The 60,948-nt window shown below is 45.3% G+C and overlaps 2 protein-coding genes across 3 annotated transcripts in view; both read left to right on the top strand.

Annotated features, from left to right (window-relative positions):
• Positions 1–224: 224 nt before the first annotated feature.
• Positions 225–13,470, top strand: MED18 (mediator complex subunit 18). Its single transcript, XM_040337977.1, has 3 exons — positions 225–310; positions 11,575–11,665; positions 12,775–13,470. Exons 2-3 carry the CDS (start codon positions 11,593–11,595, stop codon positions 13,326–13,328), a joined length of 627 nt encoding a protein of 208 aa, XP_040193911.1. The 5' UTR covers positions 225–310; positions 11,575–11,592; the 3' UTR covers positions 13,329–13,470.
• Positions 13,471–55,052: 41,582 nt separating this feature from the next.
• PHACTR4 (phosphatase and actin regulator 4) overlaps positions 55,053–60,948 on the top strand; it is a 143,544-nt gene continuing 137,648 nt past the window's right edge. The window contains exon 1 of one of the 2 annotated variants that reach the window (XM_040337973.1): positions 55,053–55,227. The gene's annotated coding sequence lies outside the window, so the exon portion shown is untranslated. The remainder of the gene's footprint in view (positions 55,228–60,948) is intronic. The other variant, XM_040337974.1, reaches the window with a different exon arrangement.

Below are 60,948 nucleotides of genomic sequence, written 5' to 3'. Positions count from 1 at the left end.
AGTAGTGATTTTATTTTATTTTTTTAAATAAAGCAACACGTCAGCATGCAATAACAAGAAAACGGAATCTTCTCAGGCTTCATGTCTGCAGTACTGGCGGGTAACGAGCAAATAAGGGAAAGACTACAAGTCCCGTGATGCCGTGCGCTCCGTTCAAGCTTGTCTTCCGGTGGGGCTCCTCAGGACAGGTAGGACTTCCGGTGATGTCAGAGGGAGAGACTGAGAGCACAGAGAAATCGGTGAGAGGGAGGAGGAGGTGAAGTGAGAGCTGAAGACAGAGAGAAGACGGCAGCCCGGTACTGAGCAGAAGGTGAGAGAACTTTATTTTACAGACATTTCCCACCTTTCTCACACAGCCGGTGCCCCCCCATAGACTGGCATGGTGCCAGGGAGCCGGTGATGTACGGAGTGTGCGGGGACAGGACTTCTCCCCACCATGTCCCTCACAGTTCCCTCTGTGTTATGGGAAGAGTTTGCCTGGAGTTCCCTGACATTACATACTGATCTTGAGGGACACCACAAAGTCACTCCATACTCCAGATGGCCACCTACCGCTCCCTGAGGACCTCCCAGCATTGTGGACATACACAAGCACAATGTTATGGGTTTGTGTTGAACATTCACGCTTTTATTTCTAATTGACCAATCCGCTTTTCTCAGATAGGGTTCTTCTAGGAGCTCCATGAGAATTGGGGATTCAGTTTGCATGTGTAGCGCTATACAAGTTTCTCACTCACTCACTCATCTCCCGCCTGACAGTTCCTGCAAAAGTTCCCCACCGCCATTACTTGGCAGCACCAGCTGTACAGAGACAGGACCAATGTAAAGTTCACCACACATATTACACTCGAAGTACAATCTCCTTTGGGGATCATTCACCCCGGAATGCAGATTGGGAAACCTGAATTCCGTGCACATTTCCCGAACTGCCTTCCAAACGCACAGCGTGATCAAACTGCTGCAGATGTTAGCGGATTCCTAACGAAAATACGAACGCCTGCTCTGGATCGCATGCCACCCGGTTGCAGTGGTCAACAGTTTTTAGGCGCAACTTTTCAGATTGGTGAACCTCTTGCCCATCTTTACTTCTGAGACACTCGGGTTGATTTACTAAAGGTAAAAAGACTGCATTTTGCAAAGTGCAGTTGCTCCAGAGCTTAGTAAATAAGGGGAAGCTCTGCTGACTTTCACCATTCAATCATGTGCAAGCAAAAATGCTGTTTTTTTTTCTTGCATGTGATTGGGTACTCTTTGCAAAGTGAAGCCTTGCCTCATTTACTAATCTCTGGCACAACTTCACCTTGTAAAATAAACGGTCTCTTTGCCTTTAGTAATTCAACCCCTCTGACTCTAAGATGCTTTTCCCTTTTTTTTTTTTTTACTTAATCATGTTACTAACCTGTTGCTAATTAGCTAATTGGCTGCAAATTGTTCTTCCAGCTCTTCCTTGTTAGTACCACTAAGGCTGGGTTCACACTACTACACTACTTTCATCCTACTTTGCTCTGCTACATTGGTCCTACATTTATCCTACATTGGTCCTACATCCATCCTACTTTCATGAACAGGATACTACTTTGGTCCGACTTCAATGATATTCAATGGGCCTGAAGTAGGATCAATGTAGGACCAAAAGTAGTACAGGGAGCATTTTCAAAGTCGGACCGACTTGTGTAGGACGCTACAAGACGCTCTTATAGGGAAACATTGAACACAGAGCAAAGTAGGATGAAAGTAGTGTAGTAGTGTGAACCCAGCCTAAGGCCCCTTTCACACAGACTTTCCGATCAAGTCTGCCTGTCAGTTTTTCAGGCGTACCTAATCGGACCCTCCAGTCACTCCTATGGAGCAGCGGATGTCAGCGGTGACATGTCTGCTGGTATCTGCCGATATCCGATCCAGTCTGTGAAATACAGATGGATGGTGACCCTATTTTCCATTCGTCTGGCAAAACAGACAGGCGGTCCTTTTTCATCCGATCTTTTTATAGAGGAGAGCGGGGCTCTGATAGGTCTGTCTCAGCACAGTAAGCAGAGACGGACCTGTCATCCACCTGATCAGTGGATCGATCCCCCGCTGAGCAAAGCAGTGTCTGCTGGGCAGACCACCCATGTGAAAGGGCCCTTGGGTAACTTTCACATGAGCGGTCCTATTGGGTCCGCCTGTCCATTTTTCAGGTTGACCCAATACGGCCCTCCATTTTTCTCTATGGGCAGTTGGATGTAAACAATCCGGATGCCTGTTTACACCCGACTGCCTCCAATCTGATCCAGTCTGGCAAAAACAAATTGAAGGGGGATCCTTTCCCCTCCTCCTGGTGGGGACACAAACTGTCCTTACTTGGCCAGTTTTTTGTTGCCCTGTCCCAACTCTTTTGAGACTGCCATCATTTTCAAAAATACCACATTTTTTTCTTAAAATGGTAAATTTTCTCACTTTAAAAATGTGATGTTTTGTATTTTCTATTGTGAATAAAATATAGTTAGATACATAGTTTATCAGGTTGAAAAAAAGACCATCTAGTTCAACCAATAAAAAAAAAAATCATACACTCCCATATACACAATCCTTCCCCCACAGTTGATCGAAAATATGAGTTTATGAGATTTGCATATTGTTGCATTCTGTTTTTATGTAAACTTTACACAGGGTCTTGACTTTTTTTGGAATTGTTTTTCCCTGTTCGTCTTTCAGGACAGGTACTGTAGAGAGACACAGGCTCCTCCCCTCACAGGAAACACCGCCTTCCAATTAAGAATTTAAGCCTCATCCTCCCTCAGCTCCTCAGTTTATGGTGTTTCCTCCGGAGGGGAGACACCGCTGGGGGCCAAGGGCCAGACAGCTGGGGAAGCTGAGGCCAGTTTTCCTGAGAGGGGGGACCTGTTCTCCCTGGGCTCAGGGCTATTTTTTTTAATGCATGGCGTCCTGGTTGACTGGGGAAGTCACTTACCCAGGACATCGCCGTGTAGCGTCCCGCGGACATTCCTGGGGTGGATTCAACCGCGGAGGCCTATTTACTAAACGCACAGGGGTGGCGCTGCAGGCGGGGTGCACGCTCCCTGTGAGATTTCACAGTCGGCCAGGAGCTGGGCCGGACCGGATGACGAGTGACGTCAGTTCCGGGGGGGCGGGCACTTCCGCCGGATACGCGTCACTGGTCCCGGACGCTGCAGTGTGAAAAGGCCTGACGCTGGGCTGGTGCGGCCTCTCTCTTCTCAGCCGTAGGGTCGGCGTTTTGGCAGGCAGTCGCGACCACATTCCTCAGCGAGATGTCGGAAGCAGAGGCTTCCCGTGCACCTCCGGATGACGACAGCACCAGCCACTCTAAGGTAAGGAGAACCCTGGGGTGGTGTTCCCTTATCATTTTGTACAGCTTCACTGGTGATTTTTTTGTTTTTCTCTCTCCTGGTGGTCGGGGAGTTTGTTAGTGTAGTGTGTCTGGAACCCTGGTGGTGGTTGGTCCTAGAACACTCCTGGTGGTTACCTGTGTTATGCGCTGGTCTCTCTTTTAATCTAGCCTCCACTTTCTTCTGTGTTTTTCAGAAATCCACAGAAAAATCAGCCCACAGCAGGAAGAAATGCCCTTCCTGCAGATCTTCACTTAGTGAGAGTTGGAACAAAGCACTTTGCAGGAGATGTATTGAGGGGCTGGTTAAAGAAAGGGAGGCAGAGCAGGCATCTGAATTAGCAGCTTCTATGAAAGAGCTTTCTGGCACCTTTCAATCGTTTAAAGATATTTTTGCTAATTTTCAATTGCCCCAAAGCAGCCCTTCTGTAGCGCAACAGGTAATTCCACCGAATCCTGAGGTTCTTCCCTCTGGGAGTAGAGAGAAACCTGCGGATATCAGAGAGGATGCTGAGGAGGAGCAAGACAGTGCCGCTTCTAGCTCCCAAGAGGAGTCAGATAGTGAGAAGACAGAGGCAGGGTCCTCAAAGGTCTCTCGCTACAAGCTTTCCCTTGAAGAGGTGGAAGAGTTATTGGAAACTATCCACGCTACTTTAGGGATAGTTGAGGAGAAAAAGACACTGTCACTCCATGACCAGATGTACAGTGGTTTAGGAGAACAAAAGAAAAGGGTTTTTCCAGTCCATGAAGTACTGGTCAATGCCATCAAAAAAGAATGGCAGGATCCAGAGAGGAAACCTTTCTTCTCAAACTCTTTGAAGAGGAGGTTTCCTTTTTCTGAAGAGGAGGCTTCAGTGTGGAACAAATCCCCCAAACTAGATGCCGCCTTTTCGCAGGTATCCCGACATACGGACTTGGCGTTTGAGGACATGGGGGTCCTTTCAGACCCCATGGACAGGCGGATGGATTCGCTATTAAAAAAGTCCTGGGATGCTTCCCAGGGGAACCTTAAGCCAGCTATGGCAGCAACAGTGGTGGCCCGTAATTTAGAGCATTGGCTCTTACAAATTAAGGCACATATTGAGGCCGGAACGCCAAAAGAGACTATACTTTCCTCTTTTCCAACTTTACTGAGTGGCGTACGATATGTAGCGGACGCCTCAGCAGAGTCAATCCGCATGTCTGCCAGATCTGCAGCTCTATCTAATTCTGCAAGAAGAGCTCTCTGGCTCAAGACATGGCAGGGGGATAGCGCCTCAAAGGTTAAATTGTGCGGGATCCCCCTTACAGGAGACTTATTATTTGGGCCAGGCTTGGAGGCTGTCTTAGATCGTACAGCCGACAAGAAGAAGGCTTTCCCCTTAAAGAAAAAATTTGGGGGACAGACAAAGAAAAAATTCTGGACCCAAAAGAAGGTGGAAGTCCCCAAACCTGAGGGAAAGAAAAAGTTTTGGGGACCAAAAGGGAAAGGCCGTGCCGGGGCACTTTTTCGTGCTCCTGAACAGCCCCAAAAACCTCAATGACGGAGTCAAGGTGGGAGGAAGGTTGGGGGCCTTTCTCCCACAATGGGAGACGATCACCAGCAACCAATTTGTGCTGGGGATCATAAGGAGAGGGTACAGACTAGAGTTCTCAAGTCCCCCCCCATCCAGACTCTTAGTCACCAATTTGCCCCAATGCAAAGAGAAATCTGTGGCTCTGATCTCCTCTCTTCAGGAGTTGGAGAATCAGGAGGTGGTAGTTCGGGTTCCATCGGAGGAGATAGGAAAGGGCTTCTACTCCCACATATTTGTGGTCCGCAAGCCTTCAGGGAAATTCAGGCTTATACTGAATTTAAAACCTCTAAACACCTCGGTCACGTACAAACGGTTTCGGATGGATTCCATCTATTCCGTGAGGACACTCCTCCTTCCGAACTGCTTCATGGCATCCATAGATTTAAAGGATGCCTACCTACACATCCCAATAGCGGAATGCCATCAGAGATTTCTCAGACTGGCCGTGAGGTCCAGAGAGGGGATGTTTCACCTGCAATTCAAAGCACTCCCCTTCGGGCTCTCCTCTTCCCCCCGCATATTCACCAAAGTGATGGTGGAGGTACTAGCCTTTCTACGTCTCAAGGGCATCCTGGTGGTAGCTTATCTGGACGATCTGCTATTTTTTGCAGACTCCCCGACACGGTTGTCCCAGGACCTCCAGGTTGCAAAGGGGATTCTGGAAAACCTAGGTTGGTTACTCAATCTGGAAAAATCCAGCCTGACACCCTCCCAAAGAGTCACTTTTCTGGGATATGTACTGGACTCAACCAGACAGATGACTTTTCTCCCAATAGAAAAAGTTCAGAAGGTGGACAACGTAATATCTCTTCTTCAGAGCAGTGGCCAGCTTCCGATAAGGAAAGTCATGTCAGCTCTGGGGTTATTAACCTCTTGTCTTCCTGCAGTGCAGTGGGCGGGTCTGCATTTCCGACCTCTACAACTGTTCATACTGAACATTTGGGACCACAAACAGGAATCCTTGGATTCCCTGATATCCATACCGGTTCACATCAAGAGGTCCCTTTGGTGGTGGAGGAAGGGGGCGAACCTTTTACAGGGCCTGGATTGGATCTCCCCGATCTCCAGAACAGTGACAACAGATGCCAGTGGCTCCGGTTGGGGAGCACACCTGGACTCCCTTCTGACACAGGGTCGCTGGGCAAAAGAGGACTCGCAAAAATATTCGAATTGGAGAGAACTAAAAGCGATAGAGTTAGCCCTCAAAGCCTTTCAGAAGGAGCTGCAGGGACAGCATGTTCGAATCAGGACAGACAACTCCTCGGCAGTAGCTTATGTCAACAAGCAGGGGGGCACCAGGAGCAAGTCCTTATGGGATCTGACAAAATCTATTCTCATATGGGCGGAGGCCAATGTCTTGTCCCTCTCAGCCATACATCTGAAGGGAGAATTAAATCAAGTCGCAGACTTCCTCAGCAGGAAGAAACTGAGGGAGGGCGATTGGGTTCTGAATCAGGAAGTTTTCAGAGCGATCACTCAAAGATGGGGTCTTCCGGAGGTGGATTTATTCGCCTCAAGAGAAAATGCCAAAACTCGGCTCTTTTTTTCCCTAAACAGATGGGATGGAGCTCTGGCGGTGGACGCTCTGGCCCAAACCTGGAAGTTCTCCAGGTGTTATGCTTTCCCCCCTCCGGTTCTAATACCAGCAGTCCTGAGGAAACTGCAGGGGGAGAACACAACACTCATTCTCATCGCACCTCATTGGCCCAGGAGACCATGGTTCTCTATCCTAAAAAATCTATCGATAGAATCTCCTTGGATTCTACCAATTCGGGAGGATCTCCTTTTGCAGGGTCCAATCTGCTGCCCGCAGGTAGAGAGATGGAACCTGGCAGCCTGGCTTCTGAGGAAGAGCTGCTGAGGGGCAAAGGGTTTTCAGAACGCTTGGTTGAAACACTCCTAAGCTGTAGAAAGAAGGAGACGCAAGCCATTTACCAAAAAGTGTGGAAACGGTTTAACATCTGGTGTGCAGAAAGCTCATTCAGTGTCAACAGCTCTGTGGCTGTTTTAGAATTTCTTCAAGCTGGAGCTGATAAAGGGTTGGCAACTAGCACGCTGAAGGGTCAGGTGTCAGCGCTAAGTGTATTTTTTGAAAAACAACTAGCATTTGACCCTTGGGTCTCTAGATTTTTTAAGGCTTTGAGTAGACGGAGACCTGTTAAAACCTCCAACTTCCCAGTTTGGGATCTCTCATTGGTTCTTCAAGCCTTTACAGTAGAACCATTTGAGCCTTTAGACAAATGTAGTTTAAAAGTGATCACTCTCAAAACAGTATTTTTAGTAGCGATCACTACTGCCAGGAGAGTGAGCGAACTCGAGGCCCTATCTATTAGGGTCCCCTTTTTTCAAGTTTTTCCGGATCGCATCATTTTTAAGACAGATCCGGCTTTTCTACCAAAGGTAGCTTCTAAGTTTCACAGAAGTCAAGAAATAACATTGCCTTCTTTTTGTTCAAATCCTGTGAGGGAACAGGAACACAAGTTTCACAACCTAGACGTTAGGAGGTGTGTCCTACAATACTTGGATTACACAAGTCAGTTCAGGAAAGCTGATTCACTATTTGTTTTGTTTTCTGGGTCCAAGAAAGGGTCTAGGGCTTCTAGACGCACGATAGCCAGGTGGTTAAGGGCAGCCATCGTTCTAGCCTATTCTTCTAGGGGAGTAGAGCCTCCACAGGGTATCAAGGCTCATTCCACCAGGGCAGTAGCAACTTCCCAAGCAGAGTGTGCTGGTGCTTCCCCGGAGCAGATCTGCAAGGCTGCAACATGGTCTAGTTTCTCAACGTTTGTAAAACATTACAGACTGGACCTACTTTCAACCAAAGACCAGGCTTTTGGACGCAAAGTACTGCAAGCAGTTGTCCCACCCTAGGGTAAGGTGCTCGCTTATCCTCTCTACAGTACCTGTCCTGAAAGACGAACAGGGAAAAACGGGGTTACTTACCGGTAACATCCCTTTTCCTGGAGTCTTTCAGGACAGCACTGGTACCCACCCTCTTTGTTGTAGGGGATATTATGGAAACTCATCAGACGAGGCCGTCAGGTAAGATGTAATTTTATACTTTTATGACGTGTTCTTGTGTCTCCCCAGCTGGCCGGAGGTACTCTGGAAAAAACTGAGGAGCTGAGGGAGGATGAGGCTTAAATTCTTAATTGGAAGGCGGTGTTTCCTGTGAGGGGAGGAGCCTGTGTCTCTCTACAGTACCTGTCCTGAAAGACTCCAGGAAAAGGGATGTTACCGGTAAGTAACCCCGTTTTTTTTTCCGCCTTGACCCTAAGGAGTCTGTTTAACCACTTGAGGACCGCCGCACGACGATATACATTGGCAAAATGGCATGGCTGGGCACAAGGGAGTACATGTACGTCCCCATTAAGATCCCAGCCATGGGTCGCAAGCGCGCCACTGGCAGCGCGTTCACGACCTGGTCCTCTTCTCCGTTCCATGGGAACAGCGGACCCGATCGCTGCCGGTGTCCTGCGATCGGGTTACAAAGAGGAAGAACAGGGAGAGGTAAGTGTAAAAAAACCTCTCCCCGTGCTTCCTAGTGAGCCTGTCACTGATCGTCTGTTCCCTGTCATAGGGAACGCCGATCAGTGACGTCCCACGCCCAGCCACGCCCCCCCACAGTAAGAATCACTCTCTTAGGGCACACTTAACCTCTACAGTGCCCCTTCCTGTTTAACCCCCTTCACTGCCAGTGTCATATTTACAGTAACCAGTGCATTTTTATAGCACTGTTCACTGTAAAAATGGTTCACTGTAAAAATTTTGTAAAAATGGTCCCAAAATAGTGTCCGCCATAATGTTGCAGTCACGATAAAAATCACTAATCGCTGCCATTACTAGAAAAAAAAATTATTAATAAAAATGCAATAAAACTATCCCCTATTTGGTAGACGCTATAAATTTTGCGCAAACCCATCAATAAACGCTTATTGCGTTTTTTTTTGTGTTTTTTTTTTTTTTACCAAAAATATGTAGAATAATACGTGTCTTCCTAAACTTAGGGGGAAAAAAATTAATATCTTTTTTTGGGGATATTTATTATATCAAAAAGTAAATAATATTGAATTTTTTTTCAAAATTGTTGCTCTGTTTTTTGTTTTTAGCGCAAAAAATAAAAACCGCAGAGGTGATCAAATACCACCAAAAGAAAGCTCTATTTGTGGGGGAAAAAAAGCGGCAATTTCGTTTGGGAACCATGTCACACGACCGTGCAATTGTCAGTTAAAGTGACACAGTGCCGAATCGCAAAAAGCGGCCTGGTCCTTTAGCTGCATAATGGTCCGGGGTTTAAGTGGTTAAAAAAATAAAAAATCACCATGCAGATGTCTAAGGGGACTTACACTGATCACACTGATCCATAGCAAAACACTGTAAAAACACAAATGCTGTTTTTACTGGACATGTGACTTAAAAAGCACCTCAAAAATGCAACCGTGGGCGCGTTTTTGCTGCTTTTTTTTTTTTTGCAATTTAATGGGGCAGTGCGTTTTTGGTGCAATTTTTTTACCACAACAAAAATGAGGCAAGCAGGATTTTACTAAACGCTGTGGACCCACAACTAAACCGTGTGAAGTGTTCCATATGATTATATGGTCACACGTTTTTATTTCGCTTTTTCTTTTTTTTTTTTTTTAACTCAAAAGCAGAAGAAAAATGGATCAGTGTGATAACAGCCTTGGTCAGCATCTGCGCAGGTGCCTGGCCATACTTACTACATATAATCCCAGGCTGTGTGAATAGCTTCAGCCACCAAAGGCCTGTCATTGCCCTGAACAGGCTTGCGGTCTGCACACAGATGTCAATCCCAGATCCTTGCTGCAGGGGGGATTGCAAGTGCATTTTATGCATTAAGATAAAAAGCTTTGTGTGTGCGCAGCAGGCCACCCCAGCCTCCCTAATACTTACCTGAGGTCCCTCCTAGGTCCAGTGATGTTGCAGGATTGTCTTGGCTGCCCAGGACGCCCCTCCTCATTGGCTGAGGCGGCTGTGTGACGCCATTGGCTCCCGCTGCTGTCAATCAAAGTCAGTCCGCAATGAGAAGAGAAAGGGGCAGGGCTAGGCCTCTGCTCTGTGTCTGAATGGACACTGGGAGCTGTGGCTGAGCTCAGGTGCCCCCATAGCAAGCTGTTTGCTGTGGGGTCACTCAATAGAAGGGAGGGACCAGAGAAAAGGAGAATCGGGGCTTTGTGCAAAACCATTACACAGGGTAGGTAAGAATAACATGTTTGTTATTTTTAACTAAAATCACTTTAAATGCTCATGGTAATGCAGCCTTAGGTTTCATTCATACCAGCAACTGGTATGTTGCACTGTTGTCTTGTCATGTAGCAGCACTGCGCAGGAAAACTTTTTACACTGCAATTTGCAAAGCATCCATGGCTCGCTGCTACAATGCCAGGCTCCTGCAAACACTCACTACCACCATATGGGCAGACAGCTATTAAAGTGCAGGAGAAATCAATGAACTACAAGGACGTTTACCAGCGCCCTCGCAGTTCATTGTGAACTACAAGCTGTCTGCAGACTGGACTTGTAGTTTATTCATTCACTGAACTCTGTGAATGAAGGATGAGCCTGTGTAGGAGTCCTGCACAGCTGCACTGATTTCAAAATGTGACAGCAGGGGTGGGGAGACGTTTCCCTGCCTGCTGTCATTTTGGGGAAAGGGGGGTACAGTGTGTGAAGGACTGCTCCAAAGTAAATACAGGTATTTTCTAACATGTTACAAAAGGTGACCTTTTCCTTAAAAACATTCTTACAGGCTCAACAAATGATCTCCATATTGTGTATAATATGATTACCTCATATAACCGCCAGCTCCATCTAGTGGCCATAATGTGTAATGTTACTGAAATACCTCCTCAAAAAAAAAAAAATTATAATTACAAATAATACAGTAAACATTCATTGTGCCTGTGTGAATGCTATAGACATCTACGTGTCCCTTGCTTATCCATTTACTACACTGCAACGCTGTGTCTATAAAAACCCAAAGCTCACCAGATATGTAAAAATCAAATTGTAAGATTACCAGCAACTATAAGGTGCAAGTGCCTTTCTGATTGGTTATTTTCAGCAGGTCTTCATATAGTTTTGGAACAATGAAAGAACATTGTTCAGTCAGTTTGTAAAGTGTGGTAAAAGTGATTTACAATCTTCCTGTACACTTCTGGTGGTGTTACCAAATTAGTTTCTGGGTTGTGACTACACATAAAAATACACATAAACACAACAAAATGGGGATGCACATACCCACACACCAAAGCCAATGGGAGGATAACCGGCCTAACTTTTTCTTTAAGACTTTAGATGTGTGGTAGGATCATTGTGTGTGTGTGTGTGTGTGTGTGTGTGTGTGTGTGTGTGTGTGATTTACTACTTATGGGAGGGGACCATCAAACAATCTTCCTTGAACCTCCAACCTAATTTGGAGTAATATATCAATTACTCCCCACTACAGTTGCGGATGAAAAAGAGAAAACTCCAATATACATTTTTTTTAGAAATTGTTGTCACGAAAAATCACCAGGCGTTCCTATGCTGTACTGCGAACATGCTGCCGTGTTAGACTGAAAAACGACAGACGTATTTAAATGCATCTTGTGATTGATACATGTAAACACATAATCATGTTTTTATTTTTATTTTTTTATTTTTTCATTGCAGGAATAATTTGCTTGACAAATGGAGGCTCCTCCAGTGACCACCATGCCTGTTTCAGGCGGGACCATCAACATGATGGAATATCTGCTTCAAGGTGACATAACGTACCATTAATTAGAAAGGGAGACAAAAACCACCACAGCTTAGGGAAATCTAGCTTTATTTCTACCTTCCTCCCTGCAATCTCCCCATCTCTCCAATTCCTGCCTGCTGAATAAAGTACAAATAAAGACTCCTAAATGAGAGCCCGAACAAGTACCAAATCCAGTTGTGATGCACAAGCCTTACAACATTTTTTTTTTCCCATTCCACTGTGATATAAGCAGGCACAGCCTACAGGAGAGTGGTAACTTTGCCCTGAATTCAGGAGCAGTGAAGCATCTTTGCCACAGGAAGTTACATTTGGTGGAGTTCACTGGCAGGATCAACAAGTGTTTGGGGCTCTGCAGGGGGCTAAGGGAGTGCATTAGAATTTGTTAAAGGGAGTTCCACTTAAAGTATCTGAATCGATCTTGAGTTTAAAGCTTTAAACATTGTAAATGTATAATGTTGTGCATCGCTTTATTAAAGTGGATGTAAACCTAAATTATTATTTTTTTTATGTCACAATGTACAGTATAAGATTTCCTATCATCTGTTCCCAGTCTTGCCACACAGAGGTAATCCAGCTCTAAGCAATCCTCTTTTATTGTTCAGTGAAATAAAACGGACTTACAGAGAAAAACCTTAGTCCGTTCCGCCCCCTTGCTGTGAGTGACAGGTTATTTACATATCTCATGCACTAGCCTGGAGACGGGCATTATTTTTTAATTCCCACCCCCACTCCTTTTCTGAAGTCATGTGGTTTCTTTTCTGGATTTTGACTGGATGTTAGTGATCATAGCAGAATTTAGTGTAAGGAATACATAGGAAAAAATGCATATTGGCGGGGAGTCTACTGACATTACGACTCCACCCACAGAGCTCCAGACAACAGATCCACCCACAGAATCTGCAGTTTTTCAGTTCTTATAACAGACAGAGGGGAGACATTTAACCGTTAAGGATACATGCAGGAGGCATCTATATCCTTATAGATTAGCACTATGGCAGTAGTTTAGAAAGGATGAGAGTGGGTTTACATCCATTTTAAACTTCAGTTTTGAGTACCATACAGTTGTTTCACTGCACATTGCTAATGATATTTTTTTTCTGTAACACTAGGCAGCATACTTGACCAAGGTTTAGAAGGCCTTCTTCATCGATTGCGTGGTTTATGTGACAACATGGAGCCGGAGACATTTGCTGACCATGAGAGTGTGTACTTGCTAAAAGGCCAGCAAGCAAGCCCCTTTGTACTTCGTGCCCGACGGCCTCTTGACCGACCAGGATCTCCATGGCACCTCCGTTATCTTGGACAGCCAGAAGCAGGAGACAGAAGTCGTCACTCATTGGTCAGGAACTGTGTCGATATTGCAACCTCAGAAGTCCTGCCTGAATTTCTACAAGAAATGGGCTTCAGAATGGACCATGAATTTGTAGCAAAAGGACATTTGTTTCGTAAAGGAGCCATGAAAGTGGCTGTGTTCAAAATATTCCGTGTGCTAGTGGCAGGAACAGCTGAGGGGGCTGAACCATTGTCTCTCTCTTACTTGGTTGAACTTAGTGCTGTGGCTCCAGCTGGACAAGACAGTGTAGCTGATGAGGTCAGGAGCTTTGCAGAACAACTAAAACCACTGGTACAGCTGGAAAAAATTGACCCGAAACGTCTGATGTGAGAAGGATGATGGTGGATTTGACATAAATTTACACTGCCAGAGTTTCCTAAGAGGCGATAAAAGATCAGACCATTGCTTATTTTTGGACTGTTTACAGGCTTTTATTAAACAAGTGTTTTTCATAGTTGTCTCTTACCTTTAACATATTTTCTTCTTATTGTGTGCACCTAAAGCTAAGGGTTACATTTGGGAATCTTGATATGCACATGAACACAGATGCTCAAGTCGTCTGAGCCTGCACATTTACAGTGTATGTGAAGCCTATCTATATGTCCACACAAAGTCCATGAATACATATTCTGTATATGAAGCCCAAACTGTTTATTTTTTTTTTTTTTTATAGCTTTTGCATAGAGTAGGGGAAACATTAAAGGGGGTTGTAAAGGTAAAACATGTTTTTCCTAAATAGCTTCCTTTACCTTAGTGCAGTCCTCCTTCACTTACCTCATCCTTCGATTTTGCTTTTAAATGTCCTTATTTTTCCTGAGAAATCCTCACTTCATGTTCTTCTGCCTGTAACTCCACACAGTAATGCAAGGCTTTCTCCCTGGTGTGGAGTGTCGTGCTCGCCCCCTCCCCTGGAATACAGGAGAGTCAGGACACCCACTAACACACAGCTCCTTTCTCTATCTGCAACGTAGAGAGCATCCTGACTCTCCTGTAGTCCAAGGGAGGGGGCGAGCACGACACTCCACACCAGGGAGAAAGCCTTAGGCTGCGTACAGACGAGCGGACCTGTCCGATGAAAACGGTCCGCGGACCATTTTCATCGGACATGTTCGCTCAGAGATTTTGGTCTGATGGTTGAACACACCATCAAACCAAAATCCCCGCAGACAGAGAACGCGGTGACGTATACAACACCGACGTTCTCTGACGTGGAAGTTCAAAGCTTCCACGCATGCGTCGAATCAATTCGACGTCCTGCGCGGGTTCTCGGGCCAGCGGACATGTCCGATGAGTCATACTGACCATCGGACATGTCCGGCGGACATGTTTTTTAGCATGCTAAGAAACAGTTGTCCGCTGGAAACCTGTCCGATCCGCCGAAAAATTGTCCGGTCGGCCCTACACACGACCGAACATGTCCGCGGACCAGTTTCAGCAGACATGTTCGGTCGTGTGTACGAGGCCTAACATTACTGTGTGTAGTTACAGACAGAAGAACAGGAAGTGAGGATTTCTCAAAAGAAATAAGGACATTTAAAAGCAAAATGGAAGGATGAGGTAAGTGAAGGACTGCACTGAGGTAAAGGAAGCTATTTAGGATTTTTTTTTTTTTTTTACCTTTACAACCCCTTTAAGACCCCCCCCCCTTAAGTTTTTTTTTTCTCTCTGTGATTCGTAATGCGAATTTCATATCACTTTCTGTCAGAGACACAACAGAAAATAGGAGAAAATCTTTTTAATGCAAAGGGAAATCCTGTCCTAGACCGTTGTCACCTGAACAAGTGCTCCCCTGGAAAATTTCCACTCAGATCCTGTTCCTGAATCCAAAATCTTGGATATCCCAAAATTTTCAGCACTAGAGACAATGATCACCAGGATAAATCGAAAGGGAGCTACCCAGTGATGGCGACAATCAGCAATAAAATCTAACGGGTTTTTAAAACTTTCTCCCTCTATCCAAGACAAAATAGAAATGTTTTTGACTGTAGATTCTCTTTATCACCTTAATAATTCAAAGAAAACTGATAATCCAATAGAGGGGGTTTGTGAGAATAACTGTACTGTAGTGGTTCTCATACTACAGTCTTTGGGTATTGTCTGTCACATGCAAACATTGCTGTCGGTGGGCAGTTAGCAGGAAAAGCAGCTGCTGCCATTGTCGCCCAACCCCGCCAGCAGTATTTATGGTATTACATACTGTGCATGAAGTTATTAAAAGGACAAGATATCCCCTTCTCATATTATCCTATATTCATCCAGGATATTCTTATGATTTTATGAGAAATCCTGCTTTGTTGTCCACTAATGTTAAAGTTTAAGGTATTAAATGTGGTCAAATTTCTCATTTCACCTTAAAGTGAAATTAAAGTTTTTTTTTTGTTTTTTTTAAATCAGAAAGGTTTTTATTGATATACAAACAGTACCACTCTCCAGTGCACAAACCGAGATTGGTTTCTTCAAAGCATACATCATACATGAATAGAAGCCTGTCCCCTACTCCACCCACCAAGATCATTCTTCCCTCTCTTGCAAATATACATGCACTCCCACCTCGATACCAATAATACATCAGACAAGCCCTCATGATCCCACAGTGGCACCCGTTTACAAACACCTCAGAAGTCTGGTCATAACAAGCTCGCTGGGACTCAACCCTGGTGTATCCAGCCACATACCCCATATTCTCTCAAACCTGCCGGGACCCCCTCTATGTTGATAAATGTATTTTTCCATCACTAAAGCCTTTCCCATGTGTGTAATCCATGAGGAGTGCGCTGGCGGAGAGGTAGACTTCCATCCCATAAGTATCAATTTCCTAGCTTGGAACAGTGATCTAGATACAGCTACCCTGGTCATTTCGTCGGGGACCACATCCTCCAACACCCCTAACAGGCAACACACAGGGTCCACCGGGACCCTAGTTTGAAAAGCAGAATTGATTGTCTCCACCACCCCACTCCAGTATCTGTGTAGCTTCGGGCAGTGCCACAGGAGATGTATCGGGTCCCCTTCATGTTGCTGGCATCGGCAACACAACGGGTCCGCTCGCCTACCCATCCTGTGTAGTCTCACCGGTGTATAGTGTACCCTCAGCAGTATGTACAGTTGTGAGACCTTTTGCGCGACATTTAGGGAACATGTGGTCAGGGATTGAAGGGCCTCCTCCCATTGATCACCCGTAACCTGGCCGAGATCCCACTGCCAGGCAGAAAAAGCCCCACACGGGAACGCGTCCAGATGTTCGGAAAGTAGAATCTGATAGCACTGGGAAATAATTCCCTTGGTCTCAGAGGCCGACCGCAGCAAGCGGAATACCGGAGTGGGTGACATTGTCCACTCCACTGCATGTCTCAGCTGAATATAGGATAGCCACATAGAAGCAGGCAAATCAAATCTAGCCTGCAGCTGAGGAAATGTCAGCAACCTGCCATTATGAAATATCTGCGACAACAGGTGTATCCCATATGTTTTCCAGTGGGAGCCCTGCTGCAACTTAGCCAACTCAGTGTAGGAGTGGTTTTTCCAAATTGGACTATGGTCAGTGAACCCCCTCACCCCCTGAAGCTGCCTACCTTTGTTCCAAATTTTTTTGGGTTAGTGTTAATGTCGGGTGTTGTTTATTGGATTTGAGAAACATCTGTGCCTCCAGGCCCAGGGGGATGGTCTCAGCCCCAGAAGCGTACAGCAACAGCCGTGCCGCCGATCCCTCCGGGTCTCGAGCCATGGAGCCCACCAAATGCTGCAGCTGGGCGGCAATGTAATATACCCAGGGGTTAGGGATCGCCAACCCTCCATTGTCCTTAGCTCGCTGGAGCTGCTCCAGCCTGATCCTGGGGGTCTTCCCACTCCACAGCAACTTTCTAAAAAGGGTGTTCACTACTCTAAAAACCTTCAGGTGTATAACCACCGGGGAGTTGTGTAGGAAGTACAGCAACTGGGGCATTAATATCATTTTGATTAGATTTGCCTTGCCTGCCAAGGACATCTTAAGGTTGTTCCACATGTTAATCTTATCTCTGAAACGGGACAGCAAGGGGTATACATTGAGCAAACAGTATTCTGACAGTTTGGGCGAGATCTGTACACCTAGGTACTTGAAGCTCTCTACAACAGGAATGGGACATGAGGCCGGGAGGGTCACCTCCCTGTCCTCATCTAGCATCATCAGGGCAGATTTAGACCAATTAATGGTCAGGCCCGAGAAGTGGCCAAACCGCTTTATGAGATCCATGACTCCCGGCAGTGACAGGCTGGGGTCCCCCAAGAAAAGCAACATATCGTCGGCGTATAGCATTATCTTCTCATGGAGGCCATCATACCTGAAGCCCTCAACCCGATCACTCGCCCTTATCAGGGCAGCCAGAGGTTCTATAGCGATCGCAAAGAGCAGGGGGGACAGGGGACATCCCTGCCTGGTCCCCCTGCCCAAAGCAAAAGCCAGCGACATCTTATTCGCCAACCTAATGGACGCCTGCGGGGACGCATACAGCAGCTTGGTCCAAGCTACGAAGCGTTCCCCAAAGCCAAACTTACCTAGCACTGCCCACAGGTACCTCCAGCTGACACTATCAAATGCCTTGTTGGCATCAAGCGACAGCAGGGCCCTACGGCCCCCATTGTCGGCCTGTATTTGCATGTTTAAGTAAAGCCTACGTAGATTAGTGGCTGTGGACTTCTGCGGCATGAAGCCGGCCTGATCCTGGTGGATAATTGAGGACACTATCCCATTGACTCGTAGCGCCAGAACCTTTGCCAGGATCTTCACGTCGCTCTGAAGCAGTGAAATAGGTCTATAGGAGCCCCGGTCTACCGGGCCCTTCCCAGGTTTTAACAGAAGGATCACATTGGCCTTATTCAGAGTCGGGGAGTACTCCCCCCTCCAGCGAAGCATTAAAAACTTTTAACAGTTCAGGGAGCAATAGCTCCCCATATTGGGTAAACACTTCCATAGGCAAACCATCCTCCCCCGGGGCCTTACAGGTAGGAAAGGAGCCGGCCACCACCTGGAGCTCCTCCAAAGTTATAGGAGCGTCCAGTTGCTTATGTGCCCTGGCAGACAGCGACGGCAAAGTAATTAAGGACATATACGCTTTTAAGTCATCATCCGAGTAAGCCTCTCTCGACCCGTATAGGTCCTTATAGAAAGTGGCCAGCTCGGATACGATCTCCTCAGGCGAATTGACAATTCTGCCATCCGTTGCGCGGATAGCGCCAATAGCTGGCGACTGCTGCTGGGAGCGTGCAATCCTGGCTAGTAAACGGCCCGTCTTCTCCCCCTCTTCAAAAAATGCTAGCTTGGTAAAAAACCTCTTACGTTCCGCAGTGGAGGATCTCAGACGGTCCAGGGAGTCCTGGGCCGACATCCATGCCTCCCGTGCCGAATCAGACGGGTCAGTCACATACGTCAGTTCAAGCTGCTTCACCTGGTCACCAACCTGTTCCAGCATGACCGAAGAGTTATGTTTAACAAAGTTTTTGTTTAGTTGTTAAAATAAGTAAGAGGTAATACTTGCCTGCTCTGTGCAACAATATTGCACAGAAAGGTCCCTTATCGCCTCTATGGCAGTCCCCTTCTGGTTCTGTCCGCATCTCTCTCCAGGTGCCTCCTCAACAAGCCAGATGGTAAGGAGGCATCCATGCTCATGGGCTTCTGCACCAGGTTTTGGGCGTCCATTGACACACACAGCGCCAGTAAGTCAGACCCTGCTCCCTCCTCACAGGAGTTTGACTAACAGCAGCAGGAGCCTATGGCTCCCACTGCTCTTCTCCTGTGAGACCAGGAAGTGAGAGGAGCAGTGACAGGAGTCAGGTAAATGTTTCGGAATGGAGGTGAGTAGGACAAAGAGTGGAGTATTTTTTACTTTAATGAAAAGAATGCATTAGGCCTTGTTCACAAGGGGCTTTATGCATCCATGCCCTGTTTTGAAGGCGGGTATACACAGGCAGTCCAATAGCTGTCAGTTGGGACCCAGTGGCTGCACAGACACAGGTGCTGCACCCAATCTAACATGGGTACAATTGCACGGCTCCGAAAGCACTCAGGGTTTGCTGGGGGCCGGGCACCCGCATGGATGTCGCAAATAGGAGCAACGGCTGTGTCCTTGCAGCTGCTGTGTCCCAATTGGCAGCTATGGGACTGAACGGAAAGCCTGCACCTCCCCGTGTGGGTAGACACAACCTTTATATGGTGCACATATGCCCCACGTGAACAAGGCTGTAAGGTAAAACAACATTATACTTTATGAGCTACACTTGGAACTTTGCTTTGTTTGTGAAACAGTTAACAACCTGGTAATTTTCAGCAGCAGTAGTGTGAGAATAATGCAAGGCCTTAAAACATAAAACATGTAAAATATCAAACATGGTGAATGTGACATTTGGTATTCACAACTGCATGGAATTGCTTGGCGTTAATGCAGTTTTATGAACTTTGTTTGCCTTGCTTTTTCACAGGCATCAAGGTTCAGTCTTCTGTTTATTTTATCAGGTTTTTTTTTTTTTCCTCCCGCATTGTTATCTGTGTCAGTTCCTGTGTCATTGTTGCGTATCATGGTACACAGGTGTTACTAAGCCTATTTTGTGAGCATTACTATAGACTCAAATGGTGTAATCACAAAAATATCAGCTCTGAAATCAATCATACATTCAAGTAATATGACATTCCCGACCGAAGTGTAGTGTGATATCTGAATCAATATAACATTTAATGTAATACTCAAATAATATAACATGGTTACATCTCAATAGTGAAGGCTGTGATCAATAAATTGTCCTTTTATATACACTACATTCTTCCCAAGAAACATTCCACCACTGTACTCTGTGTGCTTTTGGAAAACTTTTAAGGCTCACCAGAATGTACTGACCCCTTAAAATGGAGGTAAATAATGCTTTTTTCCCCCCACAGGGTTTGATAAATCAGGTACTCCGGGCCTCTTCTTCCAGATTTATTTAGATAGGCTTTAGGTAAGATTCACCACACCACATCACCACTTATTAGTTCAACGAATCCACTCTCTTTAACCCTTGGCTCAAAACTGACATTAAATGTGTTGTAAAGGTTCATTTTTTATTTTCTCAATAGGTTCCTTTAAGCTAGTGCATTGTTGCTTCACTTACCTTTTCCTTGGATTTCCTTTCTTTTTTTTTAATCCAACAACATTTTATTTATTTTGCAGAGGTACAAGGTATGCAAGGTCCCCTTGACATTGCAGGGAAAAATGAAGAACAGCAAATAAGATAACCAATACCCACAAAGCATCTATAAACAGGAGGTAGACCCTCCTCCCCCCAACATTCCAAACATCTCCATCCCGACAAATAGCACAGTCCACACCTCACCCTGCATTGATGCCCAGAAGCCTATCCATCACCAGGTCCACAGGGGCCAGACCTGGTACATCCAGCCACTTTGCCCACAGCTTCTCAAATTTTTGGGCATTACCCCTGTGTTGATATACCACTTTCTCCATCCTCAGCACTGTCCCAATATTATTAATCCATTCAGCTAAAGTCGGAGGAGCCTCGGCTCTCCAGTGAACCATAATAAGCTTCCTTGCTTGGAACAGGACCCTGTGCACCGCCTCCCTGTCCGCTTCCTCCCATTCATACTCCTCCAGAGCCCCCAAGAGACAAGCCCTTGGGTCCTGCGGAAGAGACACTCCAAATGCTGAGTTGACGGTACTCACGACTCCCGCCCAATACGTGTGGAGCTTTGGGCATCTCCACAGCATATGTATCAGATCTCCATGGTCTCTCTTACACCTGGTACAGGTAGGGTCGAGCTGTGGATTCATCCTATGGAGCCTGTGAGGGGTATAATAGGTTCGCAACAAAATGTACAACTGCGTAAGCCTCTGTGAGACATTCAGTGAGCATTTGCCCACTGCCTGAAAGATTTCCTCCCATTGTTCACCGTCCAAGTCCCCCGCATCTGCCTCCCACCTTTCTTGGATTTCCTTTCTAAATGTTTTTTTTTCTTTGTCTGAATTTCTCACTTCCTGTTCCTCCTCAGTAAGCTTGCCCCCATCATCCAAGCTGTTCTGGCTGGGGGCTAGTCAGCCAGAACAGCTTACTGAGGGGGAACAGGAAGTGAGAAATTCAGACAAAGAAAACAAACATTTAGAAGGGAAATCGAAAGACCAACAATGCACTAGCTTAAATGAACCTATTTAGAAAATAAAAAATGAATCTTTACAACCCCTTTAAGAATAAAAACTCCATAGTGCAGTATATATCAGAAGCTCAAAACCATATTCTTATACTGTCATACTCCCATAGCACTGCTGGAACCCATTCTCCATATAGCATAAGGCCCCTCTATGGTGTAAAGATAAAATGCTCACCAGATGTAGGAAAGACTTGACTGGTTGCAGGCTGGATGACAAGTTAAATTAAAAACAAAAGTGTGGCGCTAAGGTGAACACCAAAAGTTGCAAAATGATAAGTAAAAGGATTGAATTAATAAATTCATGACTATAAATGCAAACAAAACATGAAATGGTTCCAAAGTGAAAATGAAAACATTTGTGGAAAGTCCATATAAAACAACATTGAAATAATCGTGAAGTCTCTCTTGTGTTGTCCAAAAAAGGATCTTGAAGGTACTATCAAAGTGGACAACGTATGTGGTACGTGTGTCCACTGAATCTGGTAAGTATGAATATTTTACCACTTTGATTGTACCTTCAAGATCTTTTTTGGACAACACAAAAGAGACTTTTTTAGGATCATTTCATTATTGTTTTATATAGACTATTGCACAGACATTTTCATTTTAAACTTTGGAACTATTTCACGTTTTGTTTGCGATTATGGGCATTCATTAATGTTTTACTTAAAGGGTTTGCAAAAGGTTCGTTTTTTATTTTATAAATAAGCTAGTGCATTGTTGGTTCACTTACCTTTTCCTTCGATTTCCCTTCTAAATTTTTTGAATTTTTCACTTCCTGTTCCTCCTCAGTGAGCTGTTCTGGCTGACTAACCCCCAGCCAGATTATGGGGGCAAGCTTACCGAGGAGAAAAAGAAAGTGAAAAATTCAGACAAAGACATTTTTTTTTTAGAAGGGAAATCAAAGGAAAAGGTAAGTGAACCAACAATGCACTAGCTTAAGAGCCGGTTCACACAGAGGCGACCTGGGATCCGACTTGAAGTCTCCCCAAGTCGAGTGGTTGAGAAAATCAATGGAAGTGAATGGAGCTGTCTTAAATGTACACTACTGAAGTCGCTCCGACTTCAGAAAAGGTTCCTGTACTACTTTAATCAGACTTTTTTTAGCACCTGCCTCCTGGGCCGGGCCTTTTGGCTAGGACCGGAGGAATTTTTTATTCCTGGCCGGAGGGCCTGGTCATTGTTTCACCACAATGGCCACTTCTTTCACTCTCCTCTCCACTATCCCTTCCCCCACTTTATTTTATTTAAGCCTGTGTTTGTCACTTTTTTGTCTTTTTTTGTTGTGCACATTTTGTGACACTGTGTGATTAGTAGGGTGCGGGTCCTCGGGCCAGCCCTGAACGTCTTGGGAGTGGGTGGACATGGCCTTCTGGCTTAGTTCGCCTGCTCTCATGGGGTCTCCCTTCGGGGGAGCCCCACCTAGTACTGGGAGGGTTCTGTTTCGGCAGTCCCTCCGAGGAAGTTGGGTCCGTGTCGGCTTCGGTTGCTCGGACCACAGTACCTCAGTCCCCGTCTGGAGCCTAACGCCCCGGGGGATCAGGGTTTGGGTCCCTTTTCACAGGAGGACCACTTGACGTTGCACCCGTCTGCACGTTTTTGTGAACACTCTTTATGTGTGTGCACATTTTTTCTGCACCGGGTGGAGTTTTTGGGTGTGTTCACACGCCATAGGCTTTTAAAAAAAAAAAAAAAACGACTTTAATCAGACTTGTAGGCAACTTGTACCCATAGATTTCAATGGAAGTTGCCTCAGAAGTCTGATCATGGTCTTAACTGAAGCAACAATACAGGAAGATAACATACATTTCTCAGGCAAACCCCTCCCACAGAGCTGATTGTTGTTTGATTGGCCATTGGAAAGCCTCCTGTCCTGGTGGCAACTTGAAGTTGCCTTGTACTGTACTGGAGGCAACTTGAAGTTGCCTGATGATTCATGCTCAAGTCTTATCCAAGTTGCTTCCAAAAGTCTCGCTGGAAGTCGTGTTGCCCCTGTGTGAACCTAAGAGCCTGTTCACACAGGGGCAACACGACTTTGGGAGGCAACTTAGATACGACTTGAGTATGAATCATCAGGCAACTTCAAGTCGCCTCCAGGACAGGAGGCTTTCCAGTGGCCAATCAAACAACAATCAGTTCTGTGGGAGGGAGGGGTTTGCCTGAGAAATGTATGTTATCTTCCTGTATTGTTGCTTCAGTTAAGACAGTGATCAGACTTCTGAGGCAACTTCCATTGAAATCAATGGGTACAAGTCGCCCAGAAGTCGGATTGAAGTAGTACATGAACCTTTTCTGAAGTCGGAGCGACTTCAGTAGTGTACATTAAGACGACTCCCATTCACTTCCATTGATTTTCTCAACCACACGACTTGGGGCAACTTCATGTCGGATCCCAGGTCGCCCCATTTAGAAAATAAAAAACAAACGTTTACAACCCCTTTAACTTTCTGCAACTTTGATTCATATGGTGTTCATTTTAGCGCCACACTTTTATTTTTGTTTAGCACTGTACGTCTAGTGACATGTTGACTGCTTACCCGTTCTATGCGCAATTTCTTTTTTTATCTAATTTCTAGCTGACAAGTTGAGCTGGGAATTTTCTCTGGTTTTGTTTTACGTGCGTTTGCCCTTCCATGTGCTTCTTGCTGCAAAGGCCAATTATAGGTGGGCGCTGTGGCCATTTTGTTTGTACTGTTGGAATACTGGTGAGGGGGATGACCTGGACACTGTTGCTGCCATTGTGCTACTGTATATGCTGGATGTCCAATGTGCCTTGAAGGAGGGGTGGGCTCTCTCTAGGCTCACATGCCCTCTGCCTATCTATTATAATGTATGGATTTCCACTATGGAGGGTCTCAAAATTTAGAGTTAGGACTACAGAGGTGCCTTGACAGCTTATGCATGTATTCGCAAATGTGTGTGCAAACGAAACCCCTGTTTTTAACGTATACTGTTAGACACAACCACCCCCCCCCCCCACCCCCCCACACACACACACACAAAAATTGACATCAATCCCTTATTCAAGCTTGCAGACTGGCAGGACAGGACAGAGGTGGGAGACAAGCATACAGTGATGGAAAAAAAAAGGAACAGATTCCTCCATCCCCTCAAAGGATGGATGAATCCCCTCCCTGCCTTGACACATTCTGACTGTGGGAGTTGGCACTGTCAGAATACGCTGATCAGTTCCTGCAGCTGCTGATTAACAAAAGTTTTCCAAATTATTATTTGTTCAACAAAAGTCTGTCAACTTGGAAGGCCACAGACTGATTAAAATTCGTCTTCTATCTGCTGAACCGTCTGAATTTTGATCCATCTATGTCCAGCTTAACACCCTGGCGGCAATAATCACTTCTGGGAGTGCCTACGGCCCCACTATGCACAGGCACTCCATCCTTCAACCTTTATGTCACTACTAGACTTGACAGGGGTCAGAAGATGAAATTGCAGCACATAGAGGTGAACGCAGACATTTGACACTTACAGAAGTGTTGAATGCAGAAGACAAATATGGAAGCTGCATTTCTGGAACGGAGAGGAGATACTAGCACTCAGTGAATATAAATGCTTTTCTATTGCAGGAATGTTTTTTTTTTTTTTACTACCCTTGAAAGTATTGCTTAAGGCCCATTTCCATTTGGCATTTTGGGATCTCAGGACAGAATCGCTGCAACTCTGCTTGAGATCTAAAATCGCACTACAATTGCAAAACGCATGTTCGGATGCCATTCGTTTTTAATAGCACCTAAGAGCAGTGTGGTTTTGTCGCAAAAACAGCGATGGACAACTTTGCATGTTGTAGTTTGTTACGCGATATTGGCAGTCAAACCACACCGCATTTTAGGTGATAATGGAAATGAATGGCACATGAACATGCATTTTGCCATTGTAGTGCGATTGTGGCGATTCTGTCCGAGATCCCAAAACGGCTAATGTGAATGGAGCCTGAATATTTGCCAAACATACAATCCTTTTTAGATTCTGACAAGATCTGATAGTTATTTATGTGTTACTAATGCGTTAATTATGCATTTTTAGTACATTTTGCAGAAACACAATACAGTCCATTTAACATGGTTTCCTATGGTACAAGTTCCAATCTATATGTTTTGTGGCCGGTGCATTTTTGGAATGGAACAGGGACTTTTTTCCCACGTTTTGCGTGTAATAGACTTCAATGGAATCACACCAGAAACGCAAGTGATGTGTTTGTGATTTGATTTTTGATGTGTTTTGCAGTTTTTATTTGAACACTATATATAGCTGGTTGCTAAGCAGGGGGCCAGGAAACCAGCCACCGCGTCCTTAACAGATGAGTCATCAGCTGTCAGCAGGGTTCTCAACTGACAGCTGATTGTAAATAAAAAAAATAAAAAAACTGGGGGGGGGGGGGAACATTGTCAGCCCCCCCCCCAGGTCCATACTAGGGTCTAGAATGGATTTGGAGGGGACCCCACACACCAAACCCTTATCCAAGCAGGTCAGGAAAAGAAGGGGACGAGTAAATGGACCCCCCCCCCCCTAACCATACCAAGCCGCATGCCCTCACTGTGGGGGGCTCTGTCCCCCCAAAGCACCTTGCCCCCATGTTGGGCCTCTTCCCAGCAACACTGGCCGTTGGTTGTTGGGGTCTGCGGGCAGGGGGCTTATCGAAATCTGGAAGAAGGGAGTCCCCCAGATCCCGTCCCCCCCTTATGTGAATGGGTATCGGGTACCCATGCACCCAAAAAAGCAGTGAAATGTAAAAAAAAAACAAAAAAACAAGCCGTTTTTTTAAAAGTCCTTTATGAAAAAAATAGCTCAGAGCCATCTTTTCCCTAAACTATCTTCTCCTCAAACTATCTTCTTGTGCTATCTTCTCCCGCTGCTGTCTTGCATCCCTTATATAGTCATGTGACATCACAAGGGGCGGGCTCTCCAGGTGATGTCATCGGATGGCCACGCCCCATGGCTATATAAGAGATGTCAGACAGCAGACGACAACACAACTGAGGAAGACAGCCACAGAAGAAGAGAGGCGAGGAATTCCGCTGACAGCTGATGACTCATCGGTTGTTAAAGCGGTGGTTCCCCTAAAAATAAACTTTTGACATTGCATTTGCTACAATAATTACAATTAGAATCGGCTGGTTTTATTGAAAAAATACCTCCGTACGTAGCGTTTGCTATATTCGTTCCCACCGCCACTTCCGGGTACGATGCTGGCGGTGGGCGTTCCTAATTGATGGACAGGCATCCGACCGACGCATCCATCGCGTCACGAGATGCCGAAAGAAGCCGAACGTCGGTGCGGCTCTATACGGCGCATGCGCACCGACGTTCGGCTTCTTTCGGCATCTCGTGACGCGATGGATGCGTCGGTCGGATGCCTGTCCATCAATTAGGAACGCCCACCGCCAGCATCGTACCCGGAAGTGGCGGTGGGAACGAATATAGCAAACGCTACGTACGGAGGTATTTTTTCAATAAAACCAGCTGATTCTAATTGTAATTAATGTAGCAAATGCAATGTCAAAAGTTTATTTCCTGACTGACTCCATGGCAGCCTACGTGTGGGTTAATCCCGCCTCCTCTCCATTGATAGGACCCCATACCCATAAAGGTTTACTCACCGCCCAGTACTGGTGTTCCTTTTTTGTCCTCCTCCATGAATCAAGGAAATACAGAGTTGTTCAAAACAAAGACTTACTTGGAAAAAGGATAGCACACTTTAAGCGGTGCAGCTCGGATCCCAGCCATGGGCGGGTGGAGAGCTTTGCAGCAACTTCCCCTCCGCTGTGCGGTCGTTGCTGTGTGTGCTGAAGATCCGGACTTCCTGGCTGGCAAGGTCTTATCTTATTCATGGCAGTCACCTATGTGTTGTATGTCTTTTTGTATGTGTTTATTGCCTGTATGGCGGCTGGAGCGCTCCTGCGTTCCAGCGCCGTTTTTTCCTCTTCCTGGTGTGAGCATCAGAGCCCTTCGTGCATGCGCAATGCCCACTCTCAGAGTGAGGCTTGGTTCGCGCATGCGCAGTCGGACGAGACTCGCGGCGGCCGCGCAGGCGCCGTTGAGTCATTCACCACTGCGCAGGCGCGTACGTGGGCAGCGTCTGACGTCATCGGCGGGGATTTTAAAAATCAGCTGCTCGCCTGTGTACATTGGGGTTTTCCTGACAGGCGAGCAGCTGACACTGTGATCTGTGCCAGGTTAGTGTGAGGGATCTGCCTATGCTTAGGCATAGATCCCCCTTTTATATTCCTTCTCATGCATTTAGTTTGGGGATGATTTTAAAGTACTGCATATTAATAATTAATTTTTTAATGTATTGTTTTCTCCTTGCATAGCAATTTTAAAATTATATTTTCTCTATGGTATTTGGAAAATGTTTCCCTTCTTAAAGGGGCAGTGTCTTATATTTTTATTTTTTATCTGGCACCTTAGGATCTCTGCCGCTGTTTCACAGTACTATGCAGGTCCAAGACACTATGGACCAGTCACCGTCTACAGGTGGCCAGCCCTCACGCACAAGGTATGTGCGGGTGAGGGGGGGCGTAGGGGTGGAAGTCACACTTTATATAATTTGTCTGACTTATTTCCCCTATATATATATCTTGTTTTTTCTCAGCCCTTCCGGTCCTGATCCTTATGCCGCTATCCAGTCCGCAGACCTTGCCAGGCCGCATCAACGTTCCTCTTCTAAATCCAAATCAAAGAGTAAACAAAGATCTCCACCTACATCTTCCCATCAGAGGAGAAGTTCCCATTCCTCCTCCAGACACCGCTCCCACCGCCACGAAAGCCGCTCTGATCACAGAGCTTGCTGGGGATGTGACACTTACGTCCCGGAGGGCAAATCATTATGTGACCGATGCTACGCCCTGGCGGTTGGGGAAAAGGAGACTGAAGATCGTCGCATCGAGTCTCTTGTGGAACGTGTGGTGCAAAAATCCTTGAGAGAAAATATCTCCCACACACAAAGTCAAACCGGTACCATCAGGTCTGGTTCTCCAGCCATTGAGGTCCATGAGGATCCTGGTCCTTCCCAGCCTCGCGCTGCTTCCCCAGATTCCCAGGAGGGTGAACTGGAAAGCGATGAGGAGAGTCTAGAGTTCGACTTCTCCCAAGTGACACCACTTATCAAGGCAATCAAAGAGGCTCTCTTGTGGGAAGAGCAATCTACTTCTCCAGCTAAGCAAAAGAAATATTTTAAACGCCTGGGGAAGGAACGCCCAAGTTTTCCGTTGTTAACCGAACTAAAGGGCATCTTTGAAGAAGAATGGAGTAGAGTAGACAAGAGGTCCTCTATGGCCAACAAGGCCTCCAGACTGTATCCCTTCAAAGCAGATGACGTTAAACACCTGGAGAATATTCCTGTGGTAGACGCAGCAGTGACACGACTGGCCAAGCATGTTACACTGCCACTGGCTGATTCAGTGTCCTTCAAGGACGGTCTTGATAGGAGAATGGATCAAGACCTCAAAAGAATCTACGGTCTGGCTGGTACAGCCTGCAAACCTGCTTTGGCCTTGGCAGCTTTATCCAAAGCAATGGAGGCCTGGACGGAAAATGTGGACTCCTTCCTTAAGGGTGTCTCTGAAGAGCTGGCCAGAAGTTCTGCTACTTCAGAACTTAAACTAGCAGTTGCCTTTCTGGGGGAGGCATCCGTTGATTTAATTCGCCTATTGGCAAGAATTATGCTGTCCTCTGTTACAGCCAAAAGGGCCTTGTGGTTGCGCCCCTGGGTCGCTGACCCATCGTCCAAACAAAATTGGTGTAAGATTCCCTTTGAGGGATCATCCCTGTTTGGCAACAAGCTGGATGACGCCATTGCTAAAGCTACAGGTGGTAAATCAGGTTTTCTCCCCCAGGATAGGCGTCAGTCCGGTAAGAAGAAACCACAATTCCGAAGGTATAGCCCGGACCGCACTAGAGAAGCTCGCGCCTACAGACCTGGCGGTAACTTCAGAAGAAACTGGGGTAGAGGCCGTGCATCTTTTCGCAAACCAGCGTTTTCTAACCAAGCGTCGAGTGGACGCGATCAGGCTAAGTCCTTTTGAAACCACGCCCGCCCAGGCGGATCGGGTGGGAGCTCGACTGCTCCTCTTTCGGCACGTTTGGGCGGCCTCGATCACGGACTTTTGGGTCATCAAGACAATAACATCAGGCCACGCATGGTCGTTCTCCAGCATTCCTCTTCCAAGGTTCATTTCCACCCTTCTCCCAAGGTCAGCGGAACAGAGACAGGTTCTTCTAACCTATGTGGATTTACTCAAATCCCAAGGAGCAGTAGTATGCGTCCCAAAGGACGAACAGTTTCATGGAGTATACTCCCCCCTCTTCTTGGTGCAGAAGAAAAGCGGTGCTTGGCGTCCAGTCATAGATTTGACCTATCTAAACAAATTTATAAAACACAGAAGGTTCAAGATGGAAACCCTGTCGACAATCCAGCAAGCCATACAGCCAGGCGATTGGATGATCTCGATAGATCTGAAGGACGCTTATTTCCACGTTCCGGTGGCAATCGAGCTACAGAAATATCTCAGGTTCCACGTTGGACAAGAACACCTTCAATTCGTATGCCTACCCTTTGGGCTGACAACCTCACCACGAGTCTTCACCAAAACCCTGTTGGCAGTGGTGGCCTTTATCAGACTGAAAAAGATAAGACTTTATCATTATCTAGACGACCTCCTTGTCCTAGCCCAGGACAAGACACAGCTCTTAACGCAAAGAGATCAGGTAATCTCGATCCTGTCCGAATTCGGTTGGCTCCTGAACTTAACGAAAAGCCATTTGGAACCAACTCAATGCCTAGTATATCTGGGGGCCCAGTTCGACACAGTGAAGAAAACCATCTCTCTTCCGATGGAAAAGATCCCTGTGGTTCAAGAGAGGATTTCTCGAGCGTTAGACACCCACCACCTGAAGGCATTCCAATGTCTAAAGATCATCGGAACAATGGTTTCCACAACCCCCATGGTGAAATGGGCATTATGGAGACTACGTCCCTTCCAGTCCGGCTTCCTCAAGCAGTGGAAGTCAGGCAACAAGAATCAGCAGATTCGCATCTCAACTTCCATGAGGAACAGCCTCTTTTGGTGGCTTCAGCCAAAAAATCTACGGAATTGTCATTCCATTGCCCCGGTCTCCTGGGTCACAGTAACGACCGATGCCAGTGGCTACGGCTGGGGGGCCCTGTGTGGTACAAACATGGCACAGGGCAGATGGGATGCTCGCCTCCGCAATCCGGGCTCGAACATCCTAGAGCTTCGAGCAGCCTGGTGTGCCCTCCAGTCCTTCTCCCAACTCCTGAAGGTAGAGTCGGTACTGTTGAGGATGGACAATACCACAGCAGTGTCCTATGTCAAGAGGCAAGGAGGGACACGGAGTTCGTCTCTTCTACGGGAAGTCGAACCCATCATGAAGTGGGCACAGGAAAACCTGGTCAACCTGACAGCAGTCTTTATTCCCGGAGTACAGAACTCCCAGGCAGACTTTCTTTCTCGCACTCAGGTGGATATCAACGAGTGGTCTCTCCACTTCCAAACGTTCCAATGGATCTTGTCTCTGGAAGTCAGTCCAAAGTAGATCTTTTTGCTTCACAGCACAATGCCAAGATGGAGAAGTTCTACTCGAGAGGTCATTGCAGTCAGGCGATCGGGACGGATGCCTTGACAGATCGGTGGAGTTTCCAGAGAGCATATGCTTTTCCCCCGATCCCAGTAATTCTGAGATTTCTACAGAGACTTCAAGCAGAAGAGGTCGAGGTGACACTAGTGGCTCCCTACTGGCCGAACAGGCCATGGTTCCCTCTCCTGGTCCAACTGAGCTATCGGGACCCAGTACCTCTACCAGTCAGACCGGACCTTCTCTCTCAGGGTTCACTCCTACACCCCTGTCCGGCTCTGATGAAACTGACGGTCTGGTTCTTGAGAGGGAGAGGCTGGAATCCCTTGGTTGCGCCTCTGGGGTGATCTCCACGCTGATGAGCTCGAGAAGGGCAAGCACGAATAAGGTCTACGGAAGAATTTGGGATAAATTTGTAGAATTCTCTACGGTGTCAGGCAGGTCCTTTAGGAATCCAGAAATCCAAGATGTATTGAGTTTTCTCCAAACGGGGTTAGATCTTCCCCTATCCGTAAGTTCATTGAGAGTTCAAATCTCGGCTCTGTCGGCCTTCTCTGGAATTTCGTGGGCAGTACACCCACTAGTCAAACAATTCTTTCGAGGGGCATCAAGGTTGAGACCTCAAAGGAAGCCTAGATTTCCCAAGTGGGATCTCCCACTAGTCCTGGATTTTCTGAGTGGGCTCAGTACGGCGGGGCCTTCCCCGTCCTCTATAAAAGACTTTTCAGCTAAAGTGGCATTCTTGGTCGCTATCACCTCGGCCAAAAGAGTGTCGGAGATCGGCTCCCTTGGTCACAAAGAGCCATTTCTGACCTTCTTCCCGGATCGGGTGGTTTTGATACCCATGCTGGGTTCAAATCCGAAAGTTTCTTCTGTCTTTCATGAGAATCAAGAAGTTGTCCTTCCTACCTTCAGGTCTTCGGATTCCAATGAGACTCACCCTCTAGACATGGGCAAAATCCTTTCTGAATACATCCAGATGACGTCCCCCTTTAGACGTTCAGATCATTTGTTTATCCTGCACTCAGGCAGTAACAAGGGGAAAAAGGCTTCTGCCAGAACAATCGCGGCCTGGATCGTTCAGACAATTCAGCAGGCTTATAGGGCGAAGGGCTTGGCTCCTCCGCAAGCGGTGACAGCTCACTCTACCAGAGGGATGGCCGCATCCTGGGCGGCAGCTCGTCACGTGGCTCCAGATGTCATCTGCAGAGCGGCCTCTTGGTCTTCTATACATACCTTTATGTCCCATTACTGTGTTGAGCCTGCATCTCTTTCCTCTGTGAATTTTGGTTTATCAGTTTTGTCAGTTGACGGGACAAATTAAAATTTATTTTTGTTCAGCATACCCACCCGTGTGGTCTGGCTAGTTATTTCCCACACGTAGGCTGCCATGGAGTCAGTCAGGAAAAAGGAAAATTTATTATCATACTTACCGTAATTTTCCTTTCCTGATGGACTCCATGGCAGACGGAGTTCCCACCCTGAAATTATGGAGTCGGGATAGTTACGGAACACCAGTACTGGGCGGTGAGTAAACCTTTATGGGTATGGGGTCCTATCAATGGAGAGGAGGCGGGATTAACCCACACGTAGGCTGCCATGGAGTCCATCAGGAAAGGAAAATTACGGTAAGTATGATAATAAATTTTCCTTTTTTTAGGGAAACCACCGCTTTAACAACCGATGAGTCATCAGCTGTCAGCGGAATTCCTCGCCTTTAAGGACGCAGTGGCCATATTCCCTGATTCCTGCTTAGCAACCAGCTATATATATACAGTGTGTTTACAGAGAAAAAAAAAAAACGTAAAATACATGAAAATTGCATGCAAAAACGAATTAAAAAACAAGGGTTTAAAAATGCAAAACGTGCCTGAAAAACGCACCAAGCGCAGCTGCATAGATGTGAACCTAGATTTAGAGCCTGCTTTAAAATTTCCCACCAACAAATGTGTGTTGTCGGATTATCAGATTGTGTGTACAGATGTCCATCGGACAAAACTCCAAAGTACAAACACACATGCTCAGAAGCAATGCTAAGCATAACACAATATTAGCAGAAGTTGCCCAAAGGGTGGCGCTAAAGAGCTGAAAAACCACATAGTTTTTGTTTGTTGGCCCTTCGGACAAAAGTTCTATGCTTTGTCTGTGGAAAATCCGATTGTGTGCACCAGGCTTTAGTACGCTCCTTCTGACAATTTTCGTCCAAACAAATGTTGGATGGCAGGCTAGTAAATTTTCGGCGGACTGTTTTCTGATTTTCGTATTGTCAGTAGACAAGTCCGTCACACAAAAGTTAAAAGTACAAACACTCATGCTCGGAATCAATGCTCACCAAACACGAAATTAGCAGAAGGGGCCCAAAGGGCTCAAGAGCTGAAATTCCTTGTAGTACGTCACTATGTTTGTTGGCCGACAATTGTGTACCGTTAGTATGCAAGACAAGTTCCTGGCACACGCCCTTTGGACAAAAATCTGAGGCTCGGTTGGCCAACAATCAGATCGTGTGTACGAGACTTAAGGCTTTATGTACACTGCTGCTGGTAAATGGACGTTTAGAAACAGTTGGGCTTTTTTTCTCAGCTGCCCCTAAACTCTCCTCTATGTTATCTTATCAGTACATGTACACAGGGTCGTTTATAGTAGTTTCTAAGCAGTTGAGTGTAGAAGCATGTAAATGCGGTAACGCGCATGTAGCCGTGTTTCATTTACAGGCGTTTTTAATTTTTGACTATTTGAAAAAAAAACGCTTCTCAACGCAAATGCGGCAAAATGGAAGTTTTTAAGCGTCAGTTACAATCTTTCAAGTTATATCGTTCAGGAGAGGTTGTAAAAGTCCCATGTACATTAAGCCTAAATGATGCATCTTTTGGTTGGGTTCACACCTAGCGCCTCACTAACACATTTTTTTGCGCACCAAAGGAGCTCCTGTACCTTTTTCTGCATTGAGCTTCACGTATATTTAAGCGTGTGCATGTTCACAAAAGCTGGGATGTGAATACAGCCATATGGTTGCAAATGTTATATGCCAACCATAGAGACTTTACAGAATGCAGGAATATATTGGTGGCTAGTGCTACCTACCAGTCATTGTTTTTTTCTGGTATTTGTTTCATAACCCCAGTATTGGAAGCAATTTTTTATATTCTTTACATGACCATGTTTACTGTGCGTAAAAGTTGAATTACCAGTGTTATGCTTTGGAGAAAAGGAGAGGTCAAAAGAGTACCAAGAAGAATTCCAGCTGATCGCTGTAGCATTTGGAAGTGGAATTTTTGTGTTGGTTCATGAAAGTAATGGTTATGCGGGACTTTGACTAAAGACAATGTTATGAATTCATAAGAAACTTAAAGGAGTATTAAAGGTTAATTTAATGAAAAAAATTTTAATAAATAACAAACATGTTATACCCCCTAAGCTCCTGGCTTCTCCTCTTCTCAAATGCCCCCACAGAGAGCCACTTTCCATGGGGGCACTCGTGAGTGCGCGCCCCCGAGTCCTGCTTCTGCGCCCATTGACACCGACAGACAGCCCCAGCTCCCACGTCATTGGATAGATTGACAGCAGCAGGAGCCAATGGCTCCTGCTGCTATTAATCTATCCAATGAGGACCCGAGACAGTGGCTGGAGCTGTTGTGCTCGTTCTCGTCACTGGAAAAAACGGGTTTAGATAAGTAAAAGGGGAGCTCTGGGGGGCTGCTGCACAACAGACAGTTTTTCACTTTAATGCATAGAATGCATTAAGGTGAAAAATCTTGAGGGTTTACAACCCCTTTAAGATATTGGAGTTAAACTACCAGCACACCAGGCCACAGACTGTGACCATAGATATGCAGGTGTCTCAGAGATCAATGGTAGGTTAGAGACCTACACATCTCATATAAAATTACAAATTGTTAGTTTACTGCTTTGCTCAGTCAACATGCAGCAAGTGCACAGTGAAGTAAAGAGTGCCACTAGAGCGGGGAAGCCTTGATGTTTTGCAGTTAACCCCTTCCAAAAACAAAAATGCAGTATAATGCAACTTACCAGTCTAAACGCTGTATACACGGTCTGACTTTTTGCCAACAAACTTCAAAATTAGCAAGTTTGCAAAAAACGTTTTCATTTTTCATCGGACAAAAGTTCGCTCTGCAAACGGACAAACTTTTCGGCAACAAAAGTCCGATGGTGCCTAGTCCGACCGTGTGTACAGCAAGCCATTGGACTTTTGTACAAACGCGCATGCCCAGAACCAATGTTAAAATCAACCAACAATAGCAGAAGTTGACCAAAGGGTGGCGGTAAAGAGCAGAAAAACCATGTGATGTTGGGAAAGGTTTAAGAAAGTTTGCAGAAAAGTCAGAGCGTGTGTGTGTATGCTATGGGTGTGCCCGGCCAACTCCCTTCGGACAAAAATCCAAGGAAAAGTTTGTTTGAAGTCCGATCGTGTGTATGAGGCTTTAGGCCTCATTCACTAAGTCAAGTCAATCTTTATTTTCATTCTTTATACACATACAGAGTAAAGTTTTGAATTCGTCTAAATACATTACTACAAGAACCAGTGGTGCTATACAAACAGCTGCAACTACAAAAATGTGTACCGCATTAAGCAGCATACAAAAAAGTAGGATACAGCTGTGTTCAAGGCTGTATATATTTGTAGATGTTACACATGTACGTGTGTAAACCTATGCACGTGTAAAGTCACTAGCAGGACGGTAAAAAAATCTTTGGAGCAGTGTGTGTACCGCTCCTCCACCGCTCCTGCCCACTGAAGTCAATGGGACACCGCGGCTATACCGCCGGCAATGCGCCTCTGCAGAGGCACTTTGCGGTGGTCTTTAACTCTTTCTCGGCCACTAGCGGGGGGTAAAACCGCACCACTAGCGGTAAAGCGCCCCAGCCTCAGTGTGAAAGGGGCCTTATGTGCATGTGATTTAATTTTTTTAAGTGTATTTTTTTTGTGCGTGTACTCGAGAGAGGAGCAAGACTGCAGGAGTTGGGAGTAGGCAGGCCTCCCCAGAGGCAATCTGCCACCTTTCTCCATGCCCGGGTGGCAATGGCGGGTGTGTGAGGGGGTCCTCCCACACAGCCCGCCCTACCTGCTCCGCAAAAGCAATGTCTGAGAAGAAAAAAAAAACCAGTACCATACTGACAAAACCAGAAACCTGATGAGTTATTAAGAATACTGGGCTGTAAAACAATACCATGACTAGTTGCCCACCTGGTGGCTTGTGTCCTCAATCGTCACTGTGTGGAAAACTGGTTTTTACCACCACATGCTGTGGTTCCTCCCACTGCTTATATCATCACTACAAGACATAGGATCTGGCAGGAGGAACCACAGAATGTAGCAGCAATGTAGTATTGGACACACCCTGGGATGAGGAAATACCTGCAAATTTTGTAGAGATAGGTAATAAATATACACCCTCATGCGTGGGAGTAAATTCATCAGGGCGCTGGCCATCCAAGTGGCTAAACAGAATGAATATTGGAGTAAAACTCTGAGAGGATGGAAGCACCCAAGCAATGACAACACAGCGCATGAAACCATTATTTGACAGGCAAGTCTGTTATAATATGCTAGTGTGCAGCGCATACTAGCACATTATTGCATAAACCTGCAGGGGGCCCATTTATAAAAAAAAAAATCTGAGTTTATTACCGCTTTAAGAGAAGACATCTGTTTGACTAAACCTGATCAAAAATGTGTAGTATTCATTCCTGAAAACTTTCCCCAAAAATACATTAAGTGAAGTTCTCTTATTGATTGTGGTTTTGGGTTACTGTAAAAGCTTTGGAAAAACATTGTGCCCTGCTATGAGGATGTCAGCAGGGGTGCAAAGGCTGGTCAAAGCTGTAATTTTCTGTCCCGTCTTACCAGTTTTTTTTATTATTCTTTATTTAAGCAAGAGATACATGTGAAAATACAAAGACAACAATGGTACATATAAAAATAAAAATAATCATTCCCAATAACATAGTCATTAATACAACCATCACAGTGTAAGGAAAGGTGAACACCTATATAAAGGGAAACACAACGAGTTTCAGGGGACCGGGAGGCCCCCTTACAATGTACAACCATTTTTACGGAGATCACCGTATTTTGTAAATAGAAGTAAGGCCAGAGACAAGCTGACCCTTAGGTCTTAGCAACCTTGGACATATATTATAGAAATAGCAGAAGGAAGGAAATAGAAGAAGAACAAAAAGAGAGGGAGGGGGAGGGATATTACCACCAGCCAGTCATATCCAACTCCTTCCGGGGAGTCTCGAAAGTAGTCATACTTCAGGGGAGCTAAGCCACCAGCTTCCCATACTCCTCTGAGTAGATGAATTTGTGCCAGTAAAACTTTTTTTGGAAAATTTCTCACTTAGGCCTTTTTCCGTGGCCACTAAGTCCTACATTGCGTGAATTTCCTTTACTTTCTTCAACCAGCACAGGGGGGTGCAGCTTTTCGGTGCAGTGAGCAAGAGAGGCAATATGGATCTCCTATAAATCTTACTAGGAATCTTGTGGTGATGCAAAAGGAAGCATTCGGGGGTCACCAGAAGCTCACGGTCAGTGAACTTTTGAACCATGCAGTGTACCTCTGTCCAAAGGGAATGAAGGATGTGGCAAGACCAGAAGATGTGAAGGAGCGAGTCCACCTCCTACCCTAATCTCCAACAAAGGTCTGTGCTCTGAGGGAACATCTTGTGGATCTTTTCCGGTGTGTAGTACCACCGGGACAGTACCTTAAATCCTGCTTCCTGGTGTCTGGCGCTGATCGGGGTTTTGTGGGAAAAAAGCTAAAATAATGGGCCAACTGTATTTTTTGCCAAAAAGTGAGCCGCGCCAGGGCCAGGTTGTCCATAATCTGTTGCCTTTTCTTCCATTGTCCGTTATTGAGGAAGTGTCGGGCCTGTAACCTCTCGACCAGTTTCAACTCCAGAAATCTAGGGTCGCTGAGTCCCAGGCGGAAAGCCGGATAATCAACTACGCAAGTGAGCGGAGATGGGATCGGTGCAACAGGAAAATCACTGAAGGCCTTCTGCAGAATCTGCAACGTTACCCCCACCGTGGGATGATCCAATATCCGATTTGGCAAGGACTTCAGGCATAAGGGCAGAGACTCCAACTGGACCCCCATTAGGATTTGTTCCACTTGCACCCATTGCCATGTCGGCACCAGTCCAGGATACGGGTTAGGTGACACGCCATATGGTAAATGTTGGCATCCAGCAAGGCTATGCCTCCCCTCAATTTTTTTTAAGTCGCAGGACTGTTTACGCCAGCCAGGGGGGTTCTGCCTTACATGTTTTAATGTAATTCATTTATGTTGTGAAATTGCAGCCAAACTCAATGAACATTGATGCATGTCTACAGAATAATGCTGCAAAGGAGACCCAAGGTGCTTAGCTGAATACCAGGGTTGTATGCTCCGGGTGTCCAGGTTTAGAAAAGAAACAGATTCTGGATACAAAAAAAAATACTTTTAAAACCCAAGAAAACATTACCACAAAAAATCAAGTAAAATCTGTTTGCCGTTAGGAAAATCATAGTTTTAATGTATAAAATTTTGAGGGGGAAACACTGATTAGAAATGCCTGATACAGAAACTATATTTAGAAGAAACCTTTGTTTTAACCCTCTAGATTTTATTGATATCTAAAGCTTTCATTTGTTTCAGAGCAACGACGAACTGTAAACTCGAGTCTTCCATTGCAGGTGTTTGGCAGAAGAAGAGTATCCGGGATCCAGAGTTAAACAATTAGGTGTGTTTGCTCACAGTATATTAGGTCACAGAGTTTCATCAGACTGGGCCATGGGAACAAAACATGTAAATACTACATTTATCAATTCTGCTTCATAGTCAGGCAATGCTAAATGCACAGTGTGGCAGATATTTGGTACATTTGACTCAGATTAATTAGCGTTAGAGAACCTATAGGCAAAAAATAACTGCATATCTTTGTGCAATTTTTTACTCTGCAATCTGTAAAGCATTGCACCCACGATCGGCAGATTGCTGATCCTGCTGACTCTCAGTACACTGTCTGCCCAGCAGTACAAACAAATGGCCACTGCCCCTACCTATAACTGGCCTTCGCAGTAAGGAGCACATGAAAGGGCAACGCATGTCAAACAAAACCAAAGAAAATTCCCAGCTCAACTTACTGACTGGCCTGCAACCAACCGAATTACCCTGTCTAACAGTTTGCATTAAAAACAGGGGTTTAGTTTGCACACATTTGTAAATACATGTGTAAGCTGCAGAGCCACTTCACAGCACCCCAGTATTATCTGCAGTCCTAATTCTATACATTTTTGAGAGCCTCCATAGTAGAAGCACATGCATAATAATGGATAGAGAGAGGCAGTGGCGGCCTGTCCATTAGGGGCGCATGTGCGTGGCCCCCCCTATCCATGCGTCTGGCCCCCTAATCTAAATGCGGGGCACCGGACACATGGATTCCATTCAGGATTTTTTTTTTAAGCATGTGATTAGAGCCAGAGGCTTTAATAAGCTTAAAAAAAAGGGTGAGATCAGGTCACAGAGCATCCAACCAACAGATGGGGGTAGGGAGGGTGCGGGTTGACCCAACCAACCGGGGTGGGTGGTATGTGGGCTCATTGTTTGCCACCAAAAAAAAAAGCACCAGCCGTCACTGGATAGAGGGCAGTTAAACCTAGAGGGAGGCCTATGCTCCTTAAAGGCACAGGGGCGCATTGGACACCCAACATATAATACAGTGGCAGCAAAGGTGTACAGTGCATCCCCTCATTAGTATTCCAACAGTACAAACACATGGCCACAGAGGCCAAAAGGTTGTAGTTTATTGGGAGGTAGAGGTGTAGCACTAAGAAAAGGTAGGAATGTACTGAAAGTTCATATGAAGTGACTCCAAAATCATGAAGCTACAAAATGGATCCAAGCATAATCCATCATTGAAGAGAAAACGATGACTTGAAAAGTGAAGAGAACCGTCACCAACACCCAAAAAAACAGACCCTTACCGTCAGTGTATGGGATATACACATAAAATAATTACTAAGGTGATAACCACGAGTCTTCCTAGGGACCAGCGCTTCCTACCAATAAGATGGCAGCCACTCCTCCGTTAACAACAGTACATCAATAGTCCCTCACTCCACCCAACGTGTTGTCACCACCGTGCATCTTCAGGGGCGTAGCTATGATGTGTGGCGTTGTTGTTTAAATAGAGGACGGAAGTAGTCAGCTCCCGGTTGCAGAACCACACCTCCCAGAAAAAAAACACAGCATAGTGAAAAATGCGTTCCACAGGACGGAAATGTGAGAGACATCCATGAGCATGCTGCGTACCAAAGGGAGAAATCAATATAAGACAAGTAATGACATGCGTTCCGGATCGCAGAGATACATTACTGGAACGCAACCAACATATAGGACCAGCATAAACAGGCTCAGACAAGGATCCAAATGAATCCTAGCATGTCCTACAGAAAAAAAACCTGGTCAGGAGTCAAATGACTTAAAGGGGTGGTTCACCCTAAAAACTACTTTTTTTATTACACTACGATTAAGGCTATTATTATTTTTTTGATGCTGTACATACCTTTGTACAGCATATTCACCCGTGGCTTCCGGCTTGCGAGTCCCGCGGGAGTGGGCGTTCCTAACATGTCTGTGATTGACGTTTTGACCAAAAACGAGCTCCCCCCCGTCGCGTAAGCCGCGTCACGGTTGGCGAAAGGAGCCGAACGGTGAGTCGGCGCTATACTGAGCATGCGCATCGCCGTTCGGCTCCTTTCGCCAATCGTGACGCGGCTTACGCGATCACAGACATGTTAGAAATGCCCACTCCCGCGGGACTCGCAAGCCGGAAGCCACAGGTGAATATGCTGTACAAAGGTATGTACAGCATAAAAAAAAAATAATAGCCTTAATCGTATTGTAATGTGGGGGGCCAGTGTAATAAAAAAAAGTAGTTTTTAGGGTGAACCACCCCTTTAACTTAAAAGGGTAAATTATATTATATGAAGCAAAGAAAATTACTATTAAAAAATAGAACCTGAAAAAGGTTCCAAATAAAACAATATTAATTTGTATGCAGAATTTAAAAATAAATATTAGGGTCTAATGGGAGGAGGGATTTTGTATAGTTGTAGACTTAAGGAGCAGCGACCTCTTGTGGCAGTAAAACAAAATACAATGAGAGTACATATATCACAGAACAGAAGCAACCTATGTTTAAAAAAAAAACACAATAATCAAAAATAAACATTAAAAAGATATACTGCTAATCCAAAATCTACCTAAAAGGGTAGACAAATGATATTAATTAAAATAAAAAAGAAAAAGAAAAAATAATAATAAAGGCCTCTTAACCACTTGACCACTGGGCACTTAAACCCCCTTCTTAACCAGATCAATTTTCAGCTTTCGGTGCTCTCACAATTTGAACGACAATTACTCAGTCATACAACACTGTACCCATATGACATTTTTGTCCTTTTTTTCACACAAATAGAGCTTTCTTTTGGTGGTATTTAATCACAGTTTTTATTTTTTTGCGCTATAAAAGAAAAAAAGACTGAAAATTCTGTAAAAATGTTTTTAATTTTTCTAGTTTCTGTTATAAAATTTAGAAAATTTGTAATTATTCTTCATAAATTTGGGCTAAAATTGATACTGCTACATATTTTTGGTAAAAATAAGTACAAATCGATGTATATTATTTGGTCTTTGTGAAAGTTATAGAGTCCACAAGCTATGGTGCCAATATCTGAAAATTGATCACACCTGAAGTACTGACAGCCTATCTCATTTCTTGAGATTCTAACATGCCAGAAAAGTACAAATACCCCCCAAATTACCCCTTTTTGGAAAGAAGACATTCTAAGGTATTTCTAAGGTATATTCTGAGCGTGTCAATAAGACCCCACATCTCACCTCTAGGCTGGGAAGCCTGAAATTAAAAAAAAAAATGATCCTGGCTTTGATCGTAGCGGTGAGTCGGTAGAAGCACCGGAGGGTGGCGGGAGGTGGGGGACGTCCACTCTCACCTCCCGTAAGAATGATCAAGCGGTGGAACAGCCGCTATGAGCATTCCTATGGTGTAGGGAATCGCCGTATGAAAAAGCTGATATCTGAATGATGCCTGTAGCTTCAGGCATCATTCAGATATCCCCGCACAAAGTCAAGGATGTCATATGACGGCGGGCGGGCAGGAAGTTGTTAAAACGCATTTTTTTTAACACCAAGATGTCCATTTATACAATATTTCTAACACATAGCATGTACATACCAAAAATGACACCCCAAAATAGATTGTCCTACTCCTCCTGAATACGGCAATACTACATGTGTGAGACTTCCACAGCCTGGCCACATACAGAGGCCGAGTATGCCTGGGTATTGCTGAGTATGGCAGGGTATGGCGGAGTATTGCAGAGTATTGCCGGGTATTGCGGAGTATTGCCGGGTATTGCGGAGTATTGCCGGGTATTGCGGAGTATTGCAGGGTATTGCGGCGTGTTGCAGGGTATTGCAGAGTATTGCGGAGTATTGCAGAGTATTGCAGAGTTTGGCAGAGTATTGCCAGGGTATTAGCAGAGTATTGCAGGATATTGCAGAGTATTGCAGGATATTTGCCAGGGTATTGTGTATTGCATAGTATGGGCAGGGATGGCTGAGCATGGATGGCTGGATCTGTGGCTGCAATTGTCACAGATCCAGCCCACAGTGCTTCTGCCATCCGCTCTCTCCCCCTCTCACACTGTACCGATTGGTACAGAGAGGTGAGGGAGGAACCGGTGTTATCACATGACGCCGGTTTGTTTACAAGTGATCGCTCCGTCATTTGACGGAGCGATCATGAGGTAAACGGCCACTATCAGCGGCAATTTACCGTGATCCGTGATGCTGATAAGGCGCGTTACGAAAATAGCCAAACTGGGACTCGGCTCTATACGGCGCCTGTGCAGTCAGCTCTACACGGCTCCTAGTCTGTGCGCAGGCGCCGTATAGCACCGTATAGGCTATTTTCGGAACGGTGACGCGCCTTATCCGCACGTCAATCATCTACGCCTCTTCATAGGAATGCCAATTCCCCGCGGGAGTGAGAACCCGGAAGCCGGGTGAAAAAGAACTATAAGACGGTATGTACAGCGAAAAAATAAAAAATACCAGCATACTGTACATGTCGGAAGTATGCTGGATGTAATGGTATATAGATGTTTTTTAGGGTCAACCTCCGCTTTAACAAAAATTACATGCCAAATGTGGCATGTCAAGGGGTCACCAGTACTTAAAGCGGAAGTTCAATTTTTGTTTGGAACTCCGCTTTAATATGATGCATCTGAGGTCGTCTGAGATAAAAGGATACAAATCTTTTAACATTCGGCCACCTATTGATCTAATATAGGTCCGGAAAGCTCCTGCAGCAAAAGTTGAACCCCCGCTTTCACAAATGTGACATTCTGCTCTTCCTGTCCTGTTTAAGAATCCTTTGCTAAATTGGATCGAACATGATCTATGTGAAATGGACCTTAATTCACAGGTATCCTCATTTGCGTTGATATTTTTTGCTTGATAAATATCCCTTGGTGATCGCATAGCTCCCAACTGTCCAGGGTTGCCAACTTTCAGTAAATTTACGAACAGTTTGTAAAATCTGAACTTTTTGCATCTGTCCTTGAATGTCTATTACGGACATGTAGGCTGCATGTCCATAACTGGCATTCATGGACAGATGCAACAATTATGGATTTTACAAACTGTTTGTAAATTTACTGAAAGTTGGCAACCCTGCAACTGGCACAGGTGGGCAGTTCTGTTATAGTCACGGTTGTTAAATGTTTTTCCTTTTTTTGTTTATTTTTGCAGTTGTCCCTGATTTTTACTACTAGAAAAATGTTCCATGGAATTCCTCCTATTTAATATATCATACATGTTTCATCGGCTTAAACACTTGCCGAACGTAGGCCGTCATATGATGACTTCCCCAGGTTGCAGTGGTTATACTGGCATGATGCCTTCAGCTACAGGCATCATTCCAGTATCAGAATTTTCAGCTGACGGTCCTCTTTAAGGAGCGATTCACACTAATGCTTTTTTTAAGTATTTTACATTCCTACCAACCCATTTCATTGATTTTTTGTCACATTTTCATGTAGCAGTTGCTTATACTTTTATCTTTGTTACAAACTGGGTTAGCGCAGTAATACCCCATATTTACACTATAGTGTGTGGTATCAATCCTGCATCCAGTAAGTCGGGCTGAAAGGTATAGGGGATGAGATACAATTTCAGCAGTTGGATAAAAAAAAAAAAAAAAAGTTCTATTTCAGCAACAGCAGCAGAAAGCTAGAGCAATTGTGTGTAGTAGTTTGAAAACACAAACTTCTTGCAAGTGAACAATACAAGCAATGTTAATATTCCAGCTTGACTGTGGGTCTGCAAGCCTCTCACTGCTCTGCCTTAAAATTTCCTTCAGCGACTAGCCAAGATGTTGGAGGGGCCACACTTTTATGCAATGTATCTGTCTAGAGCAAGGTTAGGCAACTTTGGCACTCCAGCTGTGGTGAAACTACAAATCCCCTCATGCCTCTGCCTCTAGGAGTCATGCCTGTGATTGTCAGGGTCTTGCAATGTTTAATGGGACTTGTAGTTTCAAAACAGCTGGAGGGTCGAGGTTGCCTACCTCTGGTCTAGAGGGAAAGATGATGGCTACACCTCCCTTGCTCCTGCCTGGGCAATGGCGACTTGGATCACTGGTTGGCAATTCAGACTAGCACCAGAGCAGCCAACAATGCAGGCTTCGTCTAGCAGTCGGTGTCAAGATACAACAGTGCTCAGCACGGAATAAGCCTGCCCGCTCCGTCTTCCCCAGCGAGTCACAAATAGCACACGTTTTAACTCCTTCAAGCAGCTCTCCAGTTGGCGGCCATCTCCAACTCCCACCACTTGCTTCCCAGGCTTTTCTTTTTATACCCCCCCCCCCTCCCTCCTGCTCTTAAAAGTACTTGGGTACAGTAGTTATTTTCTCCAGCAGTGGTAATGACTCCGCTCTTTGCCCAAACTACATTTCCCAGGGTTCTACAGTCTATGTTCCCAACAACAAGCTCATCTTCTACTGCCATCTTGTGGAGGAAAAATAGTCCTACATAGTTCAGTAACATTAATTAGTGTTACATGCAAAAACAGCCTCTCTAGGAGTTGACTACAAGGACTAGGACTCTGAATCAGAAATGGTAATCAGGGCTTTAGGTACACTATGATGTAGAGGTCTACAAGGGTCACAGCTAAACTCTGCCTGGGATGGCGCTGGAGCACATTTAGAGCCTCTGCTAGCAGATTGCTCCAGTAATTGGGCACAAAATGGAAAAAAGTCCAAAATGGACACAGAGGTCCTTCGTGGACATGGGAAAGGCCTTGGCCGCAGAGGAGTGATACTTATGTAACCAAAAAGGTCACATTTTAAGGTTAGCCCTACAATATTCCAGTCTAGTGTGGCTGGGTGCGGCCTCCAAAGCTATTGCTCAGGATACGCCGAGTCTTGACTGAATGAAAAAGTTAGATAAAATTGGAATACAAATTTATTGTTAGACTTTTTTAAGCAGAGCTGAAGAAAATGCATCCAACTTGCTAGGACTCTAGCAAAAAAACTGAAGCATGATAGTGGCAGGGTTATATGTGGCTAGCTTCAGGCTGGGTTGACACTATTGCGTATTGAATGCAGGTTTCTCTGCATCCAATTTGCATAGCAGGAGATTGTGACTGGCTCTCTATAGAGCCGGTTCACACATCTCTGCAGCGGCTCTGGTGCGAAATACACAGGAGCCCTGTGCATCTTTTGGTCCATTTCAGGTTCGAATTCAGCCGAAAATTCAGACCTGAAACAGTGAATGGAGACGCATCACACCCCTGCTGTGAGCCACTGCATTCTCCAGTGTAAACCTAGCCTTAATGGGTTTTTTCTTTTGATATTGTCCAAATCTCCTATAGGTGGCAGTACAGAACTGTTTTAGAATGTCTGATTCCCTCAATGAATGATAAACAACTACTTATGCAAAATTTTAGTTCTAGTAAGGTATATTCCACAGCCAGGATCGCTGCCTGTTCTTGTAAATTTAGAAGTATAGCTCATACTTAATTCTGACATGAGGCTGTGTCCGTGCAGCCACTGTGTCTGCATCCAACTCAATAGGTTGCTCGTGCAGAAAACAGCGCCTCATCATACAGGACTAGTGTCAGCTCCCATCTGAGGCTGAATTCTCACCTATGCTTTTTTAGTACTTTTTGCATATTTGCACTACAGAACGTGTTTCATAGGAAACCATGTTAAATGGACTGTAGTTCAAATTTGCAAAAAGCACCAAAAATGCATAGGTGTGAATCCAGCATGAGGCCTGTTTCACACTGATAAAGGTTGCAGTTTGCACATTCCAGGTGCATTTAGCATTTTTCAATACATGCTTTTCTTCCACTGAAGTTTATGGAACCAAAAACCAGAAAAAAAGTCCCTGGCCCTTTCCATGAAATGCACAGATGTGAACAACGTCTATAAGAAATCATGTTATATGGATTGTAGTGTGTTTCTGCAAAACTGATGTAGCGGTGCACTCTGGGCACAAGTTCAAAGGATCCACACATCACCTTGTCTGACCCTCCATTCATCCATCTGTCACACTTCCATTTCTTTAGACACAATGAAGAGTCACTTGCTTTACCTTGCAGTATTTTTATTATTAAAAAAAGGATTTATTGGGTAGAGTTGGGTAAGGGTGCAATGACACGGGATGCCCATAGAAATTAGCACTTAGTAGATTTGATTCTGACAATAAGGCACAGCAAAGATTGTATTTTTAGTGAACGGCGTCACTGCAGACTATTGCTCCCTTCATGCTGCCCTGTTTAGGATAAGTCACTCTGAATGACTGCTGTGGTGACGAACAGTTATCCAAATGCCAGCCCTGTGTCCGGAAGGTATCCTCATACACCCCCCTCCGACCCCCACAGTCTCTATACTGCAAATGGTAACTGCCGGACTACTAGGCCCAAATAGTCCAGTGATGGAAAGGCTGAGTTCCCCAGCCACAGCCTTCCATATTGAGATGAGATAAGGTTAGAGTCCCTCCTTGTAACATGCTGCTGTGTAGGACTGACCGTGCAACATCCTGTCTAAGACACCCCTTGTGGCTTTCAGTTACTAGGGGCAACAGCAGATATTCCTAAGGCCCCATACTCACGAGCAAACATGTCTGCTGAAACTGGCCCGCAGGCCAGTTTCAGCAGACATGTTTGGTCGTGTGTGGGCGCGAGCGGGCCGAATTCCAGCAAACATTTGCCCGCCGGGCCTTTTCCCAGCAGACAAATATTCCTGGACTTGTTTTAAAACAGTCCGCTGGAATTCAGCCCGCTCGGACATGTACGGTCGTCAGTACAGACCTACCGTACATGTCCAGGCGCCCGCCGTCCCTCGCATGCGTCGAATGACTTCGACGCATGCGTGGAAGCATTTTAAAGGCGGGCCGCCCACGTCGCCGCGTCATTGTCGCGGCGACACCGCGTCATCGACGCGGCGACACCGCGGACACGCCCCGCGTATTGTTTACGCGCGGACTTCTGTACGATGGTGTGTACAACCATCGTACAGAAGCCCTCTGGCAGACATGTATGGTGGAAACGGTCCGACGGACCGCTTTCACCATACATGTTTGTCCGTGTGTACCCGGCCTAAGCCTCCTCAATAGACTCCTCTGGTCCAATCACTTGCTGTCATGTACCCACTGACCTGTTCCATGATCCCCGGTCCATGGAAGAGACATGGTTCAACCGCACAGCCCAGCAGTAACAGTTCCAGGTTCCTTTCTCTTAGTATTGAATTCCTCCTATGCGGTGTTGAACAAAGGTGGTCCTCCATCAGGACTTTCTACTCAGCACCTGTTAGGCCCGTAGGCTTGGGGCCCCTCACACAGAGACTACTGCCCCTGCAGTGTCACATTCCACTCCCTATCACAGAATGCTGCGGAAGTGACGTTTTTTTGCCGCCATCTTGCTACACCCCACACTCCTGGAAAGTAAAGATAGAGTGAGAAGGGGGCAAGCGGACATCTTGTTACACCCACCGGAGTTTTAGATTTGAGACTTATTTTCAACACAAAACGGAGCTTATATGCTTAAAGACAGTGGGCCAGATTCACATAGGTTACGTGGATCTAAAGATCCGCTAACCTATGTGATTTAAGATCCGCCGCCACAAGTTTTTGAGGCAAGTGGGTAATTCATAAAGCACTTACCTCAAAACTTGAGGCGGCGTATCGTAAATCCCCCGGCAGAATTCAAATTCCGCGGCTAGGGGGAGTGTTGTACTTAAATCAGGCGCGTCCCCACGACGATTTAACTGCGCATGCGCCGTCCGCAAATTTTCCCGGCATGCATTGCTCCCAATGACGTCGCTAGGACGTCATTGGTTTCGGCGTGAGCGTAACATGCGTCCAGCGCTTTTGTGAATCGACTTACGCAAACGACGTAAAATTTCAAAATTCGACGCGGGAACAACGGCCATACTTAACATTGGCTGCGCCTCATAGACCCAGGGGTAACTATACGCCAGAAAAAGCCGAACGCAAACAACGTAAAAAAAAAGCGGCGGGCGGTCGTTCGTTTTTGGAATCGGCGTAACTGCTCATTAGCATAATCGTCGCGTAAAAGATAGGGAAGCGCCACCTAGCGGCCGGCCTGGAATTGCAGCCTAAGATCCGACGGTGTAACACAGTTACACCTGTCGGATCTTAGGGATATCTATGCGTAACTGATTCTATGAATCAGTCGCATAGATACGACCGGCACAACTCAGAGATACGACGGTGTATCAGGAGATACACCGTCGTATCTCTATGTGAATCTGGCCCAGTATTTGGAAATCCTACGGACTGTTTAAATGTTGAAAGCAGCAGCAAACCTGATGACCTTACATGTTTGCTCATGTGACAAAACACCTCTGATTTTCATTTTTTTTTTACATTTAACATATAAACAGTCCGTCGGATTTAAAAACACTGGGCTAGATTCAGAAAGGAGATATGACGGCGTATCTCCGGATACGCCGTTGTATCTCTGGGCCATCGTATCTATGCGCCTGATTCATAGAATCAGTTACGCATAGATTTCCCTAAGATCCGACCGGCGTAAGTGTCTTACACCGTCGTATCTTAGGCTGCATATTTACGCTGGCCGCTAGGTGGCGCTTCCGTATATTTACGCAAGGAATATGCAAATGAGCTAGATACGCCGATTCAGAAACGTACGTCCGGCCGGCGCATTTTTTTACGCCGTTTACGTTACGCTTTTTTCGGCGTATAGTTACCCCTGCTATATGAGGCGTATCCTATGTTAAGTATGGCCGTCGTTCCCGCGTCAAGTTTTGAAAATTTTACGTCGTTTGCGTAAGTCGTTCACGAATAGGGCTGCACATAATTTACGTTCACGTCGAAAGCAATGACGATTTGCGGCGGAATTTCGAGCATGCGCACTGGGATTTTTTCACGAACGCCGCATGCGCCGTTCTTAAAAAACGTCAAATACACGGGGTCACAGTTAATATACATAAAACACGCCCACATCATCCACACAGATTACGCCGACACAGATACGTTACGCCGCTAAGGGCGCAAGTTGTTTCTGAATACAGAACTTGCGCCCCTACGCCGGGCGGATAGATAGACCATTCTATCTGAATCTAGCCCACTGTATTTGAGCATATAAGCTCCGTTTTGTGTTGAAAATAAGTGTGAAATCTAAAACTCAGATGGGTGTAACAAGATGTCCGCTTGCCCCCTTCACACTCTATCATTACTGTGCAGGAGTGTGGGGTGTAGCAAGATGGCAGTGACGGAACGTGACTTCCGGAGCATTCTGCGATGGGGAGCAGAATGTGACAACACACCCCATCTTCTTCTCTCTCACGACTCCCCCCAGTGGCATGTTACCTCAGCTTATATAGCAGGCCTGCCCCCTGCCAATCCTAGTTGAGGATTGGCAGAGCTGCCTGTCACTCAGAGCCTCCAGCTCCGCCCCCCTTCCAGAAGATTCTTCTGAAGGCAGGGAAGGAGTTCCAGAGCCTGAGCACAGGTGGCCACACCCACTGCTACTCTGACACTCCCAGTCCCAGATCAAAACAACCAGGCCTAGCATAAGCCTAACTATATTTTGCCTGCACTGACAGTTTAAAACAAATAAACACTATTTTAGCACATACCAAAAGGCAGTGGGCGCTACACTCACCCCCCACCAAAATCCCAGCTGTGGTGAGTAAAGAATTTACGAAAATACCTCCTGAATTCAGGAGGAAAGGCATCCCATATCGAATATTTGAAACAAGGGGGAAAGAAAGGGAACAAAATGGAATTGCACAAAAGTACAAATTATCATATGTACACAATGACCATATACATATTTATACACTTTATACATCCTGCCTGACTTAAAGGTCCCTGTACTAACATGACATACAAGTGGAGCCAGAGCAATACTCCCTCAGAGCAGTGGAGCCAGAGCAATACCACAGGTCGTCATCTGTTCCAGTGATGGAGATGGACAGCCGTCCCATCCCAAAGGTACCTAAAAGAAGACATAAACAAACACAATGACTAACTTTACGCTGATTACACATATTAGCACTTCACCATGAAGAGGGAGTTATGATCCTGACTGGTGACAGAATAGCATTTAAATAGCACATTCTTTCCTTCTTCCCTCCGTTCAGAGAGAGTAGAATGTGATGCTTCTTGATGGGCACTGTGAGACACAGAGTGCCCAGAAGCAAAATAAATGTGTGGGACTCCTGAGCAAAAGAGTACCTGAGTGCCTATCTGCAACCCTTCAGAGTACCCAAGTACCTGTCTCCAGCCCATCAGAGTACCCGAGTACCTGTCTTGTGGGCTTTTTACATTGTCCTGGTGCTCCAGGGTCTTCACAGATGTGATAGTCAGGAAATTATATGTGGAATTTATACTCCTATAATGCCTGAAGGTGCTACTTGGATGTTGGGCCTCTGTATGTGGCCAGGCTGTGTAAAAAAGTCTCACATGTGGTATCACCAGACTCAGGAGTAGCAAAATGTATTTCGGGGGGTCATTTTTGCTATCTACATGCTATGTACTAGAAATATCTTATAAATTGGCAACTGTGTAAAACAAAAACAAAAAATTGGCTTTAATTTTCCAAAAATGTGTGGAAAAAAAAATGACATGCTCAAAAGACTAATTATGAATGTACATTGGGGTGTTTGCTTTCCAAAATTAGGTAATTTTTCCATTGCCTTGGTGCTCCAGGGCCTTTAACCACTTCCGGACCACCGCATGTACATTTACGTCGGCAGAATGGCACGGACAGGCCCATCAACGTACCTGTACGTGCCTGCCTAGACGTGGGTCGGAGGTCCGATCGGGACCCCCCCCGGTATTTGCGGCGGTCCCCGTGGCTTCAGGAGCGATCGATGATCCCCGCCATTAGTAGTAAAAAAAAAAAAATTATAAAAATGCAATAAAATTATCCCCTATTTTGTAAACGCTATAAATTTTGCGCAAACCAATCGATAAACGCTTATTGCGATTTTTTTTTACCAAAAATAGGTAAAAGAATCCGTATCGGCCTAAACTGAGGAAAATTTTTTTTTTTAGATATGTTTTTGTGGGATATTTATTATAGCAAAAAGTAAAAAATATTGCATTTTTTTCAAAATTGTCGCTCCAATTTTGTTTATAGCGCAAAAAATAAAAACCACAGAGGTGATCAAATACCACCAAAAGAAAGCTCTATTTGTGGGGAAAAAAGGACGCCAATTTTGTTTGGGAGCCATGTCGCACGACCGCGCAATTGTCTGTTAAAGCGACGCAGTGCCGTATTTTAAAAACCCCTTGGGTCATTTAGCAGCATATTGGTCCGCTCCTTAAGTTAAAGGTGTGATAGGTAGTTAGGAAATTATATGTGTAATTTATGCTCCTAGAACGCCTTACGGTGCTCCCTGTATGACGGGCCTCTGTATGTGGCCAGGCTGTGTAAAAGTCTCACATATGTGGTATCGCCATACTCAGGAGGAGTAGCAGAATGTATTTTGGGGTGTCATTGCAAGTATGCCTATGCCGTGTGTGAGAAATAACTTAACCACTTGCCGACCTGCTCATGCAGATATACTGCGGCAGGTCGGCTCTCCTGCGCGAACTGACGTACCTGTAGGTCAGTCCATAAAAGCAGGATAGCGGGCACACGCGCACCGTGGTTGCATGCTCGATACCTGCTGGTGGCCCGCGATTGCGATATGGAGAAGCAGAACGGGGAACTGCCTATGTAAACAAGGCATTTTTCCTGTTCTGCCTAGTGACATGACAGAGATCTACTGTTTCCAGTGATTGGGAACAGTGATCTCTGTCATGTTTCAGTAAGCCCACCCCCGCTACAGTTAGAACATGCTGAGGGAACACACTTAACCCCTTGATCGCCCCCTAGTGTTAAACCCTTCCCTGAAAGTGTATTTTTTATATTGATCAGTGCATTTTTATAGCACTGATCAATGTAATAATGTCACTGGTCCCCAAAAAGTGTAATTTGGGGTCAGATTTGTCCACCGAAATGTCGTAGTCCTGAAAAAAAAAAAAAAAAAAGCGCAGATCGACGTCATTACCAGTAAAAACAATAAAAATAAAAGTCCTTAAATCTATCCCGCAGTTTGTAGATGCGATAACTTACTTTGCGCAAACTAGGGGTGTAACGGATCGTCACCGATCCGTGATCCGAACGGGCCACCCCGTTCGGATCGGCACACCCCGCGATCCGCGGAGCGCTCCGGAGCCTAGGCCTAGGAAAGTCCCCGGCTTCGGCCTAGCTCCGGAGCGGCGGCCAGTCTGCTTGCCAGAGCCCAGCATGACACGCCTCCCCGGGGAGGCGTGTCACGCTGTGCACTGGGCTCTAGCAAGCTGAATGGGAATGTTAGCAGTGAAGCACTGGTGTGAGAGGAGGGGGGGGAAAGGGGGAAAAAAGAGCACAATAGCAATTCACAGGGGTGGATTAAAGAGGAAGCAGGTGAGGCTGTTTGGGACTTAAAGTACAATCTTGATGTTTTTACAGCAAAAAAAAAAAAATATATATATATATATATATATATTTTTTTTTGCTGTAAAAACATCAAGATTGTGCTCTTTTTTCGGATCAGCAAAAAAAAAAAAAAAAAAAAGTTCCGTTTTTTCATTGGTCCAAAAAAAAAAAAAAAATATATATTATATATATATATATATATATATATAATTTTTTTTTTTGGACCAATGAAAAAACGGACCCTTTTTTTTTTTTTGCTGATCCGAAAATGATCCGATCCGTGACTCCTGATCCGAGGATCGATCCGATCCGTGAGTTTTTTGATCCGTTGCACCCCTAGCGCAAACTAATCAATATACGCCTATTGCGATTTTTTTTATCAAAAAATATGTAGAATATATATTGGCCTAAACTGATGAATAATTTGTTTAACATATTTTTTTTTGGATATGTATTATAGCAGAAAGTTAAAGAACAATTTTTTTTTCCAAAATTGTCAGCCTTTTTTTGTTTATAGCGCAAAAAATAAAAACCGCAGAGGTGATCAAATACCACCAAAAGAAAGCTCCATTTGTGGGGATTTTTTTTTTGTTTGGGTACAACATCGCACGACCACACAATTGTCAGTTAAAGCGGCGCAGTGCAGTATCGCAAAAAATGCTCTGGTCATTAAGGGGGTAAATCCTTCCGGGGCTGGTTAATATGACAATTTTGTGAAAAAAACAAAATCATTTCTTAATTTTCCTAAGAATTGTCGGGAAAAATTACCGTATTTATCGGCGTATAACATGCACCCTAACTTTCCACAACCCCCTGCATATAACACGCAGGCACAGTTTACCCTCTATTTTCAGGGTAAAAAATTGAGTGTTATACGCCAATAAATACAGTACAACTTAAAGCGGAGGTTCACCCATAGCGAACACATTTTCCCCTTAGCTTCATGCTCGTTTTGTCTAGGGGAATCGGCTATTTGTTTTAAAATATGATCCGTACTTACCCGTTTACGAGATGCATCTTCTCCGCCGCTTCCGGGTATGGGCTGCGGGACTGGGCGTTCCTTCTTGATTGACAGTCTTCCGAGAGGCTTCCGACGGTCGCATCCATCGCGTCACGATTTTCCGAAAGAAGCCGAACGTCGGTGCGCAGGCGCAGTATAGAGCCGCACCGACGTTCGGCTTCTTTCGGCTACGAGTGACGCGATGGATGCGACCGTCGGAAGCCTCTCGGAAGACTGTCAATCAAGAAGGAACGCCCGCTCCCGAAGACCCATACCCGGAAGCGGCGGAGAAGATGCATCTCGAAAACGGGTAAGTACGGATCATATTTTAAAACAAATAGCCGATTCCCCTAGACAAAACGAGCATGAAGCTAAGGGGAAAATAGAAAAAAAAAACGAATTCGGTGAACTTTAAAAAACTCACCATGCCTCTTACTAAATGCCTTTTTTCAAGATTTTCGCTCTTTTTTCACTTATATCGCAAAAAATAAAAACCCAGTGGTAAAAAAAACGCAAACGCAACGGTGGGTGGTGTCCATGAGGTCCTAGCTTTAGTCTTTCGGTTTGCATGGAGAAGTTCTGTTTTGGATCCGTTGAGTTTTCAGTCATGCACTCGTCGATCAATGCCAGGCATTTTTTTATATATATATTTTTAAACGCAAACAAGGCAAAACAGGCGTTTTAAACGTAAGTTACTATCTGTCAAGTTTAATAATTTAGGAGCAGTTGTTAAAACGTCCCGTGTACATGGAGCCTTGGATATCTGCTAACCAAAAATTCTGGATTTTATTTTATTTTTCAGTGATAACAGTAAACTGGACAAATAGAAAGGCAAATCTCCACAGCAGGGGCACAGACAGCAATAAAAACTGACAGGAGTTCTAATGCCTCTGTCCGAAAAAATATAAAGTTTTGCATTTGGTTATATTTTCGGTAATGCCTCTAAAATCCATGGCATATCACTAATTTGGCAAGAAAGTCTAGTTGCGGACAAGCCTATCACCTCAATTACCACAGATGCAAATATATTAAAATCTTAGCAGCCCAATCCCAGACACTTAACAAACGTCAAGCATTGGACACTTTCTTCCCTCCGTGGACCTCGCTGCATTGACTCAGCCGCCGTTCCATGTTCGAATACACCGAGTCTCCTCAGGCTTTATGTCTGCAATACTGGCGGGTAACGAACAAATAAGGGAAAGACTACAAGTCCCGTGATGCCGTGCGCTCCATTCAAGCTTGTCTTCCGGTGGGGCTCCTCAGGACAGGTAGGACTTCCGGTGATGTCAGAGGGAGAGACTGAGAGCCTGAGGGCACAGAGAAATCGGTGAGAGGGAGGAGGAGGTGAAGTGAGAGCTGAAGACAGAGAGAAGACGGCAGCCCGGTACTGAGCAGAAGGTGAGAGAACTTTATTTTACAGACACTTCCCACCTTTCTCACACAGCCGGTGCCCCCCCATAGACTGGCATGGTGCCAGGGAGCCGGTGATGTACGGAGTGTGCGGGGACAGGACTTCTCCCCACCATGTCCCTCACAGTTCCCTCTGTGTTATGGGAAGAGTTTGCCTGGAGTTCCCTGACATTACATACTGATCTTGAGGGACACCACAAAGTCACTCCATACTCCAGATGGCCACTTACCGCTCCCTGAGGACCTCCCAGCATTGTGGACAACTTTTTCTTTTCAATATTTGATTGTTTTTGTAAAAAGAGATACAAAGCGAGTGTACAGGTAGATTGTGGGCATCTTTTACGTATGTACAGCTAATGGACCCTTTCAGGATATGCGCTAGGGGTCATGAGATGGGCTTTGAGCAAACTTTCTCATTTGACACGGAGGAAACCTTTTAAGTAAATTTCCTGTCTCAGCAGTGGCGGCTGGTGCTCAAAATTTTTGGAGGGCGCAAACAAATTGAAAATAAAAAAAAAACATCAAGTGCCGCCAGTGTGCCCCATCAATTGCCGCAACTGTGCCCCATCAAATGCTGCCCGGCACTTACCTGTCTCACAGCGGGTCAGTGGCGGTGTCCTGCACGTCCTATATGTCTTCTGTCCTCTCTCAGGCGTCCAATCACAGCGCCTAAATGTTTCCGGGGCTGAAGTGGTTCAAGGAGATGTTATTAAAATAAAGTGTATGCTGTCGCCATACATTAGCATTGTAATAAAAATACAAGCAATAATTACGTTTGACAATCCAGTTTAGGCGAAGAGCCGGTTCACACTGGGGCAATACGACTTCCAGTGCGACTTTCACAGGCAACTTGGAGACGACTTGAGCGCCACTTGGGGCGACTAACAACGCGACTCAAGTCGCCTCCAGGAAAGGGGTCAAAGCCAGTGGCCAATCAAATAATAATAATCTGCTCTGTGGGAGGAAGGGGTTTGCCCTTCAAAACTATTTTCACTTCCTAGAAAAACACTTCAGTCGCTTCTATCAATAGATAGAAGTCGGATTGAAGTAGTACAGGAACCTTTTCTGAAGTCGGAGCGATTGCAGTAGTGTACATTAAGACGGCTCCATTCACTTCCATTGAATTTCTCATGTTGCACGACTTCAAGTCGCCCCTGTGTGAACCAGCTCTTACTTGAAAAATGTCCTTTTATGTTGTAAGTTATGCCTGTCTGCTGGTTATCTTTCCACAACTTCCTGGATTCCCTGCATGCTTTGCAGCTTCCCCTCTGCTTGTTACTTTCCTTATCTGAGGACTACACATCCCATGGTACCTTGCTTCCTGCATGCAGTGATTCCTGAAACTCCTCTCAGCACCTCTGTAGTTCAGAAGGCAGGCTCTGTGCATTCTGTGACACTGCAGTGCCTACTCTTAGAGCATAGTGAATGTGCCACAGAATTGATGGAAGTGAATGTGATGATTCAGATTACCAGTTCATCTCTGGGAGGTTTCCCCCCTTCATGACCAGGCCATTTTTTGTGATGCGGCACTGTGTTACTTTAGCTGACAATGGAGCAGTCATGCGATGCTCTACCTAAATAAAATTGATGTCCCTTTTCATCCCCCCTCCCCCCACAAATAGATCTTTATTTTGGTGGTATTCGACCGCCTCTGCGATTTTTATTTATTTTATTTTTTGCGCTGTAAAAAAAAAAAAGACCTGCAATTTTGAAAGATTTTTTTTTACTTGCAATTTTTTTTAAAAAAAACGTTCTTCATAAATTTAGGCCAATATGTATTCTGCTACACGTTTTCGGTATTCCAAATTCCAATAAGAGGGTGTATTGATTGGTTTGCGCAAAAGTTTTACATGGTCTGCAAACTATGGGATATTTTTTTTTTTTTTACTATTAATGGTGGCAATCAGCAACTTATAACTGGATCGTGGCAGAGACAGAGATTGCCACTCCAGACAGATCTTGTTGGGTGCAAATCTTCTTCTCAGGAACTGAGGGTGCTAGCAATGCACATGGCAATTAAGAACAAAAGATGATCAGGACAGCCGCACTCCAGTCCAACGTAACTTTAATGTGAAAAACTGGGAACAGGCACTACAAGTCACAGCAACAGAACCTAGGACAGCTGACGCGTTTCACACTAACTTTAGTGTTTACTCATAGCTGAACCAAGTTACGTTGGATTGGAGTGTGGCTGTCCTGATCATCTTTTGTTCGGGATTGCGGCAGACAAATCGGACACAAAGTGACACTTTTTTGAGGACCAGTGACACCGATACAGTGATCCGTGCTAAAAAATATGCATTGTCACTGTACTAATGACACTGGCAGGAAAGGGGTGATCAAAAGGTTACTTTTGTTCCTAGGGAGTGCTTGGTGTGTGTGTGTGGGGTGTGTGTGTGGGGGGGGGGGTGCTTGTACTGTGGGAAGACAGAGAGCCGTGTATCTTTCCTTGTCACAGAATGGTGATCTGCCTTGTTTACATAGGCAGACCACCGTTCTGCTTCTCTCGGAAACAATCGGCGGGTCCCTGCGAACATCCGTTTTGCGCGCCCCAGACCTGGAAGTGCAAAATTGCGTACCTGGGCAGAAAGATATGATTGATATAACCTTGCTGGCAGGATCAACAAGTACTTTTTTGTGCTCATCAAACAGGTAGAACACATTCAAAATTATATTTACCAGACCACAAAGAAGAAATTAAAAGAAGTACATTGTTAATGTGTATATGCAATTTAACCACTTCCATACCAGGCACTTACGCACCTTTCCGCCCAAGCCAATTTTCAGCTTTCAGCACTGTCGCACTTTGAATGGCAATCGCGCGGTCATGCTACACTGTACCCAAACAAAATTGGCGTCCTTTTTTTCCCCACAAATAGAGCTTTCTTTTGGTGGTATTTGATCACCTCTGCGTTTTTTTTTTTTTGTTTTTTTTTGCGCAACAACTAAAAAAAGACTGAAAATTTTGAAAAAAAAATACGTTTTTATTTTTTTCTGTTAATTTTTTTGTAAATAAGTTTTTCTCTTTCAATTACGGGCACTGATATGGCGGCACTGATGGGCACCGATGAGATGGCACTGATGGACATCGATGAGGTAGTACTGACGGGCACAGATGAGGTGGCACTGATTGGCGGCGCTGGTATGCGTCACTGATGGGCACACATAGGCGTCACTGATGGGCACACATAGGCGTCACTGATGGGCACACATAGGCGTCACTGATGGGCACACATAGGCGTCACTGATGGGCACACATAGGCGTCACTGATGGGCACACATAGGCGTCACTGATGGGCACACATAGGCGTCACTGATGGGCACACATAGGCGTCACTGATGGGCACACATAGGCGTCACTGATGGGCACACATAGGCGTCACTGATGGGCACACATAGGCGTCACTGATGGGCACACATAGGCGTCACTGATGGGCACACATAGGCGTCACTGATGGGCACACATAGGCGTCACTGATGGGCACACATAGGCGTCACTGATGGGCACACATAGGCGTCACTGATGGGCACACATGGGCAGCACTTATGGGTGGCACTGATGGATACTTATGGGTGGCACTGATAGGTGGGCACTGGGCATGGATGGGCACTGTGGGGTGGCACTGATGGCCACTGGGGTGGCACTGATGGCCACTGTGGGGCAGCACTGATTTACCCATGTTGCCAGTCAGTGCCCATTTGTGGGCACTGACTGGCATCTTTTTTTTTTTTTTTTTTTTTTTCAGGCTTTTTTTTTTTTATTTGCCCTTCCCTGGTGGTCCAGGGTGGGCTTCCCTGGTAGTCCAGTGTGGTGATCCGAGGGGGGGCTGCGCTGATAAACAATCAGCGCGAACCCCCCCTGTCAGGAGAGCCGCCGATCGGCTCTCCTCTACTCGCGTCTGTCAGACGCGAGTGAGGAAGAGCCATCAACGGCTCTTCCTGTTTACATCGTGATCAGCCGTGGTTGGACACGGCTGATCACGTGGTAAAGAGTCTCCGCCGGAGGCTCTTTACCGAGATCGGAGATGCAGGGTGTCAGACTGACACCCCGCATCGTCACGCTGCGCGCCATGAAATCCTGCAGGACGTCCAGTCAGGATTTCAAAACCACTTCCCGGACGTAAATCGGCCATAGGCCGGGCGGGAAGTGGTTAAATATAGTTATTAAGAAGGCATGCAATCACCTTTCTCTTCTATACTGTATAGAGGTGCACTGAATGGAAATTTTAGTATCGAGGATGCACGTGTGGCCAAAGCAAACATCAGTGTGGTGTTAATTTGTTTTATGGTTTTCTAAATAATATATTTTTATATATAATTATATTATATTCTACTTTTTAATTAATACCATGAATTTAAATTTATTGTTGCCCATTATCGGCACCTTTAGCTCAAGAAAAATGCATCCCTTTAAGTTCTATGTATGTCTTCACATTGGTCTGTTGCGCTTCCGTTGTGGTGGTAAAAATCTTGCTGCATAAAACAATGCACCTCCTCATTGAATTGCATTGAAAATGCATCAATAACACACCAGTGTTATATTTTTGATGCAATTTTGAGTTCCATGACCTATGAAAAACACACCATAAGCACAGTAAATTGGTGGTAAAATTTTGTACTTTTTCTCTCTCCGCAAAATGCTGAAAATTCTATTTTCGGCCGCCAAAATTTCGGTTCATCTTTAGTACTGTATGTCAGATCCATAACCGCAAAGCATTTTATCTTAGAATCAGGAAAGTACAAGGTTTGATAGGCTAGAAGTGTATCGTGGTAGATCATGCCGCGTTTTCAGTTTCTCTCTTTGTTGTAAATGTGGAAGCAGTGAATCGTGGTAGTCTGTGCAAATATAATAAATACTCCCGTCCCATGTTTTATCAGACTTGGTGTGCAGCTTTCATTTCCTGATATAAAAATGTGTAGATCGTGACGTCTACTATGTCATATCAAAGGCTTACAAATAGTAGGATGGAAGATTGCTTGGCTTGCCTTTGATCTGAAGGTGTTGGGAGCAGCCTGGGGCCATAATGATATATATGCATGGAGTAGTTTATGCATTTGTACACTAAGGTAATTGCTTTATCTTGTAGTGTGTCTCTTTGATCTGTATTTGTTCCATTTGTGTGTCTTCATTTGCTGTGTGATAGTCTTTTGGGTTGTGATAAAATCCTCTTTTAGTTGTAGAGCTGTTCGGACTGAAATGCTGTATTTTTCTTGGAAGGTGATGATAGTGTTGGCTGAAAGGGCTCATTCAGTTAAATGTGTAGTTTTCAATGTGTCTGTGCATTACAGTCAAATTAAGTCCAGTGATAGTTTTAAAAAGGTGACCTGGCAGTAACTTCACAAGCCTGCACAAATTCCTCATGTGTCACAAAATATAGCAACAGTATCGTTTTTCAATAGAACTGAATTTTTGAATCATCTAAAAAATCTATGTGAAAAAATTAAATTGTGTGCATGTATTATACCTTTACCCATATGAACTCTGGTATATAACCCATTTATTTATTTTTAAGCGGAGTTCCACACATTTAATAGTCAGCCGCTACAAAAAGTGTAGCTGTTGACTTTTAATAATCAGACACTCACCTGTCCTACAGTCCAGCGATGTGGGCGAACAAAGCCCCGCTCCTCTCTGCGGTGCTGGCATTGTAACTGTGGGCGCCCAGCTGTGGCTTCAAAGACGAGCACGCACTGCGCATGCGTGAGCCA

This window comes from Rana temporaria, chromosome 2 (assembly GCF_905171775.1).
Source record: "Rana temporaria chromosome 2, aRanTem1.1, whole genome shotgun sequence".
Classification (NCBI taxonomy): Eukaryota; Metazoa; Chordata; class Amphibia; order Anura; family Ranidae; genus Rana; species Rana temporaria.
This window is presented reverse-complemented; position numbering and strand designations above follow the sequence as displayed.

Bases quoted from the DNA above. Each gene is read 5' to 3' on its own strand.
- MED18 (XM_040337977.1), top strand. From the start codon at position 11,593: ATGGAGGCTCCTCCAGTGACCACCATGCCTGTTTCAGGCGGGACCATC. The intron at 11,666-12,774 runs GTGACATAACGT...CTGTAACACTAG, and splicing joins GATGGAATATCTGCTTCAAG to GCAGCATACTTGACCAAGGT.